A 72089-nucleotide genomic window follows, 5' to 3' on the forward strand; every position below is an offset into this window, starting at 1 on the left:
TCAGCTGAACTTTACCCAGAGCTGTCCTACCAAGCTCCCTCTGCTCACTGATGGAAAATACCATCATATGCTGGTATTTTTCCAGCTGGGTTTGAAGGTTACCTGTTGTCAAGCACTGCAATAGTCAGGTATGACACTGAAAACTGTAACCTCTGCAGGATGGCAAGAAATAAAACAAAACACAGCTGTCATTTTCAGAGCTTCAGTTCTCCACCCCACCTTTAGTTCAGGAGCTTAAATTCTTTTAAGTGAAGCATCTTGGACTGCCCTAGAGCTGCTTCTGAATCTTAGCTGATGTCTGGATGGGGTTCACTACTCCAAGGGCACATTATCAATTCCTGATGTCCAGAAAGAGAACTGTGCCTGGAATTTTCAATCTCCATCTCAAGACAAAAAACACAGTCAGGAGCATCCTGAGGGAAAAAATATTACATAGCAGTCCCCATGTATGTACTCAAAGCTCTGACTGCTTGATGTCTCTCACTATGTATTACAGAATCTAAATTTATCACTAAAAGCCATAACCTTTGGCTAAAGAAAATTTAAGGATCAAAAGAGCAAAGGAAAGGGATGATAAATTCAGTGGGATCTTCTGTATAACATCAGACAGGAATTTTGCTCTACACCTCCTGCAGCCAGTGGGCTGCCTGAAAATGAGGTTTTCGGTGCAAATATTACAGCCACAAGATTAACTCTTAAAAATGTTCTTAGTTTCAACTTGTCCACCTTCAGTACTCAGCAGAGGTCTGTGCTGTTCAGAAAGGCAGTACAGCCACAACATTTCTCCAGGTGACATCCATGCACACACACCAGTCATGGCCCTGCTTACACACATGCACAGCACAAACCCAGACGGGCCGGTGTCTGCCTGTGTCCACAGCTTGTGAAAAGCTGCCACTAATTCCGTGAAATATTAGAGCAGATGACAGCACCAGTCAATTTGAAAGCTTTAACTGCCCAAGCACTGGTATCCAGCTACCATGCTCATTCCTCACCACTCCTCTCTTGATGACTGCTCCATTATTCAAGGGGCAAAGGCTCCGATTTAACCCGACAGAGAACAGAATGAAACCTATCTGCAGAAAATGTAAGTGGTAAAACTAATTCACTGTCCTATTGCAGAATACTGGAACATTTATTTTTAAAACTGCACTGATTCAAAACCTCTAATTTACTGTGACATACAAATGCCAGGATCTACTCAGCCTTAGATTCTCGTGTTCTACAGACCACACAAACACTGGCCAGAGCATTAAAAAATGTAGGCAAACACCAAGACAAGGAGGAATCAAGGAATGAAAGAAACTACAGCAGCCAGTCTGACACTTATCAAAGCAGACTGTAAGGCAAAGCACTGTCAACAGAATTTTTCAGGCATTGAGGTAAAGTGTTTCAAGGTCAGAAATCAGAAAGTGGCTCAACCAACCTGCATTTGAACGACTTACTAGAAAAACAACTTTGCAGAAAATTTGCAAGGAATAATTTGGTGGAGTTTGTCGTCTTGCTGCAAGTTGCAGCAATGACTATGTGTCTTGAGTACTGGTCACACTGGGGAAGCTGAGATGAGGCTTTATTAATTTATGCACTGAGATGAGTCATTGCAAGATTCTGCCATGCAGAATATTTGGTCTTGACAATCCCCTCCTAATCCCATGTGCCAAAAAACATTTGTTGAAGGCTGAGTTTGTTCTGTAAGTACTAAAACACTGGCTGCCTTGTATCGTGCACAATAGAAATACACACTTATACTGTGAACACAACAGTGTTTCCAGCAATTGTGCCTCATCTTACTAGACAGAGCAGAAAATGCTTAAACAGTCCTTTACTTGCTGCTTCAGTGTGTTTCACAACTGAATTCCCCTTCCTCCCACTTCACATTCACTGTTCATTTTCTTTCTAAGCTGATCATGCTAATGATATTTAAAGTCATATCACATTTTTCACCCTCGTCTGTTTGTGTGGGTTTGAAACTGGACAAAGACTCTCTCATAGCTACTTTAAGAACATTTTATTTCTCTTGTCTTCGTAGCATGTGTTAGGTGTGTGATAAAGTGGATCTCTATCAGCACTTTCCTCAGTATTTAGATGAGATCATTTTGACAAGCGAGGCAGAGGCAGAACTTCCAGAGGAGATCATTAAAAATGATGCTGTTGAATGCCAAGGAAATCCATTCTAAACAGGTCTCATTGTCACACAGGCTATGGACCATCATGAGCAAGTCTTCACTATATACATTACCAGCTTTCATTTTAATAGCCCAGATGCTGACTGTCCCTTTGCTCATCCTTTCCTCCCAAAGTGCTCTATTTTTCAACAAATCTTACCTTATTCCAGAATTCGGCCCATCATTATGAGGAAGGTTATCAAGATAATTAGAGGGATAGGGCACCTCTCCTGTGAGGAAAGGCTGAGAGATTTGGGATTGTTCAGGCTGGAGAAGAGAAGGCTTCGGGGTGACCTAACTGGGGCCTTCTAGTACCTGAAGGGAGCCTGCAAGAAAGATGGAGACTATTTACAAGCACATGGAGTGATGGGACAATAGGGAATGGCTTCAACCTGAATGAGAGATGATTAGATGAGATATCTGGAATAAATTCTCCACTGTGAGGGTGGTGAGGCCCAGGTTGTCTAGAGGATGCTGTGGATGCCCCATCCTTGGAAGAGTTGGACGGGGTCTGAGTAACCTGTTTTAGTGGAATTTGTCCTTGTCCATGGCAGAGGGGCGGAATAAGATGATCTTTAAGGTCCCTGCAAAGCCAAACCCCTCAATCATTCTATGATTACTTTTATTAAGATCAGCAATCTGAACCACATTAGACTGACAGTCCTGGAGAATCAGCCTAATACACCATTGTTAAGGTGCATGATAAACAAACAGTCACTGCAGTCAGGTTTAGCCTCAGCTATATTCTGAAATGTTACCTTCTGGGATAGGTTCTCTATAAGCCTTCTCTTCAATGAGTTCTCAGAAACCCTTGGAAACACAGTAAACAGAGTAAAAGCAAAGCAAAAGGCAGATAGTGTGCACTCTATAGCATCAGTCCAGTTTGTGCATGTGTTAAATATATATTGAAATCCAAACCTCTGGCAAAATGATGTTATTTGCCAAGGCACCTGCACACACAGATGCCAAGGAGCACTGCATCCAGCAGACATCCTGTGCTGGCACCACAGCTGAAGTGTGAGGTTACCCTGGATGATGGGGAAAATGTATAATGTGAGAAAGTTTAATACTGTCAGGTACAGCAGGGACCAGGACAGACATTACACATTCAGCCTTACCTTTGTCGCTTCCCCAGTGCTTTTGACAACCCTTAAAATAGCAGTCTTTGGTGAAAAGCATAAGTCTTCACCTCTGCAGAAAAAAAAAAAACCTGACATTTTATTACTGATGCCCTTTTCCACAACAGGTGGAAGAATGTCATGGCAGATCTAAATACATTCTGCATGTAACTACGGTTGTGCAACTGTACATTTTATGATTTAAAGAACAATTTTCAGCAAAACTACATCTCAACTATTCCATTTTCCTTTATAAGGAAAGAACTGCAAACCATGTGCCTTCCCCCAAAAAAGTGTAACTGGTAACAGATACTGCACATAGAACAGAACTTGCTAAAAACACTTTCAAATCACTTAGAAATATAAATGCCATACCCTTTGTCTTATTTTGTAGTGGTATGATTGTGTCAGAGCACATAAATTCCTTTCCAATTTATTTATTTACTAGTACCTTTGCAGATTTTAATTTTGTTGACACCTGCACCTAAAAATGATAAAAGCACACCCATTCTCCCTCTCCCACGAGCTTATTCTAATGCATATGAGGGCAATTACTTCTTGACAACTCTCTGATGAATTATTGTGCTCTTTGCTAAGCTTGTCACATTGATCACTGGCCAGCAATACAATTAATAAAGTATTGCTGTCCACACAGCACATTAATAACTAACCTGAACTAGAGGTGGCAAGTCTGATAGATCCAGTACATTTTAATCTTTCCTACCCTGCCACCTTGGGAGATTAAAGGAAATCTCCAAGACAGTCTCCACATGTCAGCACTGGGTTCCACAACATCCCAGCCAGGGTTACCAACCTGAGACCTGATATCACATTAATGAAATGCAGTTGGACACTTAAAGCTTCATTTCCAAATGTTGCACTGCCTTGTGGTCAAAACATTATTTATTTATTTATTTATTTCTCCTTCCTATTTATATTTCTGAAAGGTAGAATTGATTAAAATCGTCAGTTCAACCAGAATTCATTAGAAAATAATGGCCATAAATTCAGTGCACTCTGAAGCGTTGCTTAATAATTCCATAACATTTAGAATGGAAACAATCAATCTAGGAAAGGTCCTACCTCTTCAATACAAAAACAAGGATGAATTAAAGCTCAGTCATGAGCAGCAAGTCTGGAGCTTTCCCACAACATTTTAGAGTAATTTTAATTGGTGCTTTTAGAGTTGTCCTAACAAGCAGGCTTTAGGCAGAATATTTTTGGATTTCTAGGATATGTGTTCTTTTAGTCAAGTTCTCAGAAGAGAGAAAGTTCATTTGGTATAAAAGTGTTTTCAAAAACACCAGCAAATTGCTCTGTCATCCTTGGAAATATCTCTGCTTCCACTCTGTATTATGAGAAAATTTCAATTGCATCTCAGGCCTCGGACCAACACCCAAAATATCCACATCAGGATCTCTCCTCTTGTCTGTCCTCAGCTTTGGCTTAGCTTCCAGTCACTTGAGGCTGATCATTCCTGGCAGCCACCAGGAAATATGGCACAAGAGAGAGTCTCCACTGGGATCAAATAATCACCCCTCAGCTGCACTGGCTTTACTGAGCAGAAGCAACACAGGAGAGTTAAAACACTGTAATTTAAAAGGAATGTGATATTCTCCCTTCTTTTAGAGACATGAAAGGCAAGGAAAATGCTTGAAAGCAGCTCACTAGTCAATCAACCCAGACCAGTGGAATGGCATGAAAAAGGGATCCCTATCTCTGCCAGAGCCCAGCAGGTGGAAGGGCACTGATTCACAGGCTTCCAGGCAACAAGTAGCAGGTTGTCCCACCACTGGGACTGTTCATCTTCAAGAGGCACTTCAAATCTTCTGCACTTTATTTCCAACTTTAGAGATTTTGTAATACCAACACCTGGCACAGATCTGTTCTTATGCACACATGAGGATATTTATAACTCATGAGTCAGTAAAAGAATTACCAAAGACCACACACACACACTGAAAAAAACCCCCAGCTCACCAGTGAGATTCAGAATATCTAATGAATCCACTTAGTTGAAATTCCTTAATTGCTTTGCTAATAGGTAAAAAAAACCAAACCATTCTAATATGAGAACTTCAATTCCAGAAAAGATATGTAGCCACCTAAAGACTACAGAAAACCCAAATATTAGAAAATGTTCCCTTTCCCAAAAGAATATACCAAGTATCTGGAACTGTTTGATAGAAATTAGACAAACCTAACATTGTTGAACATCATTCAACATGGACTGAGGACTGTTACCAATATATTTGCTCAGTACTTTAAAGGTGCATTTCTCAAAGCTGAAGAAAAAAACAAAAACAAACAAAACAACTTAGTGCAGTGACAAAGAGAATTTACAAGCACAAGGCGATCTCAGACCTCTAAGTGATGACTACAATCCAAATATTACAATTCCATGATCAAAAGGATTAGTTTGTCCAAAACACAGAAACGGCATCAAGATGGGACAAAAATTAAGGGCAGGAGGAGTAACTAAGATATATAAAGTTACTCTGGAATAGTCACAGCCCACCAGAAACACTCAGAGGAACCCATCAAGAGTGTATCAATGCCTGCAACAACGTGCCCAGCACCAGGTTCAAAGCTGTTTGTGGTAAGACAGTTACAGCAAGAAAGCTGGGGAGGGGAAGCTGAGACCAAAGAGGCCACGATTTATTTCAACATTATGAGTAATAAGTCTCTGCCACAAGTTACCACCTGAAGACTCTTGTTTACCTGCCTTCAGATCAAGAGTGGTGTGTGCCTGCCACACTCCAGCTGGGCACAGTGCAGACCCCACGCGATGTCCTGTGACACCACGGCAGGATCCTCACGTGCACTGAGGTGGGTCTGCACTAGCAATCCCTAGCAGTGCACCTCCAGTAAATTAGGACCCAAAGAGGGCATCAAAGGAGGTGCAATTAAACCCCCTGTAACATCTCACTAAGGCAACCACGACCCTTCCCCAAGCAGAGGTCCCTCCCTGCCCGGCCCCGCACCGTCCGGCGCAGCCCATGCGCTGCTCAGATCTCCAAACAGCTCTCAGGTGGGTCTGACCTGCCTTGTCCTGCGTCACAGATATTCTCTTACTACTCTCCCTTTTTGAGTGGTCTGCCTGACATCTCTCTACATGAAACCATTCCAACTGTCAAGTGTTTCCTAAGCACCAGGACTGTTCAGCACACCACCTCAGGCAAGGACCAGATCCCCCCTGAGCTCTCTGTTCCAGCTGATAAGCACAGTCCCACTGAAACACCTGTTCCTCCTCAGGCTGTCAAGGTACAGAAAGCCTTAGGATAAAGCTTCCTAGGCAACCTCAAGTGCTGCAGTCCTGTCCCAAGGTTATGGCTGACAGGAGCCTGCTCGGCTGTGGAGAGAGATTTGCTGTCTATTAGCTTATCTCATTGTGAGCTAAGCCCAGCTCATGGTCCAGGAATGGATTATACCCACAGGCAGTTTGCTAAGGATGTTCTCAGCCTTCCAAAACCCTCCAGTCTTCAATACTTTGCTTCACAGTGCCGAGAATGGACGCTGTGCCACCAGGCTGTCTTGCTATAGTATTTTTAATTATGCTTTATTTTGCCTTTGGTTTCAAGGGCATGTTTAACACCCTTAAGCTAACACAATGGGATATCTTATTTGTCTATTTACATTACATTAGAATAAAAGTGACATAGCAGAGGCAATGTGGATTTTGGAAGCTTCTTCTCATTCTGTTTTAATAGAAAAGTTTAATAAGGGAATCTTGACTTTCAGTAATGAAATGAAAGTCTATCGAAGTGGCATAATATACTGGCAGTGGATTGAATCACAGTTTGCACTTAATTACAAAGATGGCATTGATAAGATTACCCATGCAAATTAGTTATCTTTTTCCTATGTGTTTAAGGATTGCAGAACCAAAAGACATTTGTACTGTAAATTGTGAATGAAAATATAGCAGCACCCAGCCATAACACCAGTTAAAATCATCTGTTAGGAGCGTGCCTTAAAAGCATTTTCCTTATAATGGACCACTTTACCAGCTTAGTGTACCAATTCAGCTGCAGGGATTCATTCTACCACGAAATTTTGCATGCAAACTCTTCTGGAGAAAATAATATGCATGTTAAATGTCACTAGAAAGGATTATCATGGGAAACAAACTTAGATGGCCCACTGAGGATGGATAGATAGGAGCTGGCAGAAGGAATAACCAAACTGACAATCCTCTAAGATGGCAGAAGCCTCAGAAAAAAGTACAGCATTAAATTCCAGACATTCCTATGAGGTGTTCAGAGCACAGGCACTATAAGGACAGCAGGAGCTGGTGAGATAGCTCAGTGCCAAATGCTGGCGTTCAGAAAGAGGAGTCTGTTGGTGCAAACTATTTATCCATTGGCCTGGAAGTCTTGCCATCAAATTAGAAATGGCTAAGTCCCATATCCAGTTTTATACAACCTGTTCTCCTTATTTGGCTAATTTTTTTTCCAAGGGAAGAGAGAGAAAATCTGACTCCAGGAGCTATACAGGAAAAGCAACATTTACAAACTTTTCCAAGGAGGCAGTTAAAACAATCTCTTTCCAAATGCATTTGTTCTTTTGGTTTTCTGAAAGGGCTGTTGAAGGCAGTTGTCACAGCAGGAGAGTCACAAAACATTCTCTAGCAGTCACTCCTGCAACAGTCAGAGGAAGAACTTTTTCTGAGTGCAAACAGGTAGGATGCAGTGATGACAAGTGAACTAGAAGGTGATATTCTACTTTCTATCAACATGTGTGCTCTCTGCAAGGCCCAGCAGAAGTGAGTCCTATCAGCTCATGGGAGGGGGGAGGGTGTTGTTGCACTGTCCCACTCAAGATTTTTTTATGTAGGGACACAATTTTTAATCAACAAAATGTGCTCAGAGAAACCCAAACCAACCCACTACTGCTGGGAAGGCACCGTCTTGAAAAGACTTTATGGGTATTGCAGAATGCTTGGGGCAAACTTCAGTTAAAGCAGGCAATGAAGGAGTAGGAATATGAGTTTTGAGTTTATGTAACTCTCCCTTGTAATCAGCTACCAGTTGTTTCAAATGGGAATACTCATAAGAACAGGATATTTGAGTAACAGAACCTTTGTCAAACATCCTCTGTCTGCAGGAAAGCAACAGACCACAAGAACAATGATTCCCACCGAGCCACTTGTCCTGATAATTCTGTGGCTTGAAACTCGTGCCTGAGGCATCTCTAGGTCTGGGGTAGCTTAGAAAACATTAAGCATTCTGGTCCAGCTACTAAAAAATGCATGTTTTCATGTCTGCTGCCATGTGCAAAGAACTGAGAGGCAGAAGGTGCCCCCTCTTTGGCTGAGACCTGCAGTCACTACGGGTCCTGTTCACAGCAAGTATTAAAATGCAGAATAAAGCACAGCATCTTTACTGTCACAGGACTCTGATCCCCAGTAGCCACACTAGTTCAGTTTTGGCAGGGCTCAATGAGGCAGGGCATGAGAGATGACTGGCATGACCAGAGACATTACCCACTCTAGCATGGAAGTGCCTGGATGCAGCTGGCATGAGAGTTGCACGTGGAAGGAAAGGATATTTTGGAAATTACATGCTTTTAATCACCAGCTGAAGTAAATTAAAAGGGGCTAGCCTTCTAGGATTCCTTCAAGTTATTTTTGGTGAGCAAATGCCCTCATAGGCAACAGGAATTCTTCCCTCTGGAGGAATTCCACTCTGTAGAGATTACTGGAAAGAGGTCTACAGGAATCTGATTTAACTCTTATTCTGGGACACCCTGGTGATGTCCTGAACAGCCAGACACATTATTCCAGCACCCAGGACATGAAAAGATGGGAGCAAGACCCAGGGTCAGTGAGGTATTCAGTTAGGTAGATGCTGCCCAAAATCTTTGTCTCAGTGCCTTGGGAACAGAGAGGCTGTGGGCAACATAAGGAACAGTTAACATTTCTGAAAGGAGGAGAGAAGTGAAGTGTGGCAAGTGACTCAAAAGCAATAACATCAAGTGTTTGTGTCTCAGCCTGTGATGTGTACTATTCACTGAACCTCTGATAATGACTGGGGAATGAAGAAAACTAAACTAAGATGACACAAAAGCCATAGTTTTCAAGAAAAAAAGGGCATGTGGTGGTTCAGGTACCTAAGAAAAGCACAGCCCCCCCCATGATAAGAACTGGAATTGCCTACTCTGTCTTTCAAGTTTAGCTCAGCATCAGTCAGAAGCAGTAAAATAAATGCTCTATATTTAGTGCTCATGACTCACTATAAATTGTGATAGTTTTGATTACATATGCTGCTCCCTGTCTTATAGAGTTCCCTTGAAAGTTGCCCCTACACAAAGATATCTCTGCAGGAACTCTCACTTGGTTAAGTCATGATCTCTTGTGGTGGTACCTTCCCCCCACAGCCCCTCTGGGCTGCTCTGTAATCTCAGGAATTCCTGCCAGGCCTTGGCAGCTGTGTAAGGAGCTGGGTGGTGGAGCATCCCGTGGCTGTACTGGGAACTCCTGCATTGCTGAGGTGGGAGCAGCACTGACTGTACCGGGGTCTCCTGTCGCCTGGCAAAGGTGGGGGATGAGAGTGGGAATAATCAGCCACCCCTGAGAGCCTTGGAATGTTCCTTACCAGAATTGTAGCCCAAGTGGAACGAGACCATTGTTACCTGAGCTTTGGAAATTCCAGTAATAACCCACCTGGATTGTGACGAGGGTGGAAATTCACTGTGACTGAAGCCAACCACCTTGTGACCCCATAAACAGTGTCCTAAGTGAGGCTCTCTGAGCACTCCTGGACCACAGTGGGCTGTGACAGCACCTCCCTCTGAGTGGGGACTCTCAGAGCTCCCAAACCCTCAAGTCTGCAATAATCAGAGGACCCTTGTTGAAAGCTGACAATGGAGCCTTGGCTGGTATCCCCAGTGTCCTTGGCTGATATCCCAGTGCCCAAGGCTCAACCCTCGGCCACTGAGAATTGCCCACATCCTTAAAGTATTTCACTGAAGTCTAGGGGAATGTTTAACAGGTACCTTTCTACATATATACATATACACACACAAATATATAAATATATACATATACACACACACACAAATATATACATATATATATATATATATATATGTATAGACAGAACTATCTTCAAGAGTGTACAGGTAAAAATCAGAGCAAAACGTCTTGGTTGTTTGGTAAAAAAACCCTAAAAGTAGATATAATATATATGTATTGTTTTGAACAACACACCAGCTGCAGGCAGGCAACAGCAGACAATAGCTGATCCCAGTTCTTTGCTTGAGTCCTGAAAGTCAAAATGCAAAACTAATTACATAAAAAAAGAATCTGAAAAGAACTCTACAAGCTACTTTGATAGTCTGGGCAGCTATGCAAGCACACTGTTAGAGTGACAGGTTATATAAGTGTCTATATAAGTGTCCATATAAGTGCACAGTCTGCCCAAAACTTAGAACTCAGCAGCCAAATACAACAGTGAAAGGGTAGCATGTAGTTCATGAGCATGGATAATTATATCATTGAGTAGGATAATTACAGTAGAAAAAAACCACACAGGAAAATAAGGTGCATGTACTAGGAAGCCTGCAATAGAAAAGCATCCACTTCACTCTGAGAGACTGATGTTTGCCCAGGGTGCTCAAGCAGCACTGCTGCTCATCAGTGTGGGTCGGCAGCTGGGACAGCAGTGTCCTTCCTGCTGCACTTCAGCTCAATGGCAGCTGCTGGGAAGGGCTGGACACTTCATCTGTGGAGATGCATGTGGAGAGGACTGCAAGGATGCTGATTGCACTGTAAGACAATGTCCTTGAAAAAGAAAAAAAATATCCCTTTAGTAAAGTGACAAACTAGGACTTAATATCCAGGGTTCTTGTAAATCACTGACTCATACTTTACCTAAAAATCTTGCTCTTTGACAAATTTTAGATATTTACATTTTGGAAAGGACCATCTGCCAAGACAACAAAATCTAAGTTGCAGATCTCTTTCATTTGAGAAAACCCACCTAAGTATGAAATGAGTGAAACCAAAACACAGCGAGGAGTGAAGCAAGTCAGTCCCAGCTACTGATGGCCACACTATTAGTCATACAATTAATGCCTATGTAGTCTTTGGAATAACTGGAATCACCTATACCTGTCAGTGTGCCATGGTCCAGCAATCCCCAAACACAAACACCCAGCCAGAGCCACAGATTATTGCTGCTCAGTCCACATGTACAGACAGCAAGGAAAGCCTGTGGCACGGGTGGAGCCTTTGTTCCTGACCCAAACAGAGCAAGGCCAGTGCCCAGGATCCACTATCAGTTGAGATATTTTTTTTCTATCACTCTTTTTAACACTTGTTCCCCTTAAATACATTTACAGGCACCATTTAAAAGTCACTTCTTTGTTCCAAGGAAATGGAACACAGCAGCAGGAAGACATTATGCACTAACACACCAGGGCAAGCTGCATGCAAAGGAAACCTGCCAAAACTAGTTTTTCCTCCTTTTCTGCAAGGCAGCAGTTTTTTTCCTTAAGCTGTCTCACTTGAGGACTTATATGAGTATACAGTAAAGAAGCAAAAATCCATTTCATTTTCCCCACTTTCAGGCTGTCATCAGCTTTATTGCTGTGCCACCAAACCTCCTCTGACGCTGCTCTGTGAGTACACAACTGTGTCACACACTGAAGGCTGGCCAGGCACAGCATCCCAGCAGCATTTCCATGGCTTCCAGCCCTGCTGCTCTAACTGAGGAATGCAGACCTGACTGCAGCACCACAGAAGGCTGTAACCATCAGAATCCCCAAGTTTTACTTTGTGTCTCTTCCATATGTGGTTTTCCTCTCCAATTTATCATTTGCATCATAGGAGATGCCCCTAATCCAAATACCTCAAGTCAGGTAAGGTAACAATACAATGCAAATGCAAGTTGTGTTTATCTTCCCAGGGCCTCACAACGTGTAAAAAGTTCTTATAGCTCCAGATGCCTGTATTATTGAATTTAAAATAAAAGCAGCATTATTTCTAGTTCCAGTGGGCAACTGATGTGATTTATCCTCACAGAAAACCCTGTTTTTCAAAAAGAACATTTTCATTTCAGTCTTAAAAAAAAAACCAAAAAAAAACAAACCAAAGAACCACACAGATAAAAATCTGTTTTGAGGCCCTACAACATAAATTAAGTTAGCACAGCAGGGCTTTCACTGTAATAACTTAACTTGTCAGTTCACATCATTGACTGACACGAAGATTTCATGGGGCTTAACTGATCAATATAATAACTATTTGGATGGCTCCACAGGAATAGCCCAGTCTTAATTTGAGGTCAGTTCTTATTCTTTTTAAGTCTCATTAGCAGAAGCTAATGTAAATCCAAAGATGTGAGGACAAAAGCAAAAGCTTTCCATCAACAGCAAGGCCAGCAAAAGAATCCTGTGTCCAGTTGAATTGTGTGCATCCCACTACAATCTCTTCCAGGTCTCTGGCATGGAACAAAAAGCCTATGTCACCACTGGCAATAAGGAGGGAGAGTGCTAGTTGCTAGGAACCATATTTTTTCTAGTTTCAAGTTGGAAATCAACCACGGGCGTATCAGAACAGATTTGCAGCCGGCACAGAAAGGCTTCATTCCATGAATTCTGCAGAGAAGGCCAGTCTCCATCAGCTGAGATGTTGGAACAGCACACTTAAGGAACCGTTGCCCTTCACCTTCCATTTTCTCAAGCAATTCCCTGAATGCCTGTCCCAGCTTGTGACTTTGGAACAACATACTGCAGAGACACGAGACAATTTTGCATGAGCTGACTGCCACCAGGAGCAGCACAGCAACACCAGCTTTGGCACTGAGTCACCACGAAACCCTCTGTCTAAGTCCAGCCATGCAGACATCCCTGGAGCCCCAGCCTCACATGCTGACAGGCAGTGCAGCTTTAAGAAAATAGAGCTATGCAGGCTGGGAGAACTGAAGCCCACTGCCCACTACCAGCCTCAAAGTTGGCTTCAGAAGAGAGGTGGCTTTGCCCAAACTATGGAAGAGCCCCTCTGAATCCTGATCTGTTTGTCCAGTGTGCAATGGATTGAAGAGTGCTGCTTTAGTCTTTCCTGTCTCCTTCCAAACAGCTGCATTCCATCACTCCCAAAGGGAAGGAACTCCCGGGCCAAAATGTCCATGGGCTTACTGAATGACTGAGTAGAGTAGCAGCATGTGAACTCCCCTAAAATTAGTGAGGACACTGAAGCTGCCAGGTAATTAGTGAATATTCTTTTTCCTTAGCCAGTGTCAGAAGCACTACCAGCTGGAAAAACTTGGAGCTAGAACTTGTGGCCTACCACCTTCACCCACACCATGCAATCACCCCAAAATGGGGTCCAAGAAGGAAACCAACACACTAACTAGCTGTGAATGCTGACTCAGGAAAATCTTACTGTGTAGCCAGATGAAGTAGCATCAGATGCACCCAGGAATCAAGTTCAGGTGGGGTCATCAGCCTGTGGACAGATGCTTCTGCAGCAGAGAGAAAATGGAAGAAATATGCAAAGCACTTCTAACTGAAGAGCTCATTGAAGGCCAAGTCTGTAGGCTTAGCATCTGTAAAGAAAGAATTGAACTCTGTAAATTCAAAGACTAAATCTATTGTTGCCTCAAGAGCAAGGCAATGAAAAGCAATAGTGCATGGGAGTGACAATGACCTGTTAGAAACCCGAATGCATTCAACAATCCTCCCATTTTCCCCACTTACTTGTTCTGTCATTCTATGTGGTAAAAAACATCTGCCTCACAGCTGAGACATTCAATTCCTCAGAAAAAATATCCTGAGCCTGATTAAAATACAGTTGAACAGGACAGAAAGATGACTTGCATAGCCTGTTATTCAGGTGCACAGAAAATATTAACGGACGGTTAAAAAAGTGGCTGAGCTTCAAAGGAAGAGAGACTCCTTAAAAATGTACCAGGGCATCAGCTGCAGCAAAATTCCCAAGGGAATTTTGTGACTATCATTGCATCCAAGCTCTTTATTTTCCAGTGCCCAAGACTGAGCATTTTAACAGGGAGGCCACAGAAACGTCACAAAAAAATCTTCTCTCATAATTCCATATGGAACAGAAGCATATTCAAGATATGCTTCAAGGTGCCTGCTTCCAATTTCAACTATGATAGACTGTTTACTCTGTCTCATCTGCTGCAGACCAACTGTCAACCTACAGAAAGATTGCTGAAGCCAGTTCTGAAATATCACTTTGCCCAGCTAAATCAAACACCATTTATTTTCTGAAGTGAGGCTGATAAAATCATTTTGATGATCACAGTGGCTTGTGCTGTAAATGAGCATAGTTTCAGTCCATGCCCTTACAGATGTGCCTTCCCCCCAACAACAGGATTCACAGCTCAAGGAGTGTGTCATTTTTCAGCCACACAAGAGCAGAGTGTACATCTTACAAGTGGTGCAGAAAGAACATTCCGAGGAAGCCAGATCTTCACAGCATTCTGAGTGGCACCACCTTCATTCAGGTGAAAATCAATACCTCAGTAATTAACTTTGGACCGTCACCACATTCATACACACAGAAATGCTAATTCCCATTCTAAACTGTTTTCCTTATTAACACCATGTCTACATCTGACCATCTATATCCTCTGTGTTTATCACCACGAAGTCCATCCTAGCCACTGCTTATCCACACTGTGCTCCCAGCCTCTGCTGATATCTGCACACAAACTCTTACTTTGATACAGTAGAGTTACAAAAAAATATTCCCCCCTGCCAAGTGTTGAGACACTTGTTCCAAATTTTGAACAAGGAGCACTAAACCCAGTGCCTCAGCTCTCCTCCTGTCAATTCACACAACACAGGTGCAATATGAAATGGACTGTCACTTAACCTGTTAGCAATGCCTGCAGTGAGAAAACTGCATAGGGACCTCATCTGGAATTTCTCATGATTAAGATGGAGAAAAAAGGCATGGAATAACCTCATATACCTGTACTTTTAAAGTGAAACAATTCTGTGATACACGGATTTCTAATCTTCCAGTATAGAGTGTTTAACATCTAACAGAAACAGAAAGATCAACTGATTGCACTCCTCAAAGCCATGGGTTTGTAAGGTATTTTGCTCCCAAGAAAAAAGGCTTCCCCTGGTAAATGGTGCTTTCCTCTGAAATCTATTTCCCCTAAACTGAACACTGCAGTTAGAAAAGAAATCAAAATGAGATATCTGGGAGGAGGTTTTAACTTCTCAACATGAAAGCTCCTAGATACACAATTTGAGACAGAACCATACCTCCCCAGGTATAGGCACCTTTATAGAAACAAGAACAACCTTGACATGGCCAGTTCTCACTGGCTGACTTAGTTCACAACTTCCCCATCGTGGAAAGCCCCATCAGCAGATATCTGCTCTGATGGCTTTTGTAACAGGGAAAAAGGTTTGCTTTTTTACTAGAAATAACCCCTATCCATAGCTTTCACTCTGGTTTTTATTCTATCAACACTAAACAATGACTCAAAGGCCACATGTGCCTATGTGGAACAGCTCAGTATGTCCGGTGAGCCCTCCCAAAACCACAGGATAACTGCTATCCAGACTGCTTGCACTTCCAGAGCTGTGGGATACGTGGGCAAAGCCCAGCAGTGCAATCTTCCTTCTGGAGCACCTGAACCCCAGACACTGCTTCTTCTTCAAGATCCTGTTTGTCAGTACTAACGTGTCCTGCCTGATACTCCCAGGTTTTTTTCCCTACACATTCCTAGAGGACCACCAGCATGCATGGAAGGCCTCATTCATGCAGGTGTTAATATTAGCCTATCACCACAGAATGCTGCTGAGGCAGGGGTTTAGCATTAGTTTTATTCACCATCAATACTGTTTACATTAATTCCTTTTTGATAAACAATATATCTTTTGCAAGTTCCTATTCAGCACATTGCCCTTCAAGTCATAAAACAGAAGGAAACAAATCAATAGCATCTAATCTAAGTATGTCTCAGTTCTGTGCTTTTGTTTAAAGGAAAATTAACTAGTTTGCAGTCATCTAGTTGTAGATGGCATATCAAATATTGCTAAACAGAGTTTATCTTTCAATACAGGTAGTCCAGATCCAATAAAACACTTAAAAATATGACAGTACAAAAAATAAAAAATCCGTTCATTAAGTTCTATGGTATAATTTGAAAATAAAGGAGTTCTGCAGATAATTACCAAATTTCCATATTTATAAGAAGATGGCACATATGGGGATAATAGCAAAAATGGAAGTACCGCTTTCCTATTAATATGGAAATTCAGAAATTATTGGAGTTATCTGGTATAAATCAACCTTCTCATTTTTTGCTGATGGAAACGCCATTTATGCACTACAATAAATTCCCAAACTACTAATGCAACTCCCCTTTTACTCTGATAAATCAGTGTAATGGTTGTCATGCTTATCCTCAAATTTGGCAGTTCTGCTCTTAGATTAAAATGGGTCAAACCAACACTTGGTGCAATACCACTACAGGGGGTTTTTTTGGAATTAGAGCAAAGAAGGATTTGCTCTCACAACCTTGTTAGTCTCACAACCTGCTTAGTTCAGCTGCCCCAAACAGACGCTTCCCAGCCACGGGGTAGCTGCATTACTCACTTACACTGACCAGAGCAGGCTGTGTGATTCCGAGGCAGTATCTGATGTGCCTGCACTGCGGGAGTGACCCAAGGGAAACTGTCAAGAACAAGAGATTTTTCAAGGATTTGTTTTCGTAACAAGAATTGCACATTGCTTGATATTCGAGGCAATGTTAGCCTATCCTCTTCCACAGAGGAGTGAAACAGTGGATGTCTTCTTCTGGAGCAGAAGAGTCATCCGTCCTTATCTAGAAACCAGCTGGCAGGTGCTGAAATCACAGTTTGGCCCCCTAAAGACATTGTTCCTCTTTCCCAAAAGTTGTTTTACAATTCTGCAACACCTCTAGAAGATGTGGTAGTTGATATGAGGTAATAGCTTATACCAGGCCCTGACATGGATCTGCTCTCTCTTAATGCCAAAATTCTATGTCAAATAAAGGGTAATCATTGACACTTAGTGTTGTTCCCCCAGTTTCTCCATGTATCGAACTTGTCCTTTCTCAAATGAACATCAGAGCCCACCTGGGTTGGTTATTTGCTGTTTAAAATGAAGGTGGATTCTCAGGCTATTGACATTGTGCCTGTATTTAGCTCTTTATAAGGTGAACCACAGATAATGCAACTGAGAGCTCAGAAGTTCTCAGGCTTCAGAGTGGGGGTTCACATACCCAGGATAACCTGTCTCCCAAGACGATGTCACTTCAATCAAACGCTGGAAGAGAATCCCACCAGGCCCTTTCAGGCAGCACCTGCTTGCTGCACAGCCTGTGAGGCAGTTGGCTGGAAGAGCATTCCACAGGCACGGCACTGTCAGAAGCAGCAGCAACCAAATGTGAGCAGTAACACCCTTCCCTGTTTTTCCATAGCACTAATTCACACATAAAAGGTGAAATGCTGAAGCTGCATCCAACAACATCAGCTTCACAAAACTGTCTCTACAGGGGACTTTTCCACCCAGAAAAAGTCAAATGAGAGACTGCTTCACTACTTAGCAGTAGGGTCCTGGTATGCACAAATGAGATGGTTCTTACCTGTTACGGGGATAAATTTAACCTTCCCAAGGAGACACCCAGAAGAAAATTTGACTTTTATGCTGTGTGTTATAAGTTCTAAGTGCATCCCACGATCTTTAGAGGGCCCTCAGTCTACCTGCTCAGAAGAAAAGCTCTTCCATCAGTGTTTCCTGCTCCTGCCAGACTCCACAGTCTCTTCTGTGTAGCTCACACAGCACAGAGCAGGCAGCTGGGGCAGAGAGCCTGAGAGTGCTTTATACAGCATTGGGCAGATACATTCTCCCAACTAAACCAGTTCCACAGGCAAGGCTGCAAACAGCACCAAAGCCCAATCAGCCACATGCTTGTCACCACTCCATGCCTCGGGTCAGTAATCCCATCGGGGATACTCTTCCTTGTCGCTCTGTGTGGGTTTTAACTGTGTGGTTTCAAGCTCAACCATTACCTTTTCCCAAAATCACTTCAAGTGCTTCTAAAGCAATGTTCACGTTTGAAGAACGGAAGATCCCGAAAAATCCCTCGTGCACAGGTTAATGAGGAGCCAGGAGCCCTGCTGACACCTCCTGCCACTCTGCTGCTCTGCATTCTGAGCCACAGAGATCCCTCTGCCACGACCACCGTGGCCTCCCCTCCTCCCACAGCACCCTACACCCAAAGCACACGCCAGAGTTCAAAGGTCAAACAGAAAATATTGCAGAATGATGACGTGAATAATTTGTTTCAGTAATTTAGCAACATTGGTTTGCTGTGATTACTGCTACAAACTCCTTTTATATTTACAACTGTGATCCTTTTAACATCTGAATAATTTATATCCAGTGATCAGTGGTGCGTGTGTCAGAGAATCAGAAAAAATAGTGCTCCCTGACTTTAAGAGAATATATTTTCCTATCCAGTTACATTGTTTCTCTGGGGTTTACTTTCTGAATGAACAGAAATACCAGGCCAAGAGATTCTGAACAAGAGCAGCAAGATGATCTGCCCTTGAGATGCAGCGATACAGACACACCTGTAAGACATGCCAAGAGATTCCACCTTCTTACAAGAATCTAGAAAGTGCCAAGAAGATGGGAAGAACTGTCTTTTTCACCAACTCACACTGTGCTGCAATTTAAAACCAAAACACAACGATAAACAAAAAACCCCCGAACCAGACACTTCACTCTACAGCGGGTTACACAATAAACTAAACAAAGAGAAGGAGCTGAGGAAGCAAAAAATTACACCTCGTGACAATCACTTTAACTGTATGCAGGCAACAGGAAGCCTGAAGGACGTTGAAGGAAGTCCTGTAACTTCAGAGACCCAGAATAAGAGGTGTTCTATGACTATTGAAGACAAACCAGGAGATAGATGGGAGATGGGTAGCGCTAAAAGTGAAATAAAGGAAAAAAAAAAAGCAGAAAAAGGGGAAAGGAAAGTTTTATTAAAGGACTTTAGAGCCTGGGGCAAATACCAAGGAACTTAGCCATTCCATGGGCTTACATCTTCCTACAAACCATCCTAAGCATGCCAAAAACTTCCAAGAAACAGCAATCAACAAGGCCAATACAGTTTACAGATAAGATAAATCAAAATTCCTGATTTTGGTTAACATGATCTACCAAAACAGGGGCTAATGTAATCAAGCTGCAGTCATGGCAAGCAAGGCTGGGGGACCTTTCCTTAAGAAACAGCAATATCTGGAATGACATTGACAATGATGCACTTGAGGGACTCGTGCAAACGTCTCTTCCAGCTTAGAGCTGCCATGTCAAGGCTTGCACCAGACAGCTCAAACACGGTGTGTGCAGTGTGTTACAATTCAGCTCCTACAAGATCAAGATAGGCACAGGGACAACCTGGCCTCCAGGAAACCCTTGCAGACACAGTACCTCAGACAAAGCAGAATTTTCCAAGATCCATCAAGGTGTTCAAAAAAGAAAACAAAAAGTGATAAAAAATCCAGGTCTGCTTCCCTGTCTAGGTGTGCAGAACACAAGCAGCACAAGGTTTATGGATCCTGTCTCAGGAAACCACCACCTCTCAGCAAAGAAGTTGCACAACATTCCCCAGTCCCAACCAAGTGACAGATGTGAGTCAGTGCTAATCCCCCCTTCCAGGAAAGGCAGAGACAGAGACAGAGCTGCTCTGGCTGGGACCAGGTTTCACTCAAAGACAAGATGAAGCATAAAAACTGCTGCTTGACTTGACCTTCACAGCTCTTCTTTGAGTCTCTTCCCGGCAGGCTTAGGTCAAAGCTGAGTTGCAGGTTCTGGAAGGCACTTTCCCAGTTAGTGCTGGATTGCTCTCACACAGCAGTGCATACTGAAGAGCCCAACCCCGTTCCTACAAGCACAGTTTCCGGAGACTGAAAAGCTGGAGAAGGTGCTCTCAAAAGTTCCTTACAAAGAGATATTAGAGGAGCATTAAGGTATGATCCTGTTACATTAGCAAAGCAGGAGAGTTTTATCATACGGAAAAAAGGGCAGATATTAAGATGCTTATGCTTTAACAGATGAAAAATGGAAAAAAAATACGCTGATCCCAAACAATCTCCAATATAGCAAATAGAAAAGCAAAATACATTATGTGTGGCCTAACAGCTGCAGTACTTTGAGCTGCCAAAGCCAAAACTTATAGAATATTCCTTTTGCTGATTGAAATCTGTAAGACACTTCAACATCTGTTAGAACAAGATGTTTGTTTACCACATTCCTCTACAAAATGGAACGATGTTTCTTACCTAATGTACTGAAGAATTTTTAGATGAAAGAGGGATGTTTATGAGATCCATGCAGGATGTAATTGAAAGAATATTTCCGGATAAAGATACCATATGTTTTGTATTTCTATCAAACCTATAAATATCTCTGTAACAGTTTGGGGCCATAAATATCATGACTGGGAAGAGTTTTATGCATTTGCTTAAGGCTTTTATTACTTTCAATTATCAGTTTGCTAACAGCATCTCATTTTCCTCCCACTACATAGCAGTATTCCCAAGGATAAATTCTGAGCCGTCAATAAGGTCACTGGAATGTGCACAGAACTGAGCAGTGCTGGGGCACAGACAGCAGTTCCTCCCCCACCCCAAAGGCCACGTGCTCTCGACAGTGTGTGACCTGCAGGATTTATTTGCTGCCTCGGTTGCAAGGTATGATGGGGAAAGCCTTAGAAATGCAAACCTCCAGGAAGTCCCAGCTGCACAGCAGAGCTGTGTAATGTGATTCTTCCTCACAGCACATTAGCAGGAGTAGTGGAATGTAAGTGCACAGAAAGAAATCTAAGCTCCTAGAGAGACAGAAATTATGGTACCTTACAATTGACCACATAAGAAACTCTTACTGGCTTTATAAACAAAATAATAAAATAAGAAACATCAGTGCTTTCTAAATCCTACCATTGGAAGAATTTTTTCCTGGGTGAACGGGAGAAACTGCCAGTGTCTTAGGGGAGGTGTCATTGTCACTATTTTTTCCCCCACTGTATTATGGTAGTACAAGAGCTCTGTTTGCCCTTGTTTCAAGAAAAACTAATTTACTATCAGTCTTGTTAAAATCTGATTTGTGCACTACTTTTCCATTCCCTCAGAAAGATATACTCCTAAGAAAAATGAACCTTTTCAGCCTCTGCTTATTGCTTTTTCAGCTTAACTTACACAACAGTTTTATTCCACTGATGTTTCATGTAGTTAAAAAATTGGAGGATGTCTCTGCACAATTAATACAAGCCTTGCAATTCACATGTGCAATGTTCCGTGGTGCCAATAATGTTATTCAGATGCATGAACATTAAAATGGGGTTTAAAAGTTGAAGAATTCAACAATATGCATCCACCCCACACAGAAGCTATTGAAGGCAGCTGAAAGAGTGCACAGTTGTGTGCTTCTCTGAATTCTTTCTCATGCCACTGTCATTTGAAGGCTTTGAAGCCCTGCTGATCTCTCCATTTTGCACACAGATCACTACATGCCCCAGACCTTTACCAGGTGAAAGCCAAGAGCATTTTGTGGCACTTGCCCAGCTGGGAGCTTTGAGGGATATCAGTAACTCCACCAATCAGAAAGACAATATGCTGTTCCCAAACAATGCCATAATCAGACTTTTACAACTTTCTTTAAGCTATAAAGATGAAAAAAAAGGTAGGAAAAAATTATTTCTGGAATTGAAGCCCAAATTCAAATTCTTCAGCCAGATTCAATGGCAAGTGAGGAATTTAAATAGGATTCAGAGTTCAAGAATAAAATTCTCTGAGCCTGTGGCCCACAGCACCAGCTTAAGTCTTCAGAAACTCAGTACTGAATATACAAGTTCATTTCCCAGAGAGTGCAAAACTATATGCTGCTTTTTTTTTTCTTTTTACTTTTTGTAATAATGCATTTATTTTAGGTAACAGTATAGCAATATAGCAGGGATAAAGAAATTTATACATGTGGGTGTTCCTGATACAACAGCTATTCAACAACCAATTGTTACAGACAAACCCTACCACCACTGCTCAGACAAAACAGCAGCTTGTAAGTGGCTCTTGATTTCCTACTGCTCAAAGTACCTACTGATCATGAGGACACCATATTTTCACCTCACCAATTTAAGGAGATTTTTATCAAGTATTTGGTCCTATTGGAACAGAGCTCCCACCCAGTCTGAGCTCTGCAGGGTGAAGATGTCAGTGCCAAGCAATAACCAGGATCCTAGTCCATCTTTCTAGAGTCCATAGGAGCCATCAAATCAGACAAATGCCATCAAATCAGACAAAAGACTGATTCAAAAAGGACTTCAAAGTCCCTCCAAGGGAGAAATAACATCTGGTTTAGGGCAGAATTCTTCTCACTGATTAGCAAGAGATTTACAGTTACTGCATAAAAAGCAGGAAAAACCCTTTGGAATAGTGATTTTCCAGGACAGTCAAAGTTTCCTAGGGAAAAAAAAAAACCTGACTAAACTGACCTAATGGTAGAATATTACAATTCAGCCAAGATCTCCCTGGGACACAGGGGCAGCTGACTCCCTGAGCCTTCTGACTCACAGCTTCCAAGGGATGAGAAAATCCACATGGCCTAGGAAACAGTGCCATTATCAGAGGAGTGTGAGGCAATTCCCACAGCCCTCACGTGAGCCAGGACAGACCAAATCACAGTGATCTGTGTAAACCAGCACTTGGAGCACGGAGCCAAGGACAACAGCCATGCAAAGGGGGAGGGAGAGAGGCAAGAAGTGCAACTGGGCTGTGCTCTATCGTGTTAGCTGCAAACTATTGTGCTGCAGGCCCAGGTGGAGGCGTGGACAGAACTGACTTAATGGGAAAACTTCAAGGGACCAAAGTCAGCACAGATGGCTGGATGTGCACAGGTTAGAAAACAGGCTCTCCACAGACCCTGGGCTCCAGTTATGCTGTTCCTCTCGGACTCTTTCCATAGCTGAAGACACTTCTGGAAATATCTGCAGCAGCAGCGAAGCAATGGGCTTTTCCCATTTTCTAACTGTTCACTTCCCGTGCCTGCTGCACCAAAACCACCTGGAGACTGTTTGCTCTCCCAGGACTGAATGACACCAACATGGATGCTCACAAAAGCCCCCAAAATGAGGTGCTTCTGACATTTTCCCAGTGGCCTGAACCAAACTGCAGAGTTATGAACACCCCATGTTACAGCCCCGCTGCCTCACAATTGGATTTCAGGGCACTGGGAACCACCAACCCCAGCTAGATACATTGTGGACATGTGTGCAGCAGCTGCCCTAGCTAAATATCACTCCACTCAACACTTCCCTGCACAAGGCTGTGCACAGGCTAAACCCAGCAGGATGTCTTCAGTTCACAGACAATTCTGGAGAGGAAACGAGCCCTGGACACCTACAGCCAGGCAGAGCTCACACAAAGGGTAAAGTCTAAGGCAGCTTCGAGCCACTGGTCTGATTTCCTGTATTTTGGTTTCCCAGACACAGTATTAAAGAACAGTTTTTATATTCTGTCTTACATAAATCCCAGCTCAAGGAATTAGTCTTTTGAAGTAGGCTGTTTCAGTGCAATATTTCAGGACATTTTCTCTCAATGTTAGATCTACTTCATGTTATTCATCTGCCATATTTTTTTCCAGTGTATTTTGAAAGCTTTTTTCCCCCATCAGTTCTTGTAAGTCCGTGCTTTAGGACATCTTGAGCTCTGGGACAGCACACAGTTGGCTTAGCCTGACTTTGTAGCAGTAGTGTTGTACTCAGAAATCTAGAGCAGAACCAGGTAGGTTGAAGGTGAACTGCAGAGAACTCAAACAATCACTTCCAAAATGAAGGAGGAGGAGCCAGTGAGAAGGTTACAGATTACCTGACAGATATGGACATCTGGACCTCAGAATAAGGAGTCTCAATACACAGCTGCCATTCAGAAAAGAGTGCTCCTGTGCTGTTTGCCAGGCTAATGGACAGAACTTTTTGCATGCCTTGTTTCAATAAGAGGATTGATTTTCTGAGAGTGCTTTGGTATCATGTGACTACAATCTATTAGAATAGTTCCTCCTTCATTTTTACTGACTCCCTCACATCCGTCCTTAGACAATAACACTGGAGAGAAGCCAAACAGGAAATAGGATTTCTAGATTTGCCAAATTATCATTTGATTAGCTTGGGTATGGAGGAAAACCACTAGTGTTGTTTTTCTTGCTTAAACTTGTTCCACAGTTGATACACAAAAACTTGCACACCCTTTAAAATAGGTTCAAAACTGCCTGCAAGAGAAGAATGGTTGTTTCCCAGAGGCATTCTTTGTGTTAAATCCGAAGGGCTCACATTTTCCAGAATATTATTTCTATTCATCACAGTGCAAGACTTGACACTGCAATGACTCAGTATTGCAATTGCCTTGGTGTGACATGCTCCAGCACCCATTATTATATTCTGATCTGTTATGCCAGGTTAAGAATCTGGAAGCTTGTTCCTGTAAAAACAGCTGGATAAAGATTCAACCTAATGGCTATTTGCTGCAATTAGACTGGAGATGGAGTGGGCCTAGAAAATTTTGTGGCCTGAGACAGAAACGTGGTCTTGAGAATTGTTTTGAATCAACGTTGCACAGCAGTTTGGGCTTCAATGTGCATGGCTTCAAAAATTTCTCCTTTAAGAATAGTATTTATGGAAGTTACAAAAGCACTATCCCAACAGCACAGTTTCCAAGTACATCACTGATCCCCTTGCAAGAGTTTTGCAGAACTAGTTTACTCCGATAAAGAGCTCGATGAAATAACTCCTAATAGGTTAAAAAACTTGAGCATAAAACTTAAAACATACTGAATTTAGAACATACTTTTCTATTTCTTTGCCTTCTGTCTGTGGATTGAGAAGCTTCATGAAAGCAGAGAAGATTTTTTAGTAGAGTTTATCTGCCTTCTAACCACCTCCTGGAACAGCCATCAGTTGTACACTACAGCACAGTAATTACACAGGGAGGACAGTGGTCAGCAGATGGTCAGGACCGTAAAAGAACAACCAGAAGTTCTATAACTGTTTGAAAAAAAATTGCTTTCTGTAATTACAGTGCTGTAAATAAAAAACGAAGTTCATCTATTCCCATTTAAATCTGGGGCTCCTTATACAACCTTTTTTAGTGCAGTATAGTATTACTTTTTAATGGCCAATACCTCTCACTGCCTCTAGTGAAGACACTGTTCCAGTACTGCATATAAATTTAGGATGGCATATAAGAGGTACTACCCAACTCAGCTTCAGCTCTAAAAGTTTGGATTGACTGACAAGTGAAACTTGCCTTTGACCCATTTTTAACTAAGATTTTCTCAGCACCAAATGCTTTCACATAGGATGTCATTAGGCCCAGGAAGTTCATCACTGCTTCATTTCAGAAAAGCTTAGCTAGAAGTGTTCTAATTAAGAAACCCTTCCAGAAGTCTAACTGCAAACATCCCAGGAAACAGAAGGGCCTGACCCAGGATAGCAGGGGACAGGAAAGCAGCCTGGTTCTGCTGTTCCCAGTATCAGAAACATGACCCTGCTGTAGCTCTGTCCTTGTACAAACATACCCACCAAGGAATAGAGTCAGACTGTGCCAGTGGCAGCCACTCACCCTTCCCAGAAAGAGCAGGTTGCCAGTACAAATAAAGGACTGAGCTGCTGCTGGGAACACTGTTGTACTGAAGCTTTTCTGCTCACCACACACACGTTTTTCACTTCTACAGAACATGTCATAGTCTCAAGACCCTTACTAATTTCAGTGTCCCTTGAAGATCGCGATTCACTGTGTGAGAAATGATGGGACGAACGAAGACAAAATTTGAAATATAAAAGTTAGAGAAAAGACAAACGGAAGTTCCACCCTGAATTAAAGGGAAGATGACCCAGCACTGAGCAAGGAGATGAGGGAGGGTTTAATTGCCAGTCCTTACAACAGCTCTAAAGTCCTCTGTGAAAGGCAGTAACGACACTGAGCACTACCATATCATGTTCTTCACTTCCAAGGTCCAAATCTTGGAGAAATCCTAAGCAAACACTAGGAAGACAGACTAATAGCAAATACATTCTAAAATGCATGTTTTACAGGTTTCAAATTGCATAAAAGCATTTTGCTAGAACGTTTTTACAGCTTATTAGGTGTTCAAGGCAAAAGCAAGAAATGGTTGTAAATTTAAGCATTGTTCTTACTTTGGAGATGGAAACACACCTTCACGTGCCTGGAACCCAGAACCAACAGAAGAATATCTGTAAATATGGGGGGTTTTTTCACATCATAATGCAAAACTCAGCACTTTAGGCCTAAAATTACCAATTGCCAAATCCTGGGAGAGGTGATAAGAGGAGCCATGCCTCAGACAACACTGTGTCTCATTCAACAGTGTGAGTGGCCTTAAGAGACTCCCCTTGTTGCTGCTGAAGAAAAAACCATAATAGTGTCTCCTCAATAACTGGGGGTCACCAACAGTGGGGGATTCAGCACTGACTCCTGAATGTGCAAGCTGAAGAGTTTTTGAGAAGGGGTCAGTGAGAAGTTTTAAATGATTGCTTGATAATCACAGTCCCAGCTCCATCTATCCCATGAACGTCACAGGGGAGTCGAGCCAGGCATGAGCACCACAGGGACTGATGGAGTCGAGCACGGAGAGCTGAGGATGTTTGCCTTGCTTTGCAACACACCAATGGATCTGAAAGTGTTATTTCATCTATTAAGCAGCTGGCTGGGTGCAAAGGAGAATAGATTCTCTCTTTTCTTGGATGGCACTATACCTCCCACTTCAGTGATTCATTCCCCTCAGCCTTGAGAGAAGCAGCTTCTTTCCTGGCTCATAAACACATTTGTGAAGTATCTGGCAACACTGGTGATCTCTGCTCAGAATCCCTTCCCTTATCCTGCTTCCTCCTCAACTCAAACAGGCTCCTAAAAATATCAGTAGCCAACCATAAATATTCTTATCATTGTTTATAACTTTGTTGGGGAAAAAAATTTTAAATCCTTAAAAGATTTGTGAAAAGGTCACACATTTAAACTGCATCTGTTGAAGAGCTTTCCATGTTCCTGCCAGGTAATATGGAAAGTCCAGGAATTCAATGGTACAAATATGTCACTGATGCCTGAGAAAAAACTCAGACACAAGATTTTCACCACAGATTACAGGAAAGTAGTACTATTTCTTGAAATTCAGATGCTAGACTGAAAGTGTTTGTAAATGGCATATTTACATGCTTGATGCTAAAATAAGAACTAACCCAAATGTCTGCATTTTTAATGAAAAAACATGATTGACCCAGTTTTTAATCAACAGTCTGGTTGAAATCTCCATGTTTTTCAAAAAACATTGTGCTTTCTGAAGTTGTTTAAATTTACATTCAACGTACTTGGTTATTTTTTCTCCCTTTTTTTGCAGTTTTCCTTTCCACTGTTTTCTTTTACTAGGAACTGGATGATATCATAAATGCAAAAAAAAAAAAACTAAACAAAATTTCAACGTGAAACTCACTGGAAAGATTTATCAAAGATTTTGAAAAAAAATGGTTTATAACTACTTTTATGAGTTAATTTAAAATGTTAAAATGCACACACACTATATATAGTAAAGAACGTATGGTTAAAGGTACTTCATTCTCATTGGTCAAACAGGGACCAGCAGAAAACAAGAAGGTACTTCTCCTAGGAAAGCAATTTCAACAAGGGATTATAATTTCTGAGATAAAGGAATTGCTAAGTATAGAGGTTTTTCCAAGTTCTTCAGGACAAATGCCATGATTACAAAAAAAAGGCACTCTCTAATGATAGATTATGTTGTGACCTTAGTGACTGTCAACATTAAGATAACTGAGGTTTGCTTTCAAGTCAACATTCAACCCACTGAAATGACAGGTTCTGTATATTCCTAATCAAACACAGCTCCTGCCCTGACCTTTGTGAGGTGTGAATGTTCTGCTTTCTGTTAATCAACCTGCTAATTATACTTAGTCCCAAACAGAAATGTTCAAGTACCACAAGACTGCTGTTCTAAGAGAAAAACAAATCTAAATAGGCCCATGGAAGCCTGAATTAGTGGCATCTATAGTCAACCTTCACCTATAGAACACATGGACAGGCAGCAAAGCCAAACACTTCAGTATAAATATGTACTTTGTATATTTAATTGGTACAACTTTGGTGTTTTTGCCCTAGATGCCCACGTTAGGAGATCAGGAACTGATTGCATGGTTGAGCACAAAGTGCAGCCCATATTGAGAGAGATGCTTCTTGCAGTCCCCTGATGAATGCCTTTCCAGAGAGGAAAATAGGGCACTGTTCCCTTCAAGCAGACTGTGTTTATAGTGCATGAAATTAAAGCACAGGCAAGCCACATCCCATCATTTCCCAGCAGTCCTGGCTAACTGGGGAGGTCCCAGTTGACTGGAGGTCAGCAAACGTGATGCCCACCTACAAGAAGGGTCGGAAGGACCCAGGGAACCACAGGGCTGTCGGCCTGACACTGGTGCTGGGGAAGGTCATGGAGCAGATCATCCTGGGTGCATCATGCAGCACGTACAGGACAAAAGGGGATCAGGCCCAGACAGCACAGCTCGTGAAAGGCACATCCTGCTCGACCAACCTGATCTCCTTCCATGACAAATCAACCCATTGTAGTGGATGAGGAAAAGGCTGTGGGTGTGTCTGCCTGGACTTCAGCAAAGCCTCTGATAGTGTCTCCCACAGCATTCCCCTGGAGAATGGGAGTGGCAGCCCATGGCTTGCACGGGACCGCCCTTCACTGGGTAAAAACCTGTCTGGGTGGCTGGGCCCAGACAGTGGGGACTGGAGTGACACCAGCTGGGCTGGTCACCAGTGAGATACCCCAGGGCTCAGTGCTGGGGCCAATTCTGTGGTAACATCTTCATCCGTGATCCAGGCAAGGAGATCAAGGGCACTCAGTTTGCAGATGACATCAAGCTGGGTGGGAGTGTTGATCTGCTGGAGGGCAGGAAGACTCTGCAGAGGGATCTGGACAGGCTGGATCCATGGGTCCAAGGTCAGTGGTATGAGGTTCAACAAGGTGAAGTGCTGGGTCCTGCACTTGGGTCACAACAACCCCACACAGTGTTACAGCCTGGGGGCAGAGTGGTTTTTCCAATCTAAATGATTCCATGATTATCCTTTCTTCATCTGGAAATTTTCTCAGCTACCAGAGGAACTATATAGCCAAAGTTGTGTAATGGCATGATCTGTTCTTACCTCGTTAAATTTAAAATACAGATATATTTAAAATATTTGCTGTTCTGGCAGTTGCTTGTTATGATTTAAATGACCACCTGTCTTCTGCTGTTCTTGAGGTTGCAGGTTTCTAGCTGTGTGACACGCACCTACCTGGAGCCCAATTCCAAAGAAACAAGGGTCTGCTTTTGCCACCTTTGCACAGGCAGTGTTTACCTTGTGTGCTGCAACGGGATTGATGGGACAGGTTGACACACAGTGAAGGTTTGCTTGAATTGGACTCTAATGCAACTTAACATGAATGAAAATCAGAGCAGTCACAGCTGGATTTCTGTTCATGCCTCATTCAACACTAGTCAAGCACAAACTGCAGTTGGCTTTTATGTAGGCTATAAAAAATTCAAATTGTTTTTGTACTGTGACTTCACCATACTGAATTTTTAATACTTATAGACAAACTTTAGGTAAACAATCATAGAAGATACTTTAATTTTCTATGACTGTTCAAGAATGGGAGGTGTTCTTGCCACTCCACAAGTATGTTTCTGAAAAATTAATCAAAATGTTTGTGACTAAACTACACTTTGAATTTAATATATTTATCAATATTAGTTTTGCAAGATGTTTATGCACTTCATTTGAAATATTAAAAGCTGAATTTGTTGGGTTGGAAAAATCTCAAATATATATTTTATATATTGCAATTTCAGGTTTTTAATATATTTCCATTTGCCTTTCTTACTATAAAAAAAGTGCAGAGACTCTTCTGACATTCTACAAAGGGCAGTCAGTGTGATCAAATATAATGATAAAACATAAATCTTATTTTAAATATTTGACTTCAACTTTCTGACTTCTGAGATCCAGAAAGACATAACATTACTGGCTTGGATACACTATACCTAATTTTATGGCTTCACCATTGTAAAGTCATAGTATCTCCCAAGGACACAGGGTTTTCAGATGCACTGAAAATATCAGTGCTACAACTTTTTTTATGTTCAACAGATTGTAAATTTGCTAAGATTAACTACTGGCACTCATAATAAACTTTGCTATCAGCGTATGACAAATTAGACTTATAAATTAAATATTGAATCAACTCAAGTTCTTCTGCAGATCAGAGTAAACTGTTCAGGTATTTAGGCATCTGCAGAGTTCCCCTCTTTGCTCTGAAGTTGTCTCCTGGAACTAGAGAATGCAGACATACCTTTTGGATAGGCAGATTTTTAGAATAAAAAGAAGTTTTGCACAGTCCATTAAACACAAAACTGCATTAGTAAAAAGCTCTTTTTAAATATCCACATCAAGCAGAAAGAGGAGCTGGCTTAGACTGTCATTATTGCCTGGCATCTTCAAGAAAGAAATGTGAAAAGCTGCTCAAGGCTCTCAGTTTGCCTCTATTCCTCCCTCACACCGTCTGCGGTGGCACAGGGTGCCTGAGCCAAAGCTCCCGTCAGGCTGTGTCCCTTCACTTCAGCTGGCTTTGACTCGTGCTCCTAAGGAGGGGATGACACCTGCCTGTAAAGAGCTCTCAGTCACAACACCCTGCAAAGGCAGTTCAGCAGCCCCCTAAGGGCTGCAGGGAGGACTGGCCGCCAGCTTTCACACAACAGGCCAAACACACCCAGAGTTTGACTGCAAAGAGGGCAAGGATGGGTTTCTAGATCTTAAATTATGCTTGCCCTGTAAGCAAAGAGCAACAGGCTGTTATCACACAAACAGCTGGGGAACCCATCAGCTCCTCAGCAGTTCTGATCTGCAAGGCAAGTGCACCTGGTTGGGAACTTGATGCCTGGTTTAAATCACAAAATGGTCTCCTACTTCAGTAAAATATTTACTTACTTTGGAGTGCTCTACTGCAGAGCACACTTTACCTGGGAAATTCAGGTTGCAGCCACCTCACCTGGACAGCAAACAGCCTCCTTTCATCTCGGTGATGTAAGTTTGCCTTGAATATCTTGCTCTTAAATCTGAACTTGTTTCTATAAACTAGCAACTCCTGAATTTGATGGAGCAGCTCATCTAATGCTAGGCTATCTCAGAACCAGAACTTTGAAGCACTTAGCTTTTTTCAGCAGCTGAGCATCATTCAGACATTGCTTCTTCAGCTCATTCTCAGGCTGTCCCTGGGAGTGAGCTGTCTGCTGGGAGTGGCATCCCACTAATATCTTCCACCTATAACTATTATTTTGCTTTCTTGGATGCTGTGGTTCTTGATTGCCACTTCACCCTCACTGGACACATCTGCTACAGTCCAAGAAAAGTATGCTGCAAATGTCCACTATTTTCACAGATATTGGCCCTGTACAGATCTGCAAAAATAACTTTATCCTAAAGTCGTTTCAAGCTTTCCAGGCCCTCCTTGCTTGTGTCTTAGACTGAGGTTTTTCTATCCCTAAAACATTTTGACCACAGTATGTGAACAAAGCATCTAAATCAAAGTACAGATCCCTTCAGCTGTCCTAAAACCTTGTATTCTTCTGAGGCCATCCTGTTCAGGCAGCCGTGGACAATGAGTTCCTTTTAATTCAGTGGATAGCTTTAGCATATTAATGTTTATGAATATAAATATGTTAAATTAACACCTGCTTGGATTGTCCATTAGCTGCCTCCAAAGATGAAGCGTGACAAGGTTCCTCTCAGCTCACAGCTGACTGAAAGCACAGCAACCATTTGTTGTACTTGGCTTATAAAAATCAGCATTCACAGTCTGCACGATTTCATTAAGCGGCACAGCAGGGTGATGAAGTTCAAGCAGCACAAAAGAAAGGAGCATCCTCCCTTGTAAAATAGCTTTGTTGGCATCCTAGAGTCTGATTCAGATATTAGGTATTTTTAAAAAAGTTACCTTTTATGCTTTTGGTACAGTATCATGCAGCCAGGTAAGATCTGTAAAGCTGAGAACAGAACAAGGAGTTATTTACGACTCACAACAATTGGCAAGCTGATCACTGCTTTGTACTTTTCTTGTCCAATGTCCCAAAGATGGAGGTTGAGCTGGATGCTGCACTGGTAGCTGAGAAGTCAATTGTTGACAGCCTTGCCTAGAAGGTCTCTCAAAGGAAGCACCATTATAATAACACGTCAGCTAAAAAAAAAATAAAATTAAAAACTTGCTTTAAAATATTCTAAAGTCTCCTTACGCAGTTGCTTTCTCATAAAATACTAATATCATTTTAGCAGATGGTTACAGCTGTTAAAGGCTGAGTTGATTATATAATCAAAATATTCAATTCTGCTTGAACATTATCCAGAGAAGTCATTGGCTCTCATGCAAGATCTCAATGCACCCCTAAAAAAGGAAAGATTTGGACCTTAATTCCTGTTCTTGCTATTTTATTTTATGGTGTTATTTTCATACCAGTCACATTCAAACACCAATGAATTTCTGCACTGCAGGTCTACATTGTTTGTAGGGGTGGTGGGAAGCTCTCAGGCCATCAAGTGAGCTCAATATTAATCACACAGTTCATGCCATAAAGCTGTGTGACATGGACTTCAAACACTTTGACAGACAGCACTCGTTTTGTAGCTAATCACAGACCTGGTGCCCTCTTGCTTCAAGGCTGAAAACGTGATTAAGTCAAAATTGTTTCAGTACATTCAGTACATGCAGCTCTTCCAATCTCCTGCACAACTACCAGCTACTTCAGCCATTGATCTGCACGTGGGATATTTGATGCCTGAGGCAGACAAGGTAAATTACATGCACAGCACAATCTTTTTTTTATGGTTTTGGGTTTAAAGCCCTACATACAGAACATGGGGCAGAAGGTCCTGAAATGCTATGCTTGTCCCTGTGGGAAACTAGAGAAGCTGGAGGAGATTGCTTTGTAAGGCAGAAGCTTATCTGGTCGTTTGAAGGGTCTAGAGGGGACTACTAAGCATCCCTGAACGGGGATACCCTTAGAAAGTAGGTAAATTCACCACTGCACCAAACCTCTTCAGTGTTTACTTTACATATAAGCCAAAGGATCCAGTCACAATTCCTTTATTTTCTTCTCCAAAAAGGCATTTTCAGGTTGGCACTATGGGGTGAAAGCTGGATAGCTTTTTCTCTAACTTTAAGATAAACAGCAGACGGGTGGTACTTGCAGGTCCCCTGATCTGACACCTGCACTCCACAAAGCCAGCATCTGACAGCTCACCTGCTCCACAGCCACCCAGCTTCAGGTGAAACAGGTTGGAACTCCTGGTGTTCTGTGCATCTAAGGCAGCTCCCAAAACAGGAAGAAAGCTCATCCACATTAGAATGCCTTAGCAAAATCTACCTTGGATTTGGTTCTACAGGAATGAGTTACTCATTGCAGTAATATCTTAATTTTTTCAGGTATAACACTCTGCCCCTACATTTGCACTTTTTTTTTTTTTGCTTAGATATGCCAGAAGCCCTGGAAACCAGACCTTTACTGGAGCAGATAATTCCCTTGCATAATCTAGTATCCATCTCCACAAGGCTGCTCTTCCACATCCCAGCTGTGCTCGGCAAGCCGGGGAGGAAACAGCTGATGAATAATGAATGGCTGTCAGAGCTTCCCAATAAGTGCACTGCTTGAGGGAGATGAGGGGAGATAAACCTGCACTCCTGCACATCCTCTCAAACACCACGTATTCAGCACTTTGGCCCACGCAGTTTTCTCAGCCCATACACAGGTACTTAGGGAGGATTCACGGAAGGGCACGGTGAGGGCAGTGGGGGGTCTTTCAGAGTGACAAAGTCAGACGTCTGTAGAGGTCATTTGAGGCCCCATCTTCGAAGAAACAAACTAAAGCACTTAGTTGCATTCAGAGAAGAGGAGGCACAACACCATCTTCCTACATGAGAAGTAGCTGTAAGCCACTTAGAAGCTCAGGGTCCCGAACATAACTTGTTTTCAGAACTACAAATAGTTCCAAGATTTAAGGATCCAGCCAGTGGGTCTCCTTTAATCTCTTAGTTTATTTAGAATACTCCTAAAGTGACTTTCAACACACCATTTAATATGGTTAACGTGGATCAGTTTTGATATGTAGCAACCTCAATCATTAACAGTTTTTGAACATCAGCCTTCTGAGGTTTGGAGAGCAGCTGCTATCCAGACTGAAATCTACCTTTATTTCCAGGAACTCTTTTCTACAGTTCACCTTGTCCATTACTCCTCTAAGCCCACTTACATACTGCAAATCTCACTTTGCTATCTCTTCCTAGCTGCCAATTTTCTCTGCAATGGATGCATTTCTTTCCTCCCTATAACAGTCCTTATCTCTTATCCCCTCCCAAGGGACATCTTAAGTTCTTCCTAATCTTCCATCGTTATTCTCACTCACATATTTATTCTTTTCCAAAAACCTCCTTCCAGTGAAAGCAATATTATGGAGATCTATCTTCACACTGCCCCCTTGAAACATGTCTGTTCACATTTTGTTCTACTGATGTGTTTTCTGCTAATTGGTTTTACATAGATTGTGAAGGGAAATGGCACATTTACCAGGAATACAGTGATTTCTCTGGATAGCAAACTAATACAAATAATCAAAGAACCTCCCAGAAAAAGTACTATTATTCCCAAGCATATATAGGTGTGTTTAGGCATTGAAAAATTAAGTGAATAATTAATGTCCTACAACATGACATTTTTTTGTCTTGAAATGTGTCCTTCCTTGAAAGCAACCATTTGCTCTCACAGATCAACGCTTCTGAAGATAAATATGGGTTCCAACCCAAAACATATTTGTACAGCCTTAAAGCTCAACACAAACTTTTAACACCAAGTTTGGATCATGCAGTTTGTTCTGACCAGCTAATTAGAGTACACTTTTTGAGGAAATACGACTTGGTAATAGAGTGCAGCACGGTACCCAGACCAAATCCAAGGCAGCTATTGCCGTCCAGAGATTTATCAAATCTAACTGTCTATTGAAGCTGCTCTAGTTCAGATTTTCTGCTTAAAATCCTATTACGGCCTCGAGTGTTTATTTGGCTTCAGCAACACTCATGCTTAAGAAAATCCAGTCTCAGACTGTTTGCACCTTCTTTTGTTTTTAATCAGAAAATGTTGAGAGGCTGAAGTGACTCTCTTGTTCCAACAGTGCTTCATGAATTGTTACATGTCTAGGAAGGCTGACAAAGAACACTAGACAGTCTGTGAATTTAAGAGGGATCCAACAGCAATGACAGCACGTTCAGATTTTGGGAGAACTTGTCTCACTTGCTAAAAAGGGCACTGCCCTCCATTTGCAAGCACAGTCCATAGATCTCTACTTAAAACTTTCATTAAAGACCCAGATATTCTAGTAGTTTTCTTTCCAAGTTCACCTTGATTCACATCATTCAAATCTGCCTCCTGTCTCCCTTCCCCAGCCTTGTGTCTGCACAAGCCTGAGCTGTCATGGCAATGTTACAGGTTCAGCCTCCCTGTGTTTGCTGCCCACAGATGATTTTCTCCACCCTACAACAGGAGCTACCCCCTGCACTAGCAGCTGCAGGAATTAATTTAGGCTCTTGTAAGACTCTGGAAGCACTCAGGCAATCCAACATATGCCAGTCTGAGGCTTAGGATGTTACATTACTCTGATTCTCTTATGTAGAAACTATCAACATTTCCCCACCTTTCTCTGGCTTAGGTAAAGAGGATTTGCTTACTGCTCCTACTTCAGGGTAGAGAATACTATGGGAAAAATGTGTCCTTTGTGTGGCCCAAGGCGGGCATGTTTTCAGTTCAATGTTTTGGAAATTATTTCCCAATTTCATTATTTAAAAATACAGCATTCCTTTGGAAACGAAGTGTCTTGTTTTTCCAACAACACGTGGGAGAACAGCCCTGAAGATCTTACACGGCTCAGTGGACACAAGGATACACGTCTTGACCACAATCTCTGGTACACTTAAGCATAAAACCATGACTGAACCCTCACACGGGGCATTACAACCCTGCTTCCCACTTAACAAACTGAGCTTGTCTGGGTGGTTCTCCCAGTGTCAACATTTAAGGGGTTTCTGTCAGTTAACAGCTGGGATATCACATAGAAATTGCAGAAAAATCCAAAGGCTGCCATCACAGCTACCACAAATATCAGTCACTACTGACTGGACTCAAAAGCCAGTGACAAAAAATTGCATTTTAATCCCTCACCCCCAAGCTGCCCAGCTCTTCATTAAAAGCAAGGTAAAAAGACCAGTCAGACTGACACATCTGTGTGTGGTATTCCTCAGCCTGACTTTCCTTTTGACTGTGCTGTTCCTGCACACGCCTCATTTCATGCTAGAGTGCAGTACTATTACTTTTCCTTTTAATTTCCTGATTTTAGGAAAGTGTCCTTCCGTTCCTTGCCATCAGATGAACTCGTTCTTTTTTTTATCCCCAGTAGCTAATTTTTAATTTGTCATTTCTTCTTGCAGCTGTGTTTTGGGTTAGTTATATGGTATCACCTGACAACAAAAATTACTTTTTTTCTGTGCTATTTTACCTCCAAACTACAATTTTATTTTTTTTGCAGAAAACTGAAAAATGAGTGACAGGTAACAGTAATAGATTCTAAACCAGCCAGGACAAAGCCAAATAAACACAGCTATTTATGACAACCATTTGCTTCTCGTACACCCTGGAAAAGCAGCTGTGCTCCTATTTCCAATTCTATACTAACTTCCATTTATAAATTATGGGTAGAGGGAACAGGTATTGCCTGGCCCTACCACAACGTACGAAGAAATAGAAAAACTGACTGATAAAATCCCATCAAATCAAAGTGTTTCCACCCCAGACACAAATTACATTGGAAAAGCCTCAACCAAGCCGGCCGTGTGTTCCCCTTTATCAAGAGGTGAGAATCTGCCCCTCAAACAGTGATGTGCAGCATCCTCTGTCTCGGGACACCCCCACACAGGAAGGTGCTGGCACCCCGCACTGCCAGTGTTCCCATATCATCTGTTCAACTCAGGGCAGAGCATTCAGCACGAAAATAGAATTAACTGGCACATGGACAAAGTTCAGCATTACAGGTTTAACAATTCAAACAGAAATAACGTCTTATACACTAAAAGGAGTTCTAGAGCTGATATTTAAAATACCAGGTAGGGTGACTTCAAAGAATCAGGTCATAATTTAAAAATGCCTATACGAGTACCTTAATAAATTCCAGTGAAATGAAAAGCAGTTTAAGCATATTACAAACACAAGTAGCAGAGGTTAAAGGTGGTGTGCAGAGAAGGACTAAGTGGTTATAAGCCATGACTAAACTACTCTGACTAAAATAGCTGCTTTAAATGTAAGTAATAAGTGCATTTTAAAATCTATTTTAGTTAAACACATTGAAATGAGTGTCCATAAATCATAAAAAGTGTCTTGTTGGGTGACGTGGACACGAATTAGCCCAGTCCAAGGGGTGGGCATCACCACTTTGCAACGCCTGGCTAGAGAAACTGGTTCCCCAGAAGTGCTTTCTCCTATGTATTTGCTGTGATTTCCATGGCATGTCCCAGGAGAGGCTGTGCTACAGGAATCTGAACTATGGATTCTTCCTCCAGAAAAATCAGAATGGGGGAACGAACTTCTTCTTGAGCATACAAAGAGACTACAGAACTCCTGAAAACAAAGACTGAATTTAAGCTGTGTGACACAAAACCAGGACTGTAAGAAGCAGAGAGAACTCCCTACAACAGGACCACACCCACCTCAGCAAGGGCTCAATTTACTGCACCCCTAATTCCCCCAGGGTTTGTGGGTAGCATCTGCCATAATTTTGTCTACCAAGACAGAGAGAACAATTCCCACCTCTGAAGCACATTTCTGGCTGCAGGCAGCTTGGGCAGGATGGCTGCAGCTACATCTAGAAAGCCCTCACAACCAGGATCTAGGAGTACTGCTGTTTAGGCAAACAAAGACTCTAATGGAGCCCTGATTACAGAAACTGAGGATTAGAAAGACTCTGGTCATGCTTGAGCTGGGGCTGGTCCCCGGGCTGCACAAAGCGTTCCTTTGATCCTTGGGGCAGCACATTTGCCTTTCAGCCGGGGCCTCATTTCAGCCAGACCTTTGACATCCCACAACAGCCAGCAACTCGGGGAGGAGGAATTCGAGAAGCTTCAGGACTCATTAGCAAAGTCTCATGCCTACTCATGAGGGGGCCTCACCAGCTTAAGTGCTGCCCTAGGGAATGTCTGCTGCAGTCACAGATATGGGTAATATAAAGATATCAAAGTTAAATTTAGACACAGTTGATACCAGGGTACTTAGTTTAGCCACAAGAGCGCAAGGCTCAGCATGAACTGACTCTCCTAGCAGGCCTGTGGGTTAGGCTTTTATTAGCAGATCTTATGCTCTCCTAAAATACACCTCCTCAATTCTTCCAATACACTGTGTGGGAAGAATATGCCTCACAGTAACTCCACTGTTAAGTGGATTTGTATGCATACCTCCCACACGACTTGAACATTCAGAGAATTTCTCACCACACCCTGTCCTAGATAGATATATATATATATTGCTGCATTACCTCAATCTCTGTTTCAGTCTTCTCTTTCTCTGAGGCTGTGCTAAATTAGGGTTATACAGTGCTGTCACCTTAACCCCTGCACTGACCAAGAAAAAAGGGAGTGGGTTCAGCGGTGGTATCATGAGAAATCCAACACCACAACGGTGGCTTTGAAATCCTCCACAAGGCAGCCAAGGTTAAACGACGCACAGTAAAACAACTGGAATATCCAAGTCATGGGAAAATAACTGTCACCAGCTAGGATCAACAGAATTCCCCATTTGCTGTGGCTCGGGCACCTGTGAAAATGGCTTCCTTGAGACACACATTTAAAGGGGAGCAGAGAGGAATTTTTTTGCTCTTTGTATATAAACGTAATGCATTCCTTTAGCAAACCAATCATGTAGATTGCAAAGGTTTTCTCTATTTGGAACACTGAGCTTACTATTACAGTTCTGGATCCTTGGTTTTGGTAGCATGTATGCTGCCAATACACATCTGGCACATAAACTGCAGATGAATGTTCACAGATGGCAGAAAATACCTCAGCAAATGGTTTGCCCAGATATAGATGTGGATGAAATTACTCAGAGTGCACTGCTGGCAAAGTTTTGCAAGTATCTGAAGCTGTACATGAAATTACTCTGCAAATATCTTGAAGGCTAATGGCTTTCAATGCTTAAAGAAACCTGCAACAGCAGTTGATCACTGCCTGGATTAAATTTGCATGACTTTAGAAATCTAATATCTAGACACATTATGAAATTTAAAGACAGACTCCTGAAGGAAAAGTGTCCACAACTTACATGCTTTTTCTTGCCATTGCACATGCACTTACCAGAATTACAGGGACAAGCTGAGTGAACAGTTTCTGTTCAAATGCCCAAAGGTGTCTCTGCATTTCACTGCTGTACACAAGTTGTACACACCTTACATTACAGTGCAGTTTTGAACAGTGTGTCCCAAACGTTTAGCCACACTTAAAAATAAGGCAACTATGTTAACACTAATTAAATATTTTCACCTGTGCTAACGTGAAATGGATGAGGAAAGCTGAAAGCATGTGGCTAAAACTAGATGTAAACATCAGTACCTTTATCAAAGAATAATGCTTTGGTTTTCCTGTTCACCATATGCTGTACACCCTTGATTTCTTCTGTTCCTTCATTTCTCACAAGATTAAAATAATTTTATTTTAAATATAAACCCTATTAAATTAACTCTCCACTATACAGTGTCCCTAATCAAAATACACTGACATTCCAAAAAAACCCAAACCAAAAAAACCCCCACCAGGCACAGTGGGAGAGCTGTGCCTGAGTTTCCAGGACTTTATCCTTAATGAAAAGCCTTACTCAAAGGGTGGTTCATTCTTGAGGAGAAATGGCATAACTCCCATCTGGTTGCCATGCTGCAGCAATTTGGCAGAAGGGATAACAGATGCTGGGACTCCAAACTGCTCCCACACTCTTTTCCCTGTCTCTAAAGGGAGTTGCACAGAGTCATCACTAAACTGTTAATGGGTGCAAGATGTGTATTTCTGCAACACTGAAGACTGTGAGCATGTGCAGGAAGTGAGGGTGGTGAGGCTTTTACAGCTAAAGAAACCACTTAAAATTCTGTTAGTATTCAACTAATGTGTATTTTCCTTCCTTCTCTCGCCAGTAAGCCATCTGCCTTCCCTCTCATCCTCTCAATGTGGCCATGAAATGGTTTGAAACTCGGAACAGATTCCCAAGGCCTGCAGAGTGAACCATAATTGTTCCTGTGCACTACTGATCCCCTGGGAAAGATTCCCATCAGACATGGTGCAAACCTGGCTAAATCACAGCTCAGAGAAATCAAGCAGCTTCCCCCTCCAGGCACAGCCAGGCCGTGTGTGAGCTGAGACACAAGTGGGGGCACTTCTCAGCCACATCTTCACTGGGCATCGTAACCTACACTCGGGCTTTTCTACTGCACCCTCTCATTGCTGCCCAGCCCTGAGCAGAGGCTCACACTGGAGACGTGGACAGGAGGGTTTCCCAGACCTGTGTAAAAGATGAAGAAGGACTGGGGAAGGAACACAGCCGAGCTTAAAATCTGCCTGCCAGGGAACAGGTAGAACACTTGAACTATACAAGATGTTGTTACCTGGATTTATGAAGGTAAAGTAAGTTAAAATCATTGATTCACCATCCACAAAGAAGTTTCAGAGGATACTCTGTGAACAGTGTCCAATTATGTTTTGCAAGAAAGAAAATCACTCAAGGGTCTACTTGGTCAGTCTCATGCAAATGAGAATTGCACCAAACTCGAAACCAACAATTTTAAGGAGATCTAATGAGGCATCTAAATAAAAAAATTATTTAAGTGGGAGGGAAACTTGATGGAATCCTTCAAACTACAGACTATTTAAATTTAAATTCATCTGGCACAAAAATAAGTGTTCCCTATGTAGAGCAATCCCATATGAATGTCCCATGCATTTTGGGTTTAAGGACAACACTGAATAGAAGCAATTCACTGAGGTGTGGGTAAACTCTTGCTTCCAGTAACAATGACTCCTCCAAATCAAAGTCCTATGTCCTAGGATAAAGTCACCCAAAACACTTTCTCCAAGTTGTATTAAAAATCACAGTAAATTCAGTTATCATTTCTGAGTACAAGAAGAAAAAAAAACCTCAGCTGTTCAGACACAGAAGGGAATAATGGCATGAGTATGGGGAATTTTTAGCATTAAGGTGGTTCATTCCCTTAAAGCAAATTAGAAATTAGGATTGGATAGAAAAAAAATGGGTTTTTTTCATTCATTATGCCAAATGTTCAGCAAAAGCTGATGTAAGGTGCATGTTGGCTGAACCACATACAGCATCTTTTGGACAGATCTGACCTATACAGCTGCTTCCCTAGGCAAGAATAAATGTAGTATTGTCCTGAAAACAGTGACAAGCTGTAGTTAAACTCAGTTCCCCTTGGTGATAAAATTAATGGTGGATTTCCTCCATTTTCCTCAGGATTTGTCTGTGATGCTTCTACTGCTATAACAAGAAAAAGAGAGAGTTCTTCCAGAAGTGATTTCCACTTGAGTCATGCCTACAATAAGCTTATGCACTTAAGGGTTCCTCAAGTTGCAACCAGGGAACGACACAGTTAAAGCACTCACAGCACATGTAATGCAGTTGCTCACCCGTGCTGCCTCCTCCCCAGTGTGGGGTGTAATTCAGGCTCTGCTCTGTGTTCTCAGCAACCAGATGGCAGCAAAGAATCCTGCAGGACTCGGTGCTATTTCAGTCTGGGGAATTGCATTTTTATTCCATGAACTCTGCTTCCTTGGCTCCAGCTCAGACAGTCCTGGCTCTTACGTGCTTTCCAGTGCAGAGCACTTTGGGTGACCTCCCTGAAAAGCAGCGCTGCCTCCCTGAGCCCCAGCTGTTGGGAGGGGCTTTTCTCAGGAGAGTCTACGCTGGGACAAACCCAGTCCACTGATTTGGTGGTGCCACTGTTGTGGATATCAGGAAGATGGTAAAACTTCCCAGGCACCACCTTGTTAAGTGGCAAAGCTCTGCACAACCCAGGAACTGCCTCAGTACCACTGTTCAACTGCCAGTCTGGGCTTCCTGGGAGGCCAGTTCTGGAGAAAGGCTGAAAACTTCAGCAGGGACAACATGCTGGGATGTGGTGCAGCTTCTCTGCCAAAAAGCCTCTTGCTGTTTTCCACCAGCATTTCAACAATACAATACTCTTCCCACAGATACCAGTCACCAATATTTTCAATAAATATCTGATATTACAGCCAAAACTACCACATTACTGCTTTGCTTCATTTCTGTGAGTGAACACAACTCTCATTCCATAATGCTCCAATTATTAGTAGAACAAGAGTTTTGTGTGTGCAAAGCTGAAGATGAAAATTCATCCTCCGAGACATGAGACAACTATAGCTGATTTCTCCTGTGCAACTAGCATTCTAATTCTTGCATTACAAGCTGATAATAAAGCCAATACTTCAACAGATGAACAACACCATCTCAAGTCAGCACAGACATCATCTTTTCAGCCAGAAGCCCATCTTGAGATTTTTAATATTTTACTGAATTATTAGAAAACTGTAACATTTCCCAATGCCTACATGCTTCTAACATGCTTTGAACTTAAGAACCCATTAGTGTATAAAGAAAAAGTCCAGTTCTATTCCCCAGATATCCCAGGCTGTCTGAAAATCTTAGTCACAGAAAAGACATTCTGTCCAGGAGCAAATGACGTATTGCATTTCTTTGAAAGCAGCACATAATCAGATTCTCCTCAGCAGCTGCAAATCCATTTCTGCTGAAACAACCAACTTTCTCTCCAGATTTTTTCACTATGAATTTCCCAAGAGATGAGTAGATTCACTGGTACCCTGACTCTTTGTAAAACAGCAGGAAAAACTTGACCAGTTAATTACGTTGGCTGCTCTGTACTGCTATAACCTGGTCCAAATGAGGAGATGCAGTCAGATTCCCCAGGAGTCAAAAGTATCCATGTCCAGGTTAACCCCTCATAATCCTCCAAGTATTACTCTCTGGCTTGCCCAAGCTCCTCCTTACAAACCTGTGCCAAAAGCAGGGAGGCTTGGAAATGCCATCCACTACCTCCATCAAATCACGTCGACAGATTTAGCCACTGACATCTGCCAGTATCACATTTGAAGTGCTGCTACTTAATTACCTACTGCTCCAAACATTAAGCTTGAAATGAAGAAACTTAAAAAAAAAAGATGTTAATGGACATTGCAAAGGGATCTATCCCATTAGGTCACTTCTTCCACTGCAGTACTCCTGCAAAAGAGCATTTAGAAATCCAGTCCTAGAGAATACCCGGACCACTGAAGGAACCCTGCAAGAAATACCTCACAGCATAACATGTGGAAAAGGTGTCCTGTCAGGACAGCTGGGAAGACAAATCTGGCGATTTGTCTTGGCTCAATAATTAACAGTGAGAACTGAGATGGAGCCCGACAGTCCTTCCCAGCTTTTACCAGGAAGGTTTTTATCCAGGAGGCATACAGGAGTCCTTGAGTGTACTCAGTTCTCTCAGTGTGATCCAGAGGGAAGGGCAGAAGCTTGTGGAAGTTTCCACAGGGTTTGCAGAGACTCTTCTGTTTGGGCTGGTTGGGAGGAGGGCATGCATGGAGTGATCTCCTTATGGAAATGCAGTGAAAACAACCACTGGTTAAAGACTGGGATTCCTGAAGTATTCCACAATCCAGAACATCTTCAAGGGAGCTAAATACTATCCTCTTCCCATTCTAATGTGATCTTTCTACTAAGGGAGGGGAACCTGACCACGCTAAATCATACATGCCATATACACACATGCATCTATATACACTCCCAAAATCCCAAGATATTTTGTGCACAAAGCTTTCCAGCACTATTGGTGCATTTACATGTATAAATTGACAATAACACATTTGGAATACTCAAAATTAAGGTATTAAATCCTGATTTACTTGTTTAACAGGTAAGATTCCAGTGTATTAGCCACTCTACTGCACAGTTTGACTGTACCTTTTCTTTCCCATTCCTGAAAATCTGTATTGTTACGGGTTTTCACTACACTATCAATACTCTTTCCTGTGCCTGTAGGTCTCACCATGAAACACTTCCCATCAATTTTGCTAACCTCTTCATTATAGCACCATTTCCAAATTCAAAGTTAGGAGTACAAACATAGGTCTAAACTACTTTCTTTCTGGATGGCAAAAAATGAGGGCTTGGAAAATATGAAGGGAATACAGAAGATGGAGAAAAATGGAAAATGAGTTCCAGAGAATGCATCATTTTCCAAAGTGGTTATTATATTTGTTCCACAAACAATATAGAGCTACCTCAGGGTTTGCCTTACGTGCATTGTTACATTACTTTATCACCAAGAGCGTTTGTGTCCTTTTATGAAATACTCAGGGAAAATTATATTGCTGCAGCCTGCAACTGGAAGCTATAAAACTTCCTAATGCAGGAAGGAATATTGCAGTTGTCTCGATAATTGTAACCTCAATTAGCATGTTAATACAGGTAACAGTGAGCCCAAAACTTGTTCAGTCTGAGGGAACTGTAAGCAAACTCTTGGGCTCTGTTCACAGCAGTGCTGCAGTGCAGCCTCAAGGTCACGCTACAAGGAAGAGCAACAGAATCATGAAGCACTGCAGCTCCTTGCAGCCCTGTTAGGAAAACGCTGTACCAAAGTTACTGTTTACAGTTGTATTTATTCTGTTTGCTTCCTGTCTTAATACCTGACATCACTGTATTAATTTTCAGCCCATAACTCCTGGAAACATCTCCTTGTTCACATATTTTCACAGAAATAACATTCTCTAGAACTATCACTCTTTTCAAAAAGTTGTTAAGTGTCAGTGCTGAAGGGAGATTTTGGGATATAAGAAACATCTAAAAGCAAATGAGCTCCAAATACATGAGACCTTTACACACAGCTACTAGTTAAAAAAAAACCTGTGAATCCAGACTTAATTTTTTGCTTTTCACAAATTTTGACATGTGGCTAAGGTGGTTTAGCAAGGGCTTCTCGGTATTCTGAATTTAGATTGCAAGGCCAAGACGCAAACATTAATGGCATCACCCACAGCCAAGTGCAATCTTCCCACCTGAATCTTCCTGAGCTGCCAGCTGGCTCTAGCATTTTTTACCATCTCTTGGATTTAGAGCTCCCATATTGTATTTCTACGCCCAAGGCTCAGGCCCAGCAGGCAGAAGGGTGCCCTGGCAGCAGTGGCACAGTGCATGTGGGGTGTGCTGTGCCCACGGCTCCCACGGCTCAGCACCACCACCAGAACTTCTCCACCACTGCTTTGTGCAGCAACACAACAGGAAAATACTGGCCAGAACTTGGAGGAGGATCAGAGTCAGAGCCTAAATGAGCAGAAGGCTGAAATCAGCTCTGCTGAACAACTGTTAGCTGAAGAAAAGACTAAACTGGAAGAACAACTAAGGAAGTCACTGACAAGTACAAAAGCGTGCCTTGGCAAATGTGGAAAACGTGAGGCAAAGAAGCCAGAAACTGGTAGAAGAGGCAAAGTTATATGGGATCCAGAGCCTCTGTAAGGACTTACTAGAAGTTGCAGACATACTGGAGAGAGCAACAGAAAGTGTTCCAAAGGAAGAAATTAAGGATGATAATCCTCATTCGAACATCTTATATGAAGGTCTTGTTATGACAGAAGTACAGATTCAGCAAGTGTTTAAAAAACATGGCCTGCTCAGACCGGTTCCTGTCAGAGCCAGGTCCGATCCCTATGAACACAAAGCATTGTTCCACACTGCCATGGAAGGGAAGGAGCCTGGCACTACTGCATTAGTACCCAAGACTGGCTAGGAGCTGCACGGGCGTACCCTGTGGCCTGCCTTGGTGGGTGCTGGGAAAGACCCTTAGCTGCTCAGAGAATTTAAAATGCCCTACAACTATTAAACAGCTGGATGGTTTTTGTCTCACACCATGCTTTCCTCGTTCCTCTGCTCCCAGAGAGGTTTAAATGGGGTTTTTTGGGTTTTTTGTTGTTGTTGGTTGGTTGGTTTTTTTTAAATATTGAGACTGGATGTGGCACGTAGGGCCATGGTCTAGTAATCACGACAGTAGTGGATCAAGGGTTGGACTTGATGATCTCAGAGGTCCTTTCCAACTCGGCTGATTCTATGATTATATGATAGCCAAGATGAATAGGGCTCGGTCTTTTCTTTCCCTGCTTCATCTGTGTCCTCATAGCTTTCAGCTCAGTGTACAAACACTGCTCATTCTGAAATGACTGTGATGGCTGAAAATCATCCAGAAAAATCTTCAGTTTTGGCCAGAGAGAAATAAACACCCAACCCTGAAAAATCAGCATTTGATTGTATGTGCTACTGGTACACATGGAAGCTTTACCGTGATATCAAAGAACTTCTGAAATTCTTCCTTCCCAGCCCCAATTTTTAAAAAGGAAGCTGGTGCAGTACATTTTGGAAGGGGCATGCAGAAAGATCTAGCATTGGCAGACATCAAACCATGACCTCCTGTACCTCAGTTGACTGCCTTCATCTCAAGACTGCAACGGGATCTCTGTTGGGGTGTGGGACCCAGCTGAGTGCAGCACCTCTGAGGAACAGGGGCAGCTCAATGTGTCCCAAGTGGCACTGCCAGCCAGCAGGGCTCTGGCACTCAGTCATACCTTGGCTTTGTCAACAGCCCTCTTGATTTCAGCACTGAACTCGTAAAATAAGAAAATAAGCACAGGATTCACCATCTGGCCCTCTGTGGATATCCAAAATGCCATAAAGCTGCAGTTCCCAAGGAAAATTTTATTTTATGACTTGTTAATGACTTCAGATCTCAAACTTACCATTTGCTCTAATGCTCATTAAATTTAATATTTAACCTGCCTGGCTGGTTGCACTGTCACAACTTCTTGTCAGAAATCAATGTAACCCCCTTTCTAGCTTGCTCAGTCCCTGTCCCTCAGGCTAAACAGCCTCACTTGCAGGCATTACTAGCCTAGAGGAGAACAAGTATGCACAACTGAACCTGACTATGGAAACAGGTGATAGCTGTACAGAAACCATGAAGGGAGTAGCTTTCATTTAGGGGGTCAGGGAGGCAGTGAACTTTCTGCATAGACATCTGAAAGCAGGGTTTGCAAGTTCAGCATCGACAGCATGCCTGGGTTTTAATCTTGCTTCAGCTGACTAGATAATAAAGAACTAGAAAACACCTTCATAAAAGCCTTAAATCATGGCTGAAGGACTAACAAAGCCATTTGAATGGCTGCACCTCCCAGATCTCTTTTTTAATTACCTATTCCTCAGAGGCTGGCATCTAATTGTTCCTTGCATCGATCCAGTCTGTCCCAGCCACCTCGCCTGACAGGCTGCTTCAGCACTGCCAGCATTCCTTATGTTCCCAGGGATACTCACTTGCCCCATTTTTACTTTGAATGGCATTGTCTGCAGCTAACATATCCATTTCCAGCTTCAATTTCCATTGAGTAACAGAAGAATTTGAATTATTAAAATTAGAAGTCAGGAAGATGCTGTCTTTGCATTTATTTTTTGCCTTGCTGTACCTCTCCTTTGAACACGGTCCTACAGCTTCAGCTGTAAAAGCCATTATTTTTATCTACATCAGGAATGTTTTGCCAAAGCCATTTTTTGAAGTGCAAATGGGTGACTGATTCCCTGTCACGTGAAGCCTCAAGAAAGCACAGGGTGAAAGTCTTCTCGGGAAAATGACCCTAATTTTCATTAATCACTCATTTGTTTTCATTTAAGAAGAGTTCTTTCAAAACTGAGCCTACCAGCAACAGGGGCTTTCCCATCTCTCACTACATTCAGCACACACAAACGTAGAGTCAACTTTCAGGTAAGGCTGAGCAGAAAAAGCTCATTCCTTGCTCCTTCCCAAGGACAGGCACAGTGCCATGGGTATGCACCAAAACTAAACCCTTAATCTACCTAAACCTTCACCCAGTTTCTGCATCCTTCAAACTGTAGGCTGAAATAAAACATGTTGCCACGTGCTTTTCCAGCTCGACATTCTCTTAACTTCCTTCCAAGTAGGTCCATCTACACCAACATTCTACTGTCCAATGTAATATCAGTAAGAAACTGATACCTCTCATCTGGCTTTCCAAGTACTTGGTCTTCGCTAAATCTCCAGCAGCCAGTGATTATGAACAGCTCACTACAGTTACCTTGACCTAGTGTAGCTTTCAAAGTGAGTCCATGAGAAGGAAAACATCAGATAACCAAGGTATCAACTTCCATTTCAGCACTAGTTTGTCCCTATCACTGCAGGCACACTAAGAATGTGAGTGTGAAATTATTTGCCAAGGGTACCACGGAGATCGTCAGCAAGGTGGGACCCCATGGATACCTCAAGAAAGCAAAAGAAATTGGCGTTATTAGAATGCTTGCTATTGCCCTATTGTCATACATCATCAGCTCTAAAATTGCTGTTTATCAGTATTTACTGAGATTATTCTTAAAAAATATTGCCAAAGTCTGAGAAGAAGGGCAAGTGACAGCAAAAGCGATGTCTGAGTGTGTAACGTTTCCTCATTGTGAAGTATTGCCTAAAGTGCTACAGTCTGAAAAAGCGAAAGACCAAAGGTTGGACTTCTTTACAGCTTATTTTTAAAACTCAGTTTCTGCCTCAATCCTTCAGCTCCCACTGAACAACTGGAGTAATCCAAAAATGAATCATTTGAGCAATTCCCACAGGAATATTAGAAATACTAAGATTTGCTTCCTCTATTTGACACGAACACAAACCAGAGCTGTGACCCAACCTGGCCTTCTTGCTTCAGTAAGCGCAAACAGACCCATTCTTACTAAAGAACACAAACTTTTCTCCCCAGCACTTGCTCCCAGAGGACACAGGCCATGGAGGAGGGTGAGCTAATTTTGTCGGGTCTTCATGACAAAAGAGTCAAGGTCATTTCATCCTACACAGATGCTGTAGAAAATGTCTGGCAGAACATGGTTTCTGACATTTGAAGCAGCACTCTGATTCTGTTAATGTGAACAGTTGTACTGCATTTTTTGCCAAGGCCTGAATTTGGCTCTGCATAGACCAAGAACCATCCGCCAGCGTGGGAGATACAGCTGTGGAGTTCCTTCCATCTCCTAACACCTGCCTTACCCACTCCTTGCAGACCTTCCCCACCTGATCCAAGACCTGGAAACAGTCTCCATATGTTCAACACATCGTCATGTTAGAGCACCACCCCCCTCACTGACAACCTGTCTGGCTGAGCTGAGTCAAGGAAAGGCCAGTTCCACATGAGCTAAAAAGGGTTTTACAGCTCTGCTCCCCACTGCAAACCACTCTGTTCCTGAATGCAGAGTCACTTTATTTAGATCAACTTATTTATATTGACCTGTAATCAGACATTAAAGTTATGCAAAAGTATCTGTCCATATCCCACAAGTCATTAACTGTAAAAGCACAGGATGATGTACAATTCACAGACCCTGCCCTGTACTCAGCACTGAGCACCATGTTTTACTGCAGGGTGGTAACCAAACGTCTGCTGCAAATGCTGAGTTTTCTGCTAGTAATAATACAGGCAGTGAAGAAAGGTGATTATGACTTGGTCATGTCAGCAGCACGAACCTTTATGTTCAACTGACAGCAGCTAAACACCAAAAGGTAAGATTTTTGTCTATACTAGTAACACAGTGGAGTAATTTGTTTGCTAATATATCTAAGTCTACACAAAATGTTTTAATTTCTAATTGCAACTTGATGGTAAGCTCATATCTGATTTAAAATATATTTAATTTTAAAAAGTAAAAGTGCTCAAATGAAGCCTGAAATCAAGGAATGCTGCATTTTAAACCTTTGGTACCATAAAACAAAATACACAAGGCCAGCTTTTATTCCAGTAAATGTCAATTTGTACCCCCTTTCTCTTGTATCAAATGGAAACAATCTCAGAGAAACAAGACTATTTAAAAGGTATCAAATATTCTTTTTGTAAGTGCTTCTGTGGGGACGTGCCGTAGAAAGGCAGAAGAGAAAACCCTGTTTTCAGAACAAGCTTGGAAGGCATTAAGTCAGAAAGCTACAAACTGAATGTTTTGATAATGATTTTAAATGGATCCCTAATTCAATGAGCAGCATTTGACTGAAGTAAAGCCCTTCTAAAGGAAAGACTTTTTTTCACTCCAGCCTTCTCCTCTGTGGAACAACATTCTTTTCTTAAGAATGAGTCCTCATATTCACAACACAAGTGTCCTCTACTCTCACCACAATGTACCCACCCCCAAAAGCAGCCCATGACAACCTGCCAGCCTCCCTTACAGAACACAAAGCTCATTTCTAGTTTGCTGCTCTTCACAGCAGCAACGCTAACTGAGCCAGCAGGTAAAATTCCACTTCCACGTAAGCCTGTATTAAATGCCCTTCTGGTTTCCATTCCTGGATATCTGTCAAAATGCAGTTTAGGGCAATGTCATTAATTATGCTCTCCAGTACAAAAAAAGGAAGATAGCAAGAGATGCCCTCATTTAATCAGTCAACCACGTGTGCTGACAGACATGATGCCTTCTCCCTCTAAAAGAGACTTCTGTCTCTGGGTGGCCTCTGTCCTGAGAAATAAAGGGACAATGACTCTGTATAATTGTTTGCACAGGTACACTATCAAATTCAAGGATGTACATTAAATGGTTCCCTTGGCAACAAACCTTATCAGCATTCTTTGACTACAAAGAGGAAATATTTTTTCGTCTAGAAAAGTTCCTTCTGCTTAACAGCAGCAGACAGAATAACATTTTGAAATTCCTGCTTTGCACAGTGTCCTTTTTACTACAGGCTGCATATTAGAAAGTAAATGGTACAGTTCAAGTACTCTGAAAGCAAAGATCCTCTCAGCTCCAGGTTACCAGACCCGTGCTGCACCGCTGTTCCCATCTGTGGGGATGTCTCAGGCCACAGCACTTCACTCCCAGCTGCTGAGCACAACCCCGCACCAGGCTGTGGGGGCCACCCGTGCAGATGATGAACAGAGGAGCAGAGGCAGGAATGACTGTGTGGAAGGAGGGAACCTCTCATGCTGGCTTTGTTGTTGGAGACATTACAGTGTCAAACTGCACCTCCATCGGTTCTGCCTGGTGAAGACAAGCCTTGAGTCTGACTGAAAGCCCAGAATTCCCATCAAGCAGAAATACAGATTTTGAATCAAGACAGTAGACATCCTTTCAGCATCAACTCAATCCTAAAAACAACTAAAACATAGGTTCTTCCTAAGTGGCACTGCACAGGTGCCATTCATCTTTAAATTTCTGGCCCACTCCATCCTTGTTTAGGGATTTGATCCAATAGTTCTCATCATCAAGCCACTCTAGTGGCTTATGATTATACCTCCTTCTATTTCTTGAACTTAATTGTGTCTTTTTGTTTCTAATGCCCAACAGCCAAGCACATGGGCATGTCCTTCAAGCAGCTGGGTTAATGCTGCTTTCACCTCTGTTTTGCTCTTCCAAAGCACATCCCTTTATTACTCCTGGAAACGCACCACGATGCTGCTCTGAACACAAATCCCTCTTCAAAGCTCATTGCCTAACATTGCATTGCTAAGTAGAAACTATTTGTGATAAAATAAAGACAGATTCTTAACTACTTTTGAATGCTAAGCCTCATGCTGGGTGCAAACACTCTATGCATCTGCCAGTGTGGATGCTCTTAGCAGATTTTAATTCCAGAGCACTTCAGATGCAAACCATACTTGCAACTTCCACTGTCCCAGTGCACAGAGCCCTCAGCCCGGAGGCCGTCACAGGTGAGGCTGTGTGAATGAACAAACTCACCACACGCCATCAGCATGTCATGTCTCCCTCTGGAGACATTTGTTCCCTCCTTTTATACAAAGGATGACTACCAATGCCAAGAATAGAAACAGCATTCTTCTGGCCAGGGCGACAAGAAACCATCTCTCTGACACCGGAAAATACTTTCTCCCCTACATTTGAGGAGTTTTGCTGCTGCTGAGAACAAAACATACTGGTAGAATAAAGCAGGACCTGTATGGAGTCATCATTGCCCAGAAACCAAAATACAGCTGACAGGTCTAAATTTAGTCCACTAGCCCTGACAGTGCCCCGTTAAACCAAGGAAAGAAAAAAAAGCAGAAAGGGTTTTTCCTAGACGCTGATATGAGATTTATATTGGAATTAAAAAGGATGTAAAGTGGTAGAAAGCTGGTTAAGGAGCTGGGGCTAACCTTGACAGTGTTTAGTTAACAAACACACACGCAGCTCTTGAGTAGCTGGCCCTGAACTATCAGAGAATTGACAGATCTCTGCTTTTGCTGTGGGATGTATGGAGTGAGAATTCTCTTCAACCCTCACCCCTGAACTTTAAGATACAGTTACAATACATGCCTCATCAAAGCCTTACTACAGTACAGCAGCTACAGAGAAAACCAGGATAGAAAACTGAATGTCACAAATTAAGAGCAGTGCCCAACTTTGAGACTGATCATTTGGCATGAGCTGACTCAACTCCCCATTGCACACACGTGCAGGGGGGCAATCAGGCCCAGAGATTCTGGGATCCAGAGCTCAGAGAGCAGGACCCGTCTCCCAGCTGCTCCCAGCTGCTGGTTTTGACAGTAGGCATCAAAAAACAGATCTTGCAGTACAGTTCCTCAGAAATGGGAACTCACACACACACAAGTACTAGAGCCATTTTTCCCAACAGCTCAAGCGGAATTAAGAGCTCAAAAATAAGAGCAGCCAGTTCTTTTTGTTCCAACAAACAATCACCAGAACTAGGACCTTTGTGATGGATACTTGTCTAACCTGTCCTCAAAAACACCCCTGACAGATCCTACAGCTTTCTTGAGCAATTCTTCCTTGTGCCTTTCTCCTAGCATTAGGGATCATCCTCCATAAAGTTTTAAGTTCTCCTTAAATAAATCCTATACAGGACAACTACTTAACCCAGCTACCCTGGAATAGACTCCTTCATAGATTTTCTAGTGTACATTACTTGTAATTAATCTACTTTCAGAACCTGGCATTTTCCACATTAAAAGCAGGTCTAACATACTTGATTAAGCTAATCTGAAAACAGACCCAATGCAAACGTGACAGAGACATGTCCCCTTACTTCTCAACCTCAGCTGCTTCCAAAACCACAAGCATGCCCCAGAACTTGGTAAAGAAACACAGAATTTCCAGTGCTTTAGCCATCTACAGGGAATATGCACGGGCTGATAACGGGAAAACGTGCCCAGAGTGACCTACTGAGCATTTAGGGGCTCTGGTAGCTTTGCTCCAGCTATTGGTGGGTTTTGCTTCACACAAACCTTTAGAATACCAACTGAAAATGTCTGTGCTCATCTTTAGACCTCTTGGTGCTTTAACTTCACATCTGAACGACTGGATGTCTCCATGTCACGTGGCATTTACCCTCTGCAGTCATCAACCAGCACAATGAGTTCAACCTCTCCAGCAGCAGCTTAGCAGAGGGTACAGGCACCCAGCCCTCATAATTCTCTGCAAGCTTAAATGCTCAAGAAGGAAGGAAAGTGCAACTCGAAATTCTGAGATAAAGGGACTTGATGCTGGTGGCAACCTAAGGACTGTTTGCATCCAGAGCACACAAAGAAGTACTGTGCATAAGGTACTTACATTCCCTTGGAAATATTTTCCTCTTTTTGGAAAGAAAACTGAGGCAAATTTGCTTTTTGAGCTACCTGGAGTTTCTCCTAACCACACATTGCAAGAGCTACATAAAGCTTAACCTTAAAAGACAGACATGGAATTCTAACAGATGCAGATGGAAGAGAAAATTAATGTTTAATTGTAAAGATATTTTGCCACTTTCTTTTTCAGGCGGCCCTTCTCCAAGTACAGAGCTTCACAAGCTTATCTGGAAAAAAGGTGCCAGACTCCCTTAGATATTGCACCAATTACTGTATTTTTAAATTGATGTAAAATAAATGGATTACGTCAGGATTTGTTTGGTTATCCTATTTGCATAAAAATCTAGTGGACTTAAGTTGAATCCGTATTACACTTGTCATTTCCAAAGAAAAAGTTCTCGGAGTACTGTTTGATTTTAAGACAAATCCCTTGCTGTGTGGTGTATAAGGTTGGTTTGTTTATCAAGTTTCCATTGAAGTTCAATTAGAATAGCATGGATAAATATAACCAATCCCAGCTGTTAGTACAAAACTAATGTAATTATAAAATATTAAATACTTTCCCTTTTATAGTAGCCTACTCCAAAATATCTTCTTTAGAAATTATATTTTTTCATTAGGGAAATATAACACTAGAAAAGATGTTATTTCTGCAAGGGTATGTAAACTAAACAAAATTCCCTATAAAACTTCATGCATCTTTACATGCATTGATTTTATTAGATCTCTTGGCTTTAAGAAAAGCAGTTGGAATTAAATTTGCTTCACATACAACGTAACTGATTTCAGAAGAGTATTGAGTTTCATTTGATATGCTCTGACTTGTAGATAAACAAGTCCAAACTTCAAAAAAATGTGCAAATCACCACACTGGTGGTAGTGGGGGCTCAGCAGAACACAGATAGTGGCAGGTCAATACAGAACTGCACCACTTAAATGAAAATCAAAACCCATCAAAGTCCCATTTCCTTCAGATCCCAGCAGAGTAGACTTTTTAAGAGGTTAAATATATCATCCTAAATGCAGGTTTAAGAGTCTTTCTCCCTGGCCGAACCTATTGGATCCAAAACTGTTAATAAGCAACTTGGACCCAGGGAACCTTGTTTTCTCAGGATGGAAAGCACAGAAAAAGCCACTTCAGGAAAGTTATTCATCTGTTTCAGTGTGAAGGTTAATGGAACAGTATGTGGGCACCTCGAAAGAGAAGGTACAGGAGTGTCTGTCTTGCACAGTCTTGTACCTTTTATGTATACTTTTAATTGCCTCTTAATTTGCTCCAAACATTAAAGGCTGGTAATTTACTGTAAAAAAAAAAATCATTGCACATATGACTTCTCAACTCTGATTTACCCGATTACATAATTTAATGGCAATGGAAAAGAGAAATTATCATTTTAAATTTGCTACAGTGGTTCAACTTCCATATGTAAATACACAACACAAACCACTCAGATTTCCATAACTACTTGCCAATGCTACATTCAGTAATATTATATTCCAAGTGAACAGGAGCTACAAAAGTGAGCTACACAGGTTGATATTTAATGTCTCTAGTGTGAAATTTGGAAGCTGCACTTAATAGTGGCTGTGATTCAGTGACAACTCCTTAAACAAACAACACATCCCACTCAGTCACACAAACTTTCAAGTTTTGCCTCAAACTTTCAAGTTATCTCCTAAACAAAGCACCTTTCTGATATCTAAAAAAAAGCCTCCCAGCACAAAATGAAATTTTAACCAAATTTTTCCTTGCCCAATGCATTTTTTTTCATATCCTGTCGTTGAAAATCCTGAGAGATGCAGAAGTCTTGCCCACGTGCAATTAGCCTGCTTAGCCTCAGACTAGTACTTACTCTGAAGAATCAGGAGGTTGCAGCCATTCAGTTTAGGGGCAGCAAGCTTAAACTTCATTTGAGATACAGAAACATCAATGTGCTTTCCTGGAAAGCACTACACTAGGCATTTATTTGCAGCTACTGAAAATCACTTCAGGAAAAAAAAAAAGCAAAAAAGAAAAAATCCACCCACAGACAGCACCACTGGCCCAACACATCACAGAGCTGGGATGTCTGCTTTCCTTACTCTCACGGAATCTCAGGTTGCATTATTAGCTCCAGCCCCACGCAGGGACAGCACTGCATTTCTGGCTGGGCAGCCTGTGCCTCAGAGAGCTCACAAGTGTGAAGGTGCCACTTCAGCAGCTGTTTTCCAACACTGCTTTTACAAAGAATTGATCACAGTGAGTTCACAGCATCAATTTTAATGTCCTCTGGTTAGCAGTGGAAGGACATCACTGCTATCATGCCTATTCTATTTCTCAAAACATTTCCCTCTCACTGAGATATATATGTATTGGAAAACAATAGCTTCATTGAGTAAACTCCATTACTATTGCAAGCAGTATGCACTGTGTGCCAACCATCATATTTATATGGAAATTAGACTTCCCTTCAAAGAGGCATGTTTCCATAAACTCCAGTCGCTGTCCACTGAACCCAGGCATTTCCCTTAAAATCAATGCATTTAAATTTGAGATAATATTTTCGGGTTGTGCTGTTCCTTGTGTTGTTTTACAAAAGCAGGGGCTGGATAGTGGTTACAGACTGACCTTTTTCCTGAAAACAAATTGAAGCAAATGGAGTATTCTTCGACTTTACATAGGACAATGTTCTACGATGAAAAAAGCTGATCAGAGTATGAGTGAATCTTAGCACAATCAATTCATTTTAATCCCCTGAAAACTTCAGCACAGGATAAACACTAAAAAGGCAGCCAGGCAAGCAAACTAGAAAGATCCCAAAGGCCTCTCAGGCTTTTCAGATTACTAGACAAATCAAGTTTTCCGTTTTTACTTAGGAGAAAATTCATAGTTCTGTTAAATGGATTCAAAATGCAGCCCCTTGCAAGAACAATAAAACAAAGCAATCCTTCAGAAGACCCATGAGTTTGATACAAGACCAGTGGTAGCAAAAGCTTTAAAACCAAGTGACTTCCTTCTTCTAAGATGTTCAAGGTCTTATATAAAACAGATGGGCTCTCAGCTGCTTCATCCAGAGACATCCCATCAGCACAGATTACCCCAGGTTAGGAATATCCAAGCAGATCATCTTGCTCACCTGACTGAGCAACAAGATAAAATAGGGACAGTCACTGGCTTTAACAAGCATCATGACCCAAGTAGTTCTTCTGCTTGGAAAAATGGAAAGGAATCAGTTGTCAACCCAGCTGCCCCCAAATATTAGAGCTCTTCTGCACTTTCCTAAGACAGAGGACTGCACTCAATTGTTGTTTAACTTAACAGTTAAACCATTTCTCAGATTACACTCAAAACACAGATGCAGATTTCTACAATATGCCAGAGGAAGTTGCTCCTGTGTGTTTTTAATAAGGAAAATCTTAGGAGATGAAGTCCAGTTGGCATAGTGGAGCTTAATCAGCAATGTCCCACTGCTGCAAACAAAACGGTTACAAGGACAAGCAATAAATATGTTGCTTTGCTCCTCTTTGTTTGTGCAAATGAAAGAGAACTCATTTTTCCTAACTTTTAAGTCCCTTGCTATTCCTTACCTTTCTTCGCGTTGTTAAAGTGGAAAAACTGTGTTTAATATATGTAGTATTGCTGTGTTTTGATCTCAAAAGGAAGCCAAACCAAACAGCAGGAAGTGGGATTCATGGCTAGTGGGCAAATCCACTTGTGCAAATACAATCTCATTTACCTATTCCTAAGGCAAAGGAGTAAACCAGAGCAGAGGTTATACAGAAATATTGCCTAATCAGAATTATGATGGTTTTTCCAGGGTTACTTCTCAAATTTTAAATACCAAGGTGACCAGACAAGTTGAAAAGAAACAGCTTGACATCTACCCAAACAGTTCTTAGGCACTCACACAGCTGGAAATACATGGCAGCGTTTTTATATCAGCCAGGTACTAACTGCACAAGTAGAGGGCTTGTAGACAACTTTGATACACTTAGAAATCATTTCTTCATGTTTGGAAATTCAGGACAATACCAGGAAATTATTACAGCCAGCTGCTTGGCAGAGACACTCACTCAAGCATCTCTGTAGGGTGGGAACATAAAACTATTCTTGCTGTGGTCAACAGCTTCCCACTTTTGGGCCTGTATGAGGACACAGGGAGTACCCTGACATTTACTACAGAAACAAAAAAACCAAGAAATTACTTATACCAACAGCATTCTACTATTACAAAGCCCTTTGTGTGTCACACTCGGGAACTTTTAGCATTCAAGCAGAAATTACACTGTGCTTTAAGAGTCACTGAAACAACTTCCAGGATTCCTGCCATCTTTGTCATCCCTTTCACAATGTCCCAATTTGTCTGCACTCTCTGTACATGTGGAGCCACCACCCACACTGGGGACAATTTTTAAAACTCATTTTCTATGTTTTCCATTACTGGACATAGTGCTGCCACATGACTCGTGCTGACACATGACACAGCACACACAGTTACCACAATGCATATGCAAATTACAGTGATGCCATTTTTGTAATTAAGCTGGAGAGAAACCATAGAAGAGTTTGAAGAAGTTCACGATAGATAATGTACAAGCAGATTTAAATTATGCCAACACACACAAGCTCGTACAGGAGAAGTGATAAAGTCCTGGGCAATGGGGCAGCCCTCCCCAGTGGAGAGGCATAACTTCCATCTCAGTGAGTCCCTGTGCAACAGGAATCTCCAGAAAAGGAGAAAGAGTGCTCACCCAGGAAAATGGAAATCAAAGGGAAGAACAAAAATTGAAGGAACCAGAATTTAGAGGTGTGCACCAAACAGGGAAGGCTCAAAATCAACTGCAAGAGTGGCTCTGACAGGAGAACATGGCAAGATAGAGAAAGTGAATTAAGAAAGCAAACTGGACTTCCAGAACAAGTTGAAAAGGTAGAAAAAAGTCTAGCATAAAGCCAGAGAAATAGTTGAGTGGGGCTGAGGGCAGATATCTAGAACTGGGATGGAATATAAGGCAGGAGAGCAGGTTAAGGCTCAAAACAGCATGATGGGCTGCACAAAACCCAGCTGGAGCAAACTTGCACTTGTTAAAAACAGGGAGATTGCTTCTGTTCTCAGCTCAGTGCCATCAGGCTGCTGGTTTTAACAAGAAAATACACTTCAATTCTTAAGCAAAATATTAGAGAATAATCACTGGGGAAGGCAAAACAAGTTTTATACTCCAACCATTTTCACATGCTTTTTATTATGCTTAAGTAAAAGTACTTTTTGTGACATTGACTTTAAGTGATCTTTCCAGAAGGCAGCAGCCACTGGTCAGTGACCCACCACTATCAAGCACACAAACATTAACCTTCAGCAAGTCTACTTTGCTTGGAAGCACCTTATCTTTTCAGGAGCAGAAAGCTCATAACTGCCAGACCACAAACCCTTCAAGCTCTGTTATTCTAGCAATTGATGCTTCATTATGGTAAACGTGTTTAATGTTTTAATCCTTTAAAGAAGCATTTTAAAGGGCAAGAAAGTACACATATGACAGTTTAAAACACTTCATCACTCCTAATCCATAGGGTAGAAGCCACCAATTTGTCTTCAAAGTGGCTCAGGCTTTTAAGAGAAAGACATGAATCTTTCTCATGCCCTTATCAGAGCATGGCCAGACAATCACCTGCAGCAGTACCAGTGTCCTGCATTTGGCACATCCAGACATCTGGCACATCCAGATTCCCTGACCATGCAGCCACTCCTCAAGCAGTCTGCTTCCCATGCTCCAAAATTAGTCACTTTAAAAATAGCAGCTAATGCCTTCCTCCCAACAAGGCATCACGTCACCCCTCCCCATATGTGGCTTCTTCCACCACTTCTTTGATATTTAGAGCTAAATTTGCAGGTTGGTTCTACTGCAGAGCACAGTATTTTTATACATTACACAAGCCCTCAGGCTAGTTTCTCAGCCTGTTTTGCTGGAACCTGTGCCTTCTTACACTACAAGAAAAAAATCTTTCTTTAACCTAAGAGAAACGCACACTACTCTCCTTTTCTGCTCATTGGCAGTAGCACCAGTAAATGGTGGAGTCTTTGAAGAAGCTACCTGAAGTAGGAGAAAAAAGTATTCAAAAACCCTGAGCCACTCATAAACACTTAAGAAACCACTGTTTTATTTCAGTGTCAAAGTGGTCACCTAAATCACCTCTACTGTTCCATTCCCTCATTGAAGGATACTTTATAGAATAGCAGAACACTGGGAATAAAATATATTTTCAATGTCGAAACTATCCTGATGCATACCTAAAAGAATGGGTCCAAAATACCTCTTATGAATCAGTTCTGGTTTAATATTTAAGAATTTAAAGAAAGAATTCTTGAGCCTTGTAAATATCTCTTGCTAAATAAACTGGAGTAAATGAGGTAGCTGCATCTCCAGACACAAACAATTCACTCTCATATTACTTGGACCAGTGTTACTGGAGTATACAACTGAGATTGTCAGACATTTGATTTCCGTCTGAAAAGCAACTAAGACCTGTTCCAGTACTGAGTAAAGGTCAAATAACTCACAAAGGATAATGCTTCCAAACAAAATCAAGGATCCCTCCACAAAAAATATCAATGGTCTCCATATATAAATCCTACATGAACAATTCATGTAGTCTGAAAAGTACAGAATACCCTGCTTTAGGCTGAGCTATGGCCAAAAATCAGGGCTCTGCACAATTATTTGCATTCAAACAAGAAACGTGGATTTAGGTAAAACAAAAATAGTATTAATGTGATTAATTTCTCTGGCATTATCTTAGTTATAAACTAAGTCTATTCCTAGTAAAGAAGTCACTACAAAGGTGGTGATATACTGAAACAAGAGCCCAGGGAGGCTGTGTGATCTCCAAAACCTGACTGGACAAGGTGCTGAGCAGCCTGCTCTTACTGAATCTGCTTTGAGCAGAGAGCCAGTGGAAGAGGCAAGCAGACATCCCTACCATTTCCAACTCCCCTACAATTCCAGAACTGAATGTTACTGTAGCTTTTATTTCTTTTCTTTCCAGTCCTTATAGCAGTCTGAAGAGTTCTAGACACTAACACATACCTACTTGTGACAGATACTTATTTCCCTCAGACTCTAACACTCCAGGAATTTGACAGGGCCTGTGGCTCTAAAAAGTAAAAGGTGCTTTTTAGCTTTTCAGCGTGGCTGCTTTCCCTGTGAAAAGTGCAGTTGTCCCACCTGATGCAAACATTATGTAGACAAACGACTTCCTGCATTGTAGAACAGGGATGAGCATCAGCCAGTACAATGTTAATGCCATCAGCCCGACCAGAGAAGGTTTCGTGTGAACAAATGTACATTTCTTAAGCCAGACTAATACAAACAACTTTACAACTTGCATGTCCCTTAGAGGACAGTGAAATAAGACACAAAGAACACTGCAACATGAACTGAACTGCAAGTCTGGGATAAGTTCAGTGTGAACCGAGACTGAGCATGATGAGGTACCTGCCCACCCACTTTGTGCTTTAATTTATAGCCTGTCCTGTATGTTTTTCATGTTTCATATATGAGCTGTAGAGCTTTCAAAATAACACCATCAGATCACTTTCATGTTTCGAGAGCAGATAGGTTGCAATTCAGATTTCAGGCCGCTGTGCAGGCTGTCAGCTCTCAGTAGTAAAGCAGAGCCAGTTCTTTCCACCATCCCCATCCAGAAATAGGCTGCAGCTTCGCTCACCTCCTACCAATCAATTTAGGTTGCATGACTTATGGAAAGAATCCAGGGAGCAGTTATGTAAAAATTTATTTTCGGTGGTCCTGAACATTCCCTTTGCCCCTTCAGTGTTTATTACTCTCAAGTACCTGAAAACAGCTACTACTGACACTGATTTGAAAAAGCACTTTTCTAGGGCAGCTTTCAAGAGGGGACTGAGATTGCCATTATGATACATTGGCTTTGATTTGGATACTAAAGTTGAATGAAATTCAAATTGTGACAGATCTTAAAGATCTTAAAGTTCAGTTATCCAAACTATAATGGTCACTAGAAGGTGGGATTGTTCTGCAGTCTTTTTTTTTTTTTGGAGGGGGGGTTTGGCCTTGGTAGGGGATGGAGGTGGTGGTTTGGTTGTGTTGAAAGAATTTATATAATTTCAGGAAGTTTTGCCTTGGTCCTATTATTAATTTTCTTTCATCAATCAACTTGTCCATAGGATCTGTCTGTTAATTCACCATCTTAATATCATTTGACCAGTGCTAACTTTGGACATCTACAAACTGTTCTGGGGTATCCCAGTTTAGATCATAACAATGCCTTCTCCTAATTAGTGTTTCAGAAATCTGAGGACATGAAAGGACAGGACCAGAGCTGGTCTAGAAGGAAGCATTTGCCAGAGAACTCTGCAACCTTGAGTGCATTGTTTCCCTTCTTCCCTCTCCTCCTCTGCCATTTTGATTGCAAGTTCTTCCAAATGACCACCAAACCTTCACAAAATTGCTATATTAGTGTTAGTTGAGGCTTCTAGAACTGCAAGAAACACCATTTGTCTGAGACCTCCTTGTACTGCAGCTTACACAGACAGACCTTAAAGGCTGTGAACTAATACAGTGTTTACATGGGCATTATTAAAGCAAAGATGTCTCTTGCTGGGGATAATCAAGCCACTGTTAAAGGCCAATCAGCCAGTGACCAGCTGCTGAATTTTCAGTGGCAGTAACAGCTATATGCTACAGAATACTTGGAAAAAAACAACCGAGTCAACAGCTCCAATCTTTCACAGCAGAACAGGATTACATCAGGGTTCAGTACAGAGGGGGCAGTTTCATCAACAATTTGATAAGGCCAAGAAAGAACATCACATGTCAGTATATCTTCAGGAAGCCCTTATCTCTCTGCTCAGAACTTAGAAACGTTAATTTTCTGCACTCTCAGTAATCAGCTTATCAGCTCCCTTTGCCATACAGTAGCTCAAATGCCCCAGTGATTAGTCAACTCTAAGGTACATGAAGTAGTATGGACTGGATTTTGCCTGAAACATCTTGATACAGCCAACTCCACTCAAAGAACACTAGAAGAAAAACAATAGTGGCTGTTCTATTATCAGAGGAATAATTAAATGCAAGCTGGATTTAGCACTACAACTGAGAAATCAATTGGATCTTCTCCTTTTCTCTCACTTAACTTTATTATGTGATTGTTGCTGACTCCAAGACATCAAGGTGAAGAATTAAAGGGCAAAAAGCCTTCATTTGAGTAGTTTAGGTTAAATCCTTACTTCTAACATAAAAGAAAGAAAAATCAGACATGAGGCTGCTATTTGTTTTCTATCTCATCTTGCAGTGATGCAGTACAACAAACAGAAAAACAAGGCAGACATGATGAGTAGCCCCTCACAACAATTTAGGCATAAACTGTAAGAAAAACAAGTAGAGATGTGACAGATACTTCCAGAAGTGTCCCAGTCTACTGAACTTCAGTACAGCACTTATGTCTCTCCCCCTTGCAGGAGAAAGGGATAATTCTGAGGCATTTTAGAGCACTGTAGTGTCACAGCACCACAAAAAGCAACTTGAGACATCAGTACAAAGCTGGAAAAAAGACAACAGTAGGAAAGGGAGCAGCAGCAGTCCCACTGCTTAAATCCACCCATATCACAAGCCTTGGAGGATGCTGGGGCAGGGAAAGTAGAAATGGAGAAGATTCCCCCAACTCTGCCGTCTTATGCTCCTTAATTCCCCCTGAGCCTCTACACTGTATCATTCCACAGCCATGACTTTCCCTACTCCTATCTCCTCCTAATTTCATCCTTTAGACTTAGCAGTCTACTCTCTGGATGTGCTTTTTTTCTTCATTCTCTCAGAGCTGTGAAATTTGAACCTGCCTATCCCACGTTCCCAGTACCTCCAGATATGGATCCTTCAGTCCAGGCAACTCAGCTTGGCCCCTGCCTGCCCTCACAGCAAGGCCTGACATTGCTTATGGGGAAGGACTGAAAAATATGGACACCAGCAGCCCCTGCCAAAAAATCTGCCCAGCGAAGCAGCATCCAAAGGAGCACTTGCACAAGAAACCAGATGTGGCAGCTTTCAGGGTCTTGTTAAGCACTTCCTCCCCCCAGGTTAGACCAAAGCTGTTACACACAAGCAAGCTTTATTTTTAAGGAGAGAGTGACTTCTATGAAGATGTAAACTAGATTCCATGGCGTTCTGAATAAAAATATTTATACTGAATGTACGCAACTTCACTTCTCCTCCTTGTAGGTCAGGCTGTATTAACAGAAGCATCCAAATGTTCATCTCAGATGGTCAGTTTCCACTTGCCTCAGCACTCTCTACAGGCAACAACTCCTTTTTTAAGTTGAAATTTTATACTATTTGCATTGTTTTACTCAAAATCAGCTTTATTTTCCCCTCTAACTTTGGATTTTGCTGGTTTCTTATCTTCCAGTACTGGAAAAAGAAACTCGATTTCCCACGGGAACAAAAATCTCCTGTAGCTTTTTTCACACTTACACAAAAGTTGATTTCATAAACTACAAAGGACAAGTCCCCAGAGAGAAAATGTTGCCTTTGGTCAATGTGGTGCACGTGGCTCTGTCTTTACTTGCAGACACAGAAATGCACACACAGGCAAAACTCGTCATGCACTGCATGGGAATTTTCTTTGCCCAGTTTGGACAATCAGTCGGTCCATTTCTAGCTGAGGAGAAGGAGAGGTAGGAAAAAAGCTGATTCCTCTTCCTTTAACACAGCATGCCCTTTCAGCAGAGTTAACAGGCCAAACAATAAAAGCTGCAGAATATTCAACTCATGTCATTCAAGCTGAAAAACAGACCCAAATTCTAAAAAGGGCTTCTTACTCAGAAGATCCTGTCCCTGCACAGAGCAGTTAGACAAGCTTTGTCCAGGTTAGTGCTCATACCTGTGCTAGAAAGGCTGCATGAATCTTCCCAAACAAGCAAACTGTGCTGGAAAGAAAATGATAAATAAAAGAAAGAGCAGCTCCACTATCCAAGAGAGGCATGAGATCTCTTATCTGAGGTCAAGACCAGGCACACAGTGCTCTGGAGGCACCCTGCTGCTGCACAAAGCTCAAGAGAGTAACTGTTTCCCAGCTCCACACACGACTGGATAAAACAGGCCTTAAATGCATTCTGCTGTCCTTAACATGCATCCTCTTGAGGGGCTGTCCCATGGAACCACGGCATGACCTTCAGTTGTTGTTCCTCATTGTGTTACTATTTCCTCATGGGATGTGTCCCAGCACTGCTGCAAAAAAATTCCCAAGCCAACTCCAACTGCATGCTAAAAGATACAGCAGTGATCCTGTTGCAGGTAAGACAGATGTACCCACCCACCAGAGAGCACCTTGACACATTTCAACCAGTTAAACCAACAGCAGATAGTTCATCTGCTCTCACTGGCAATGTCAAAGACTTCCACACCTCAGTGGAAGATTCAGTGCACTCATTCTCCAATCACAAGTGATCACAGTGTGTTAGAAGAGTCATTTTGTTAAAAAAATACCGAGGCTTAACTCACTTGCAAGCCCTTACAATGCATCTGAACTGAGCGTTGGTAATTGGATGATGGGCACTCCAAATAAAATGTGATTCAGATTGAGGAACTAAATTCACCATAAGGTGCATCAACTGTTAGAATGATGTACAAGTAAAATTCTACCTGAATTTCCCCCATGTGTTCAGACATCATTATCAGGGGTGTTGCATAATCACATAACTCGCAGTTATCGTGAGTGAGCCAGTGATGCCTTTGCATATTTAGTAAAGCTACACTGAAAACAAAAACTCTGATTTTGAGGTCTTTCTTGATGCTTCATTTTCTGCTAGGGCTGAGGGGGTTATTTCATGCTTCAGTCGTTGCACTAATAGAACCACACTGTGGTAGCTCAGCGAGATTTTCCCGGTTGTGAACACCAATGGCTGGAACAGTTGGGCTAATCTGAATTAACCTATACTGCATAAATACGCTGGAGTCCATGAATACAAGATGACATTAGCATGGATTCTTAGCAAGCTAACTCAAATTTCGACAACATAAAAGCCTGGGGGAAGTAGGGAAGAAAGTTAATTCAAAAATTCAAATGGGAAAACCAGCGAACCTACATATATACTTAGAGACAGTTGTAATTTGTGTGCATGAATGCTAGCTAATTCTCTAGTAGCATTCTCACAGGGAAAATAAAAACCCAAAACAAGGAAAAAAGATTACCAGCATAAGGATGCCAGCAGGTCATCAGCCTTCTCCAGGTAGAAATTCTAGGGGAGGACTAAAATTTGCCAGAAGGAAATGAACCAAATCCACAGTAGGGTCTAAACGGGTTCATGTAATCGCTCGATACCCTGAGCTTGAACCTGAGGCACAAACATGAAGGATATTGTGCTGGCAGAAAACAAACAGCAACAACCCCTTTACTTGCAGTGAATAAGAAACAAACCCTCTGCTTTTAGAATGGCTTCAGTAGCAGTCGATTATTGTTTCACAATGTACAGAACGAGAGAGAACATGGGGGCGTAATTAACTGCATTCTCAAAAAACACCACAAAAATACCATGTCTGAGCAATCTAAGAATAAGCAGTGTTCTGTGCTTCTTTCAGAGGCTGTCTCACTGAGATTTGTGACACAGCAGCTGACACATCACTGCTTCTAAAGCTATGCCTCTCTGGGCAAAGTGCAGCAGTACCAGCACTCCTCTGAGCCATCTTTCTCTAACAAGAGCAACCGTGTCGTTAAACTGAGACCCTTTCCCTCCTCCTATGAAGAAATTCATTGTTTTCTGCTCTACGATGTTCAAAATAAGAGTCTAGGATCTGCAGGTTGATATTCTACCAAAAATCTGCCCACTGATCTCTTTAACCTTCCCTTCCATCCTCCCTCCCAGGAATGAATATTCATTTACTCAGCCCTCAGGTGAGCTCTTTCCTTAGAACTCCACTTAAAATAATCTAAACCACTATTTTGGTGATTAATTGCCTTTGAGTTCGATGGATCTTTGAAAGATGCTTCCTCCTGTTGTGTGAAAGGAAGCCCAGAGTGTTCACTTTGTTCCAGGGGAACATTTAGACACCCAGCTCTAAGCTGCCACTTCAGTTTTCCCAGCAGAGGACACATCACGTACCCAGGAGGAACTGAACGGGTTACTACCCACAGTCCTGTCATTAACAGAGCCAAGCACCTGGTGTATTAGATACTTCACAAATATTCATTTGAATAGGTGCCCATATGATGGATGGTCCATACAGGTATTTCAGGCTATGAATTTTTAAGTTTCAGCTGCAACTGTTGTTTCTACTGACATCTGTAAGTTGTGCGGCTGTTTTTTTGTTTTTCATTACTTACAGCAAATACAATTATCCCAGCCCTCCTGGATGACTCCTAAATTTGCTAGGATGATCCTTAAACTGTGACAATACAGTTCAGCATAAATCCTCATGCAAACACAGTTGCAGAAATACTGTGTTTCTTTCAGCTGGTATGAAAATGTTGTTTCTTCACCTCAGTGCAGTAACTAACAGCGTTGAGAGCCTGAGTGATCAGGATGCCCAGAAACTTGATCATATCCCTAATATTAACCACATAAGCGGAAGCAAAGAGGAAGGAAGAAGGTAGCAGAGCTGCTGCCCTGCTCTTTAGGTACCTTTCAATATTAAAATGACTCTGCACAGATGACACGAGCTTGGCAGCCTTACTGCAAGGAAGAATCTACTGCACATTTTCCTCCTGCTTTAAATTCAGCTCAGATCATCTGAGAAACGTTATGTAAACAGAAAAGTTTAGATATCTGTGAGCTGGAACCAAGCAACAAGAAAGGGTTAAAAGTTATACCTACTACAAGAGGTTCCATGTAGCAATTAAAAAAATAAGTACTCTTAACTAAAGAGGTTTTCTGAAAAGGAGGAATTTGATCACATTTATGATACGAAGTAGGAAATGGATTAAGATTTGCCATTTACTTGCTCAGCCTGAGGTCACCAAGGAGATTAGACAACAACAAAGGAAACAACAAAGGAGGGGAAAGTCAAACTGAGCTACGAAATAGCAAAAAGTTATAAAATTTAGAAACATGCAAATAGGTTCCTGAAAAATATATCTGGAGAGCATTAAATCTACACTACAGTATTATAGCTTAGAGCCAGTAACTCACAAGTCAGGAAGGACCCAGACTGAGTTACAGCTACAAATCATCCTTTGTCTAGTTGCAGGCAAGTTAGTCCTTAATTACATGATCAGTTTGGTTTTTTCCCCCTTAACTGAGTCAACAATTAATAGATACGAATCTTAGTGTTCCTTGACTTTGGTCTTACTCAACAAGATCCAAACACAGCTCCACACCTTTCAACACAGGACCTCTCCCTACATTAGCACTTTGCTAACCCGGGGAGGTGAGACAGCTTGGCTTTTTCTGTATCACTGGCCAATAGTTTGCTGTACGGAGAACACAAACCATCTGCAACTCGAGTTGTGCACTGGGCAGTCAAACCCCCCACACCTTCTGTGCTCAGAATCAGCAGAAACTGAATTCTGGATTTTCTGCTCCTGTGCTGAACAGGAGATTAAACCACAGGCAGTGCAGTGGGGTGTCTCATTCACTTCCAATAAGGGGTTCTGTGAAGAAGGGAATATTTACCTTGTGTATCAGGAAAGCATGATCCTCAAGGTCATTTCAACCATTTTCCACCACGAGAAATCAGATAATCAGCATCTTCCAGAATGAAGACTGCTAATATTAGTTACATAGGTTAGAGAACAGAAGAGATACGCTTGTTTCTGTCCATAAATTGAGCCACAATCAGCACAAAAATCTTCAAATACACTGCATTAATGAACCTAAAAAGTATACTACTATTCTATTTTGTTGCCAATTACCCTTAAATTTCCATCTGCACTTCCAGGAAAGATTAAAGTTTTCTTCTGGAGAAAACTACTTATGCTTATGAGAAAATTGGGAAGGGGTATAGTTGGAAATGAGACAATGCATGGATGGAGAGGTACTGTTTCCACATTGCTTCTCAGTGTCCTCTTCTTCATAGAGGTCCTGCACCTAAACAAAGAGCACTTGCCCTGAGTTATTTACTTTATTCTCATATACCTTGTTTAAGCCACAACTCTCTAAAGCAAAGGCTGTAATGCATCTCTGCAACACTGAAATTTGAACTGTAATTCAACTTGAAGTGAAGGTATTATAGCCAAACAAGTTAATGTCTCCTGCCTTGCACAGATGGCACAGCACAGTAAATCTCACTCTTCTTTCTATCAGAAACATGGGAAACCAGGAAGATGGCAAATCTCTGGCTTGCTAACAAGATGTTGAGGGGGGAACTAATAAAACTTTGCCATGACTTTCAACAATATGGAAATAAAAATAGTTTTAATAACTAACATAGAGCATTCAGGAAGACTGCCAATATAGGCATTTAATCTCTTCCATAACATTTTTACTAAATCACTGAGAGATCACATGAGCCTTACATCACAAATCAGGACCATTTACAGAAAATGAAGAAGTAACGAATTAAAAGCAGATAAATTACAATGCTTCCTCTATTGACTCTTCCAGCACCTCAAGGAGACCGACAACTGCAACCCTGCCTGGATCACGGGGCCATGAATGAGGCTGAGAGTAATTAAGGGATGTTTACATTTCATCCATGACCCTGTACGTCCCTCAGATTCCACCCAGAATGTTCCCCCCTGTATTAATTTGATGTGGGGTCCTTACAAGCAGTTGATTTAACCCGTATGAATCAGGGGGACCCAAAGAGAAAATCCCTGATAAGTATTCTTCAGCAGAGTAGGCAAACAATGCCTCCCACAGAACTACAAGTTAAAAGGACTATTAGCCAAAGTAAATTGCTTGGCAACCAAGTCACAATCCCTCTTCAAAACAGATTGTCTAGAAAGCTTAGGACAACATATTCCCCAGCTAAGAACATGCCACCTTGTAAGCAGATGAAAAGCAGCCACCTTCTTTCAACAAGATATACATTTAAATGATGTAAGAAATTTTCATTATATTTGATACCAAAATACACAAGCTCCTGCTATCAAAAGAACATCCTCTTTCTTTCAGGCAAAGTACAGAAATTAATTTTTAAGAAGACTGCATGCAGGAAATAACTTTTGAAGTGCTTGCCATCTCAGCAGGCAGGTATGAGACTGGAGGATTTCTTTGAATTGGCAATTGTGATGTACACATGTGTACAAGAACTAATGTCAAAATGAGACATAGAACCCTCTTTTATATTCCAAACAGCCAGTGTTCAAGTGCCCCCATTTATCTCTCCAAACTTTTCATACAGGCAGGTTTTGAGCCTTGACTTGTACAACATCAAGTGTTTTATACTCACAGGTACAGTGTTCAAGCCTTGATTTATATCTCAGTATCTTACACTCACTAGTACACAATTCAAGCCTTGATTTATAGCTGGGTTGAGAGAACCAATTCAGATAAAACACTATTCAGCCAAACCTTCCCCTTTTCCCATGATCCAATACAAAGACTAACCTTTTCTATGTAGTCTCAGAGATCTACAGCCCAACTTTTTTCTTCACTTTTGTGGAAGCTATTCATTCAGCAGAATCCCAGTTTTTTTCCAGTATCCTCTCAAGAAGCTACACAAAAGTTGATTTAGCTCCTTAAAGTTTCAGCAAGTTCATTGAACGTAGGTTGTTTGCTTTCTTCTTCTCACAAAAATGGAGATCAGCAGATAAAGTATCATCTCTGCAATTCCCTATTCCTTTAGGCCATCTTCCAATTTAGGCTGTTTTAAGAAACATAATTACAGACAATGTCTTCCAACACCAATAGCTACATCTATCTTATGGAAGAGCACCTGGTTTTGCAAAAAAAAAAAGCTTGAAGCTCTTGAACATTATGGTTTTTAAATAAAAAAAAATGTTTAATGAAAAAGTTAATTATATTTGCCATAAAGCCTTTGAATCAGAAATTTTACTTTCAGCCAAAAATAGAGAATCTGATGAAAACACGAGGAGTTGCTACCCAGATTTATTGCATTTGTCTAATCATGAAACCTTAAGCATATAACCAGTAGACCTAGACCAGTTTGACAAGAGGAAAGGTCACCAAGAGTTGTTCCTGCAAGTCTCAAGCCTCATGTACATAAGCAGCAGTAGGGCAGATATTCCTGCTGAAGGGAAATCTGCAGCATCAGCCAAGCCTTTACTCTGCACAAAATGTCTTCATTTTAGGACCAAAAAAAAGTTTTCATTAAGCAGGATTTGAGCATGAGAACAAAGCCACAAGAAAAGATTTCAGCAGACCTGCTCTTCAGAGAAGGGCTTAAAACCAAAAAGGTCTTACAGGAACTCCAGAAGAGTGGGGTGTGGGGAGGAAAGGTGTGGTGCCCACGAGGAAGTCAGAAGGATTTTCTTCCAATTACTGTTTCCACACAGACGCAGAGTTGACTCAGCCTTGCTACAACTGAGGGGTTAGAAGCCACCTTACACTCATTGGTCCCACTAAGACATTCACTTTATCTCAGACCTGCTTTCAGAGACTTCTATCTCTGCCCTTTCACATGCATTACATATCAAGACAGAATTGCACTCATCAGAAGGGGAAGAATGACAGCAGAGACACTGAGCTGCCCATCTCACAAGAGATGCAGTTTGCCAGCCTGGGACATGAAATCCTCTGAAATCCCAATACAAAATTTTAACTGCAAAGCCATATTATTGCTTTTCTGATTCCCCTTTAGCAGCTTAGTTCCCCGACAACAAAAGCACTTTTTATGTTACAGCCTCCTCATCGCTTTCTCCTGAAAGTTCTTCTGAAGTTATTTAAGCCTGTATTCCATAAAAAAACCTCTGAATGAATTCCAGGTCATCACCACAGAATAGCACTCCACTCACAAAGCACTGTTTCCTCCAAGGTAATTTTCATACTTTAATTATCTCATAGCTTGAATCATTCTCCATAAGAAGCCCACAACAGAAGCACAACTCAAAGCTGTGCACTTGAATAAAAT

The 72089-nt window shown here is 41.8% G+C and overlaps 1 long non-coding RNA gene and 1 pseudogene across 1 annotated transcript; one reads left to right on the forward strand and one right to left on the reverse strand.

Annotated features, from left to right (window-relative positions):
* Window positions 1–3083: 3083 nt before the first annotated feature.
* Window positions 3084–32593, reverse strand: LOC108507170. Its single transcript, XR_001878014.1, has 4 exons — window positions 32441–32593; window positions 10494–10548; window positions 3284–3356; window positions 3084–3193 (listed from the first exon to the last, which is right to left on the reverse strand). It is a non-coding gene; the product is annotated as an uncharacterized LOC108507170 (long non-coding RNA).
* A 678-nt stretch (window positions 32594–33271) lies between these two features.
* LOC108507172 lies at window positions 33272–46369 on the forward strand (annotated as a pseudogene).
* Window positions 46370–72089: the final 25720 nt, after the last annotated feature.

This window comes from Lepidothrix coronata, unplaced genomic scaffold (assembly GCF_001604755.1).
Source record: "Lepidothrix coronata isolate B3197 unplaced genomic scaffold, Lepidothrix_coronata-1.0 Scaffold243, whole genome shotgun sequence".
In the NCBI taxonomy this organism is placed as follows: Eukaryota; Metazoa; Chordata; class Aves; order Passeriformes; family Pipridae; genus Lepidothrix; species Lepidothrix coronata.